This window comes from Triticum aestivum, chromosome 3A (assembly GCF_018294505.1).
Source record: "Triticum aestivum cultivar Chinese Spring chromosome 3A, IWGSC CS RefSeq v2.1, whole genome shotgun sequence".
NCBI lineage: Eukaryota > Viridiplantae > Streptophyta > Magnoliopsida > Poales > Poaceae > Triticum > Triticum aestivum.
Window position 1 is genome coordinate 649,052,264 of NC_057800.1, and position 70,689 is coordinate 649,122,952.

The window sequence follows — 70,689 nt, forward strand, 5'->3', positions numbered from 1 at the left end:
AATTCAGACTCGTGATTCATCAAGTAAATATACTCAACATCTACTCAAATCATATGTGAAGTAAGAACATAACGATATCCACTACATGCCTCAGCACTCATTGGACTGCACACATCAAAATGTATTACTTCCAACAAGTTGCTTTCTAGTTCCATTTTATTGAAAACGAGGCTTTCAGTCATCTTGCCCATGTGGTATGATTTGCATGTCTCAAGTGATTCAAAATCAAGTGAGTCCAAGCGGTCCATTTGCATGGAGTTTCTTCATGCATATACACCAATAGACATGGTTCGCATGCCTCAAACTTTTCAAAAACGAGTGAGCCCAAAGATCCATCAACATGGAGCTTCTTCATGCGTTTTATACTGATATGACTTACGTGGCAGTGCCACAAGTAGGTGGTACTATCATTACTATCTTTTGGCATGAACATGTGTATCACTACGATCGAGATTCAATAAACCATTCATTTTAGGTGTAAGACCATTGAAGGTATTATTCAAATAAACAGAGTAACCATTATTCTCCTTAAATGAATAACTGTATTGCGATAGACATAATCCAATCATGTCTATGCTCAACGCAAACACCAATCTCGATGGTAGAGGGAGCGTGCGATGCTTGATCATATCAACATTGGAAACACTTCCAACACATATCGTCAGCTCACCTTTAGCTAGTCTCCGTTTATTCTGTAGCTTTTATTTCGAGTTACTAACACTTAGCAACCGAACCGGTATCTAATACCCTGGTGCTACTAGGAGTACTAGTAAAGTACACATCAACATAATGTATATCCAATATACTTCTATCGACAGCCTTCTCATCTACCAAGTATCTAGGGTAATTCTGCTCCCGTGGCTGTTCCCCTTATTACAGAAGCACTTAGTCTCGGGTTTGGGTTCAACCTTGGGTTTCTTCACTAGAGCAGCAGCTGATTTGCCGTTTCATGAAGCATCCCTTTTGCCCTTGCCCTTCTTGAAACTAGTGGTTTCACCAACCATCAACAATTGATGCTCCTTCTTGATTTCTACTTTTGTGGTGTCAAACATCGCGAATATCTCAAGGATCATCATATATGTCCCTGATACATTATAGTTCATCACGAAGCTCTAGCAGCTTGGTGGTAATGACTTCGGAGAAACATCACTATCTCATTTGGAAGATCAACTCCCACTTGATTCAAATGATTGTTGTACTCAGACAATCTGAGCACAAGCTCAACAATTGAGCTTTTCTCCCTTAGTTTGCAGGCTAAGAAAATCGTCGGAGGTCTTATACCTCTTGACGTGGGCACGAGCCTGAAATCCCAATTTCAGCCCTCGAAACATCTCATATGTTTCGCGACGTTTCAAAACGTCTTCGGTGCCTCAACTCTAAACCGTTTAACTGAACTATCACGTAGTTATCAAAATGTGTATGTCAGATGTTCGCAACATCCACAGACAACGTTCGAGGTTCAGCACACTGAGCGGTGCATTAAGGACATAAGCCTTCTATGAAGCAATGAGGACAATCCTCAGTTTACGGACCTAGTCTGCATAATTGCTACTATCAACTTTCAACTAAATTTTCTCTAGGAACATATCTAAACAGTAGAACTGAAGCGCGAGCTACGACATAATTTGCGAAGACCTTTTGACTATGTTCAGGATAATTAAGTTCATCTTATGAACTCCCACTCAGATAGACATCCCTCTAGTCATCTAAGTGATTACATGATCCGAGTCAACTAGGCCGTGTCCGATCATCACGTGAGACGGACTAGTCAACATCGGTGAACATCTTCATGTTGATCGTATCTACCATACGACTCATGCTCGACCTTTCGGTCTCTTGTGTTCCGAGGCCATGTCTGTACATGCTAGGCTCGTCAAGTCAACCTAAGTGTTTCGCGTGTGTAAATCTGTCTTACACCCGTTGTATGTGAACGTTAGAATCTATCACACCCGATCATCACGTGGTGCTTCGAAACAACGAACTTTCGCAACGGTGCACAGTTAGGGGGAACACCTTCTTGAAATTTTGAGTGAGGGATCATCTTATTTACTACCGTCGTTCTAAGCAAATAAGATGTATAAACATGATAAACATCACATGCAATCAAATAGTGACATGATATGGCCAATATCATATTGCTCCTTTTGATCTCCATCTTCGGGGCTCCATGATCATCATTGTCACCGGCATGACACCATGATCTCCATCATCATGATCTCCATCATCGTGTCTTCATGAAGTTGTCTCGCCAACTATTACTTCTACTTCTATGGCTACCGGTTAGCAATAAAGTAAAGTAATTACATGACATTTATGTTGACACGCAGGTCATAAATAAATAAAGACAACTCCTATGGCTCCTGCCGGTTGTCATACTCATCGACATGCAAGTCGTGATTCCTATTACAAGAACATGATCAATCTCATACATCACAAATCATTCATCACATTCTTCTTGGCCATATCACATCACATAGCATACCCTACAAAAACAAGTTAGACGTCCTCTAATTGTTGTTTGCATGTTTTACGTGGCTGCTATGGGTTTCTAGCAAGAACGTTTCTTACCTACGCAAAGACCACAACGTGATATGCCAATTGCTATTTACCCTTCATAAGGACCCTTTTCATCGAATCTGATCCGACTAAAGTGGGAGAGACAGACACCCGCCAGCCACCTTATGCAACTAGTGCATGTCAGTCGGTGGAACCGGTCTCACGTAAGCGTACGTGTAAGGTTGGTCCAGGCCGCTTCATCCCACAATGCCGCCGAATCAAGATTGGACTAGTAACGGTAAGCATATTGAACAAAATCAACGCCCACAACTACTTTGTGTTCTACTCGTGCATAGAAACTACGCATAGACCTAGCTCATGATGCCACTGTTGGGGAACGTGGCAATAATTCAAAATTTTCTACGTATCACCAAGATCAATCTATGGAGTCATCTAGCAACGAGGGAGGAGTGGATCTACATACCCTTGTAGATTGCACGCGGAAGCGTTCAAGAGAACGGGGTTGATGGAGTCGTACTCGTCGTGATCCAAATCACCGATGATCCTAGCGTCGAACGGACGGCACCTCCGCGTTCAACACACGTACGGAGCAGCGACGTCTCCTCCTTCTTGATCCAGCAAGGGGGAAGGAGAGGTTGATGGAGATCCAGCAGCACGACGGCGTGGTGGTGAAAGTAGCGGGATTCCAACAGGGCTTCGCCAAGCGCTGCGGGAGGAGGGAGATGTGTTATGGGAGGGAGAGGGAGGCGTCAGGGCTTAGGTGTTGTTGACCTCCCTTCCCCCCACTATATATAGGGCCAAGGGAGAGGGGGCGCAACCTTGGCCCTTCCTCCAAGGAAGGGTGCGGCCAGGGAGGAGTCCATCCTCCTCAAGGCACCTAGGAGGTGCCTTCCCCCTTTAGGACTCTTCCTTTCCCTTATCTCTTGGCGCATGGGCCTCTTGGGGCTGGTGCCATTGGCCCATATAGGCCAAGGCACACCCCCTACAGCCCATGTGGCCCCCCGGGGCAGGTGGCCCCACCCGGTGGACCCCCGGGACCCTTCCGGTGGTCCCGGTACAATACCGGTGACCCCGAAACTTGTCCCGATAGCCGAAATAGCACTTCCTATATATAATTCTTTACCTCTGGACCATTCCGGAACTCCTTGTGACGTCCGGGATCTCATCCGGGACTCCGAACAACTTTTGGGTTACCGCATACTAATATCTCTATAACCCTAGCGTCACCGAACCTTAAGTGTGTAAACCCTACGGGTTCGGGAGACACGCAGACATGACCGAGATGACTCTCCGGCCAATAACCAACAGCGGGATCTGGATACCCATGTTGGCTCCCACATGTTCCACGATGATCTCATCGGATGAACCACGATGTCAAGGACTTAATCAATCCCGTATACAATTCCCTTTGTCTAGCGGTACGATACTTGCCCGAGATTCGATCGTCGGTATCCCGATACCTTGTTCAATCTTGTTACCGGCAAGTCTCTTCGTTCCGTAACACATCATCCCATGATCAACTCCTTGATCACATTGTGCACATTATGATGATGTTCTACCGACTGGGCCCAGAGATACCTCTCCGTTTACACGGAGTGACAAATCCCAGTCTCGATTCGTGCCAACCCAACAGACACTTTCGGAGATACCTATAGTGTACCTTTATAGCCACCCAGTTATGTTGTGACGTTTGGCACACCCAAAGTATTCCTACGGTATCCGGGAGTTGCACAATCTCATGGTCTATGGAAATGATACTTGACATTAGAAAAGCTTTAGCATACGAACTACATGATCTTGTGCTAGGCTTAGGATTGGGTCTTGTCCATCACATCATTCTCCTAATGATGTGATCCCGTTATCAATGACATCCAATGTCCATGGTCAGAAAACCGTAACCATCTATTGATCAACGAGCTAGTCAACTAGAGGCTTACTAGGGACATGGTGTTGTCTATGTATCCACACATGTATCTGAGTTTCCTATCAATACAATTCTAGCATGGATAATAAACGATTATCATGAACAAGGAAATATAATAATAACTAATTTATTATTGCCTCTAGGGCATATTTCCAACAGTATTCAAACTCTTCCGTGATGTATTCGGAGGAGGAACCCGTCTTGTAATGCCGAAGACAACACTGCGGGCTGAACTCGTCGTCATTGAAGCCTGGTTCAGGGGCTACTGAGGGAGTCCTGGATTAGGGGGTCTCCGGACAGCCAGACTATATCCTTTGGCCGGACTGTTGGACTATGAAGATACGAGATTGAAGACTTTGTCCCGTGTCCGGATGGGACTCTACTTGGCGTGGAAGGCAAGCTAGGCAATACGGATATGCATATCTCCTCCTTTGTAACCGACCTTGTGTAACCCTAGCCTCCTCCGGTGTCTATATAAACCGGAGGGTTTTAGTCCGTAGGACAACATTCAATCATACCATAGGCTAGCTTCTAGGGTTTAGCCTCTCTGATCTCTTGGTAGATCAACTCTTGTACTACTCATATTCTCAAGAATAATCAAGCAGGACATAGGGTTTTACCTCCATCAAGAGGGCCCGAACCTGGGTAAAACATTGTGTCCCCTGCCTCCTGTTACCATCCGTCTTAGACGCACAGTTCGGGACCCCCTACCCGAGATCCGCCGGTTTTGACACCGACAGTCTTGCACCTAAAATGAATGGTTTATTGAATCTCGATCGTAGTGATACACATGTTCATGCCAAAAGATATAAGATAGTAATGATAGTACCACATACTTGTGGCACTGCCATTTGAGTCATGTTGGTGTAAAACGCATGAAGAAGCTCCATGTTGATGGATCTTTGGACTCACTCGTTTTTGAAAAGATTGAGACATGCGAACCATGTCTATTGGTAGATATGCATGAAGAAACTCCATGCAGATGGATCATTTGGACTCACTTGATTTTGAATCACTTGAGACATGCAAATCATACCACATGGGAAAGATGACTGAAAGGCCTCGTTTTTAGTAAGATGGAACAAGAAAGCAACTTGTTGGAAGTAATACATTTTGATGTGTGCAGTCCAATGAGTGCTGAGGCACGCAGTGGATATCGTTATGTTCTTACTTCACAGATGATTTGAGTAGATGCTGAGTATATTTACTTGATGAAACACAAGTCTGAATTATTGAAAGGTTTAAGTAATTTCAGAGTGAAGTTGAAGATCGTCGTGACAAGATGATAAAATGTCTATGATATGATCATAAAGATGAATATCTGAGTTGCGAGTTTGTCACACAATTAAGACATTGTGGAAATTGTTTCACAACTAATACTGCCTAGACCACCATAGTGTGATGGTGTGTCCAAACATCATAACTGTACCCTATTGGATATGGTGCATGCCACGATGTCTATTATTGAATTATCACTATCGTTTATGGGTTAGGCATTAGAGACAACCACATTCACTTTAAATAGGGCACCACACAATTCCGTTGAGACGACACCATATGAACTATGGTTTAGAGAAACCTAAGCTGCCGTTTCTTAAAAGTTTGGGGCTGCGACGCTTATGTGAAAAGTTTCAGGCTGATAAGCTCGAACCCAAAACGGATAAATGCATCTTCATAGAATACCCCAAAATAGTTGGGTATACCTCCTATTTCAGATCCAGAAGCAAAAGTGATTGTTTCTAGAAACGGGTCCTTTCTCGAGGAAAAGTTTCTCTCGAAAGAATTGAGTGGGAGGATGGTGGAGACTTGATGAGGTTATTAAACCGTCACTTCAACTAGTGTGTAGCAGGGCACAGGAAGTTGTTCATGTGGCACCTACACCAATTGAAGTGGAAGCTTATGATAGTGATCATGAAACTTCGGATCAAGTCACTACCAAACCTCATAGGTCGACAAGGATGCGTACTACTTCAGAGAGGTACATAATCCTGTCTTGGAAGTCATGTTGCTAGACAACAATGAACCTACGAGCTATGGAGAAGCGATGGTGGGCCCGGATTCCGACGAATGGCTCGAGGCCATAAAATCTGAGAGAGGATCCTTGTATAAAACAAAGTATAGACTTTGAAAGGACTACTTGATGGCCGTAAGGCTGTTGGGTGCAGATGGATTTTAAAAGGAAGACGGACAATGATGGTAAGTGTCACCATTAAGAAAGCTCGACCTGTCGTTAAGATGTTTCCCGACAAGTTCAAGGAGTTGACTACGATGAGACTTTTTCACTCGTAGCGATGCTAAGAGTGTTGGAATTATGTTAGCAGTTACTGCATTATTTATGAAATCTTGCAGATAGGATGTCAAAACATTGTTTCCTCGACGATTTTCTTAAGGAAAGGTTGTATGTGATACAACCAGAAGGTTTTGTCAATCCTGAAAGATGCTAACAAGTATGCAAAGCTCCAGTAATCCTTCTAAGGACTGGAGTAAGCATCTCGGAGTTGGAATGTATGCTTTGATGAGATGATCAAAGATTTTGGGTTTATACAAAGTTTATGAGAAACTTGTATTTCCAAAGAAGTGAGTGGGAGCACTATAGAATTTTTGATGAGTATATGTTGTTAACATATTGTTGATCAGAAATGATGTAGAATTTCTGGAAAGCATATAGGGTTATTTGAAAAGTGTTTTTCAATGGAAAACTTGGATTAAGCTACTTGAACATTGAGCATCAAGATCTATAAGGATAGATCAAAACGCTTAATAGTACTTTCAAATGAATACATACCGTGACAAGATTTTGAAGGAGTTCAAAATAGATCAGCAAAGAAGGAGTTCTTGGCTGTGTTACAATGTATGAGCATTGAGTAAGACTCAAGACCTGACCACGGCAGAAGAGAGAGAAAGGACGAAGGTCGTCCCCTATGCTTTAGACGTAGGCTCTACAGTATGCTATGATGTGTACCGCACCTGAAGTGTGCCTTGCCATGAGTCAGTCAAGGGGTACAGGAGTGATCCAGGAATGGATCACATGACAGCGGTCGAACTTATCCTTAGTAACTAGTGGACTAAGGAATTTTCTCGATTATGGAGGTGGTAAAAGAGTTCATCGTAAAGGGTTACGTTGATGCAAATTATGACACTAATCTGGATGACTCTGAGTAGTAAACCGGATTCGTATAGTAGAGCAGTTATTTGGAATAGCTCAAAGTAGCGCGTGGTAGCTGCATCTACAAGATGACATAGATATTTGCATCTGAAAGGTTCATACCCATTGACGAATAAACCTCTCTCACAAGCAAGATATGAACAAACCCCATGGGTGTTGGGTTCATTACAATCACATAGTGATGTGAACTAGATTATTGACTCTAGTGCAAGTGGGAGACTATTGGAAATATGCCTTAGAGGTAATAATAAAATGGTTATTATTGTATTTCCTTGTTCATGATAATTGTCTATTGTTCATGCTATAGTTGTATTAACCGGAAACCGTAATACATGTGTGAATACATAGACCACAACATGTCCCTAGTAAACCTCTAGTTGACTAGCTCGTTGATCAATAGATGGTCATGGTTTCCTGACCATGGACATTGGATGTCATTGATAACGGGATCACATCATTAGGAGAATGATGTGATGGACAAGACCCAATCTTAAGCGTAGCACAAGATCGTGTAGTTCGCTAAAGCTTTTCTAATGTCAAGTATCATTTCCTTAGACCATGAGATTGTGCAACTCCCGGATACCGTAGGAATGCTTTGGGTGCACCAAACATCACAACGTAACTGGGTGGCTATAAAGGTGCACTACAGGTATCTCCGAAAGTGTATGTTGGGTTGGCACGAATTGAGACTGGGATTTTTCACTCCGTATGACGGAGAGGTATCTCTGGGCCCACTCGGTAATGCATCATCATAATGAGCTCATTGTGACTAAGTAGTTGGTCACGGGATCATGCATTATGGAACGAGTAAAGTGACTTGCTGGTAACGAGATTGAACAAGGTATTGGGATACCGATGATAGAATCTCGGGCAAGTAACGTACCGATTGACAAAGGGAATTGTATACGGGATTGCTTGAATCCTCGACATCGTGGTTCATCTGATGAGATCATCGTGGAACATGTGGGAGCCAACATGGGTATCCAGATCCCGCTGTTGGTTATTGGTCGGAGAGTTGTCTCGGTCATGTCTGCATGATTCCCGAACCCGTAGGGTCTACACACTTAAGGTCCGATGACGCTAGGGTTATAGGGAAAGTTTGTACATGGTTACCGAATGTTGTTCAGAGTCCCGGATGAGATCCCGGATGTCGCGAGGAGTTCCGGAATGGTCCGGAGGTAAAGAATAATATATAGGAAGTGAGGTCTTGACCACCGGAAGTGTTTTGGGCGTCACCGGTAATGTACCGGGACCACAGGAGGGTTCCAGAGGTCCATCGGGAGGGGCCACCAGCCCCGGAGGCTTGCATGGGCCAAGAGTGGGAATGGACCAGCCCCTGAGTGGGCTAGTGCGCCTCCCACCAGGGCCCAAGGCGCAGCTAGGAGGAGAAGGGGGAAACCCTAGGTGCAGATGGGCCTAAGGCCCACCCTAGGGCGCCCCCCCTCTCCCCCTCTTGGCCGCCCCCCTCCATCCCATCTAGGGCTGCCGCCCCCCTAGGGGTGGGAACCCTAGAGGGGGCGCACCCTCCTCCCCTCCTCTTATAAATAGTGGGAGTTTTGGGGCTGCCCAACACACGAGTCTCTCTCCCTCTTGGCGCAGCCCTACCCCTCTCTCTCCTCGTCTCTTGTAGTGCGTGGCGAAGCCCTGCTGGCGTGCCACGCTCCTCCACCATCACCACACCGTCGTGCTGCTGCTGGACGGAGTCTTCCCCGACCTCTCCCTCTCTCCTTGCTGGATCAAGGCGCCGGAGACGTCACCGGGCTGTACGTGTGTTGAACGCGGAGGCGCCGTTGTTCGGCGCTTAGATCGGAATCGACCGCGATCTGAATCACTGCGTGTACGACTCCACCAACCGCGTTCTTGTAACGCTTCCGCTTAGTGATCTTCAAGGGTATGAAGATGCACTCCCTCTCTCTCGTTGCTAGTATCTCCTAGATTGATCTTGGTGACACGTAGGAAATTTTTGAATTATTGCTACGTTCCCCAACAGTTACTGTCTAGTCACTTTCATCATGTTGAGTTGATTCACGTTCGCTACTTTGATAATTTGATATGTGGGTGCACCAGTGCTAGGGTGTCGTTCTTACTTGAATAAGCATCCATACCCCTTCTCGCAACCATCAACAACTACGAAATAAGAATTAAATAAATCTAACCGTAGTATGAAACATATGGATCCAAATCAGCCCCTTACGAAAATAACGCATAAAGTAGGCTTTAAGCTTTTGTCACTCCCACAACCCATCATCTACTTATTACTCCACAATGTCCCTTAGGCCCAATTATGGTGAAGTGCCATGTAGTTGGCGTTCACATGACACCACTAAAGGAGGAACAACATACATATCATCAAAATATCGAATGAATATCAAATTCACATGATTACTTTTTTGCGAAATTCACATGATTACTTATGACAAGACTTCTCCCATGTCCTCATGAACAAAAGTAACTACTCACAAATTCTATTCATGTTCAAGATCAGAGTGGTATTGAATATCGTTAAGGATCTTAACATATAATCTTCCACCAAATAAACCCACTAGCATCAACTACGAGATGTAATCAACACTACTAGCAACCCACGGGTACCAATCTGAGGTTTTGAGACAAAGCTTGAATACAAGAGATGGACTAGGGTTTGAGAGGAGATGGTGCTGGTGAAGATGTTGATGAAGATTGGTCCTCCCACGATGAGAGGATCGTTGGTGATGTTGATGGCTTCGAGTTCCCCCTCCCGGAGGGAAGTATCCCCGATGGAATCGCTCTGCCGGAGGGCAAAAGTGCTCTTGCTCAAGTTCCGCCTCGAGACGGCAACACTTCGTCCTAAAAGTCCTCTCCTTAATGTTTTTAGGGCAAATGACTTCATATAGCAGAAGGAGGGGGCCAAAGGCTAGCTATGGGCCCCACAAGGCATTAGGGCATGCCCAGGGGGGTGGTCGCGCCATGTTTCCTTGTGGGGAGCAGGTGGCCCCCCTCTGGTATTTCTTTGCTCCATTATTTTTCATATATTCAATAAAAAATATCCATGAAGTTGCAGGTCAATCGGAGCTCCGTAAAATGGCTATCTCTGTTGTAGCTTTTTTAGGTCCAGAATTTCAGCTGCTGGTAATTTCCCTTTCCATGTAAATCTTGCAAACTAAGAGAGAAAGGGCATTAGAATTGCATCATAAAGTGAAATAATGACCAAAAACATTATAATAACAGTAGGAAAACATGATGTAAAATGGATGTATCAACTGGCATGTGAATCATCTATTCGGTTCACTTGGCTTCCTTTTGTTCCTGTGGTTTCGGGTGGGGGTGCGCAGTTCCAACGATTCAGGTCATTTGTCATGGATGCGGTCGGGATTTCTATCGATCCGGTTGTTGAGTTGCCCTAGCCGGCCAACGAACTACATGGGCAACAATCGTCGTTGTCTGTCATTGGTAAATATACAAGGAAAGTAGGAACAAACATAATACAAATCTAATTACTTGTAGGCAATTCATCGAAAAAATCCTTCAAATGGTTCACACCTAATTTATAAGGAAAATCATTAACCCTCTCACCTAAGAGCATGGTTAATAATACAACCAGCAAGATAAAGAACTAATCGTGACGCCTTAAGCTAAGAAAAGTCTTGTAATCCATTCACCTGCTCGAGCAAACGACTTATGTGCTGACAAATAAAGCTAGGGGAATGATCATATTCAAGGCAAATACCAACACAGTACAAATATAATATTTGTAGATAGTTCAGCAAGAAAATCCTTCAAATATTTCACTTACCTTTCGGGCTGTAGTTGGCCTCTGCGCCAATGACGCAACAGGTCATCTAGTAGACTAGACATAAGTTGTAGGCTAAGACAAAGATCATGAGACGGACTTGTCCGGGCCCCCGTGGCAGGGGTACCCAGACTGGCCATGGGGCAATGGTCGGAGTGCTGTATGGCGATCTCAGAGGGCTTATCATCGACTGTATCATGTGATTTGATACATGCGGAGAGCGTCCATAGTCGTTTATTCGGCAAAGGGTGGATTTTATTTGCTCAGAGAAGCAACAAAATGAGCACACACTCAGGCTCTGCATAACCAAGATGCATATAGGTAACACTAATACACACACAAAACATCAACAAAGAGCAAAGTTATATAAGACCAAAGCTAAGCATAGCGCGAGGGAAAAAAGAAGAAAAAACCCAAAGTGTTAGATCCGTGATCGGCAAACTATAACAATGAACATATCTGCACCAACCATCTCATGACACCACATGTACAACAAGAGGTTCTTCAGCAGCAATGCCTTCAAAAAGGGGGCGACACTCAAGCGTCGCTGTCACCGGATCCAACCAACAAAGCCAGAATCTAGGTTTTCATCCTGAAGAATCAGTCCGAGCAGATCCGAGCAATGGCTTCAACATTGTAACAACCTAAAAACATGGCCATTGCAGGTATAACCAACTCGGGACTGACCTAGGCTTTCTCTCCGGAGCTCAAGACCGGGTGCTCGAGTAGCACCACCATCGAAGTCAGTCATGTGTTGTCGCCATCACTTTTTCATGATCCCAACAGCTAAATGCGATGGTTGTTGCAGTACAGTCTGCAGTCACCACCATCCAGCCAATCAGATCTGTATCACCACCACCAAGCCGTCGACTGTAGCACCGCCGGTCGGCCGCCACATGCTCAAAAGTCTAGCACCTTGGCTTCGCGGTCCACTTATAGCATAGAGCCACGACGAGTCATGCCCATGGACGGCCTCGATACCGAGCCAGGCATGGAGAAGCCAACAGTCATGCACAATGTCAGATCTGGCCTCAAGTGCGTCGTACCACTCAATCAAGCGCCGCGGCAGCGATATTGTGCATCCGCGCCGCCCACCCCATGCCACCTGGTCTACGCCTTATGCCCGCACCGTCGTGCGCCTAACCGCATTGCAAAACCATGGACAAATGCGTTGCCATGCCAAGACGCCGCGCCGACGCTGGCGCTGCACGGGTTTTGCCCGATGACGCGCCCTGGTGGCGGCGAGGGAGGACAAGAGGTGGCAGTGGCGTTTTTTCTGGGTTGAAATAGGGTTCCGCCCCTGCCGCACCGCACTATGGGAGGGACGCAGGGCGTTTTTAGTTTCTTTTTTATCCCTCCCCGCCCGCAGCCATGCCTCATAATGTAGATATGTTGATGAACTTTGTTAATAAATTTTGGTGCCGTGCTTGTGTTTGTGTGATTGCTTGAATCGTGCTCCTCTAATTATTCTCACAAGCCGCACATCACTCGTATTTGACAGACTGATATACAAACGCTGCAAGACCATCTCTGCCTCTCCGCTCTGTTCACCGTCATGCTTCCGCCGAAAAGAAATTTTGCTCCGACGTGTTGCTTCCGCTCGACCTGCGGCGAGAATCATACGTGCCATGTGCCCCACGTCCTTGGTGGTGGTAGTAGTACCATTTTGTACTGTACTTGAGAACGTGGACGGTTTCTTCGACCAAGCAACACACTGCTCCACCACTGCTCCAGAGCGTGTACTTGGTGGTGTGTGCTCCATGGCCAAGCGAATGCAGCTCTTCTCGCATACTATAACTACGCAGTTCTCTGAATCTCTGGTATCCTATAAGAAGAGTAGGAGATTCAGGGACATCATGAACTGCCATCTTTGTACACGGGGAGGGCAGCGTGATATCTTGTTAGTTCTTGGGTTTTGGAAGAAGTAGGAGAGGCTGCCAGTTTGCCATGGCCGATCCTACCTTACCTGCTTCGGGCTGTGGTTGGTTTGGTCGCTCGCGCGCACCTCAAAGCGTCCTTTTGGTTGGTAGGTTCCTTTGCAGTGATCACGAATTTGTTGAGGCCGGGGCATGTGCCGCGGCTATGCAATTAGAACCTCAGTCATCTCCAGTGTGGTATCCTTACAACAGTTTAACTAGTACCTTATTGAAAAAAAAAACAGTCACATACAAAATATACTGTAATTTTCTTTTGCGAAGAATAAGCTACACTGTGTTGTTGGCTTTTTCTTCAATTTGCACATGTGTTCTATTGGATCGAGTTTTAACAAATGATACTCCTCTGATCGGATTGGAGGGAGTAGTAATTTTCGGCGACATTGACCATAATTTTCAGTCATGCTATGGTAACAATGTCATAGACCTTCCCGCAAAAGAAGAAAATGCCATAGACCTAATAAGAACTTATGAAAAGTTACAAGAACTCATCACCAAAAAAAAAAGTGACAAGACAGATGAAAGGACATAATTCCACATCAGAAACATACAAATATTCACGTGGCGCCAACCTAACTTAGAACCGAAGGAGGAGCGCGATAGCGACGCCATCGAAGAGGATAAGACCATTATTGCTGTCGCATTGTGAAGGGGGGGGGGGGAGGGGGGGGGGAGGATAAGAGCTGTAAACAGATCCGAAGGGTAAGCGTGGACGTCAGAGAGTCGAGTGACGTAAGTCTAATAGTTCGATTAGAACTTACAATGTTTTAACTAGATGGTGGAAGAATGAGACATTTGTTTGTGTGATTTATGCCCGGCATGCCATTATAAACCAGCGTATGACATGTTGATAGAATTATGTCAAGATAAACACACGAACTACTTAATATCGAGCTCTTTTCAATCCCTTCCTCCTTCTTAGGGTTTCGCGGAATGTGAGGCGAGGAAGAAGTCAACCACACCCACCTTGATGGTAAGATTAGGGTTTACAGTGAAATTGTTAGCACAATGGTTAACCAAAGCCTCCATCATTGCAGAAGCAACGATGACAAGGAAGATGGGATACGAAACCTCGCTGGCGAGATCAGGCTCGGCAAAAAGATGGAAAGGAATGGAAAGAATCGACAACGGCATAAACCCTTGCCGAACCGGAAGGAAGAACCGAACGCGGCGTCTAGATTTAGGTTAAAGAAAAGAAGATAAATCCAGAGACTTGATCTAGGGATGGAGATCCGATGGTTCGCGATCGATGGCCAAATTTGGAGTCGCGTTTTGTAGCACTCACCTCTTGGGAAAACCATGCTCCCGCGCAACGGACGGCCGAGATTTTGCCCTAGGGCCGAACGCACGATCGGGACGGATCGGCCAAAGCCGGGGCGCAAATACTCGCGGAAGCACCCACGGGATTCCCCGGAAATAAAACCCACTCCTCCTCCATCTCCACCTCCACCTTCCAGGCTGCCTGCCCCTCCTCTTTCTCTCCCCCCCTGCGCTCCCACCACCGCCTCCTCCCCGTCGCCGCGCCCCGCCGCCGGGAGCCCCAGACGCCATTGCCCACGCCCCCATGGACGGCGCCGGCGCAGGAGGGGCGTACGTCGCGCGCACGGCGGAGGAGGTCTTCCGCGACCTCCGCGGCCGCCGCGCCGGCATGATCAAGGCCCTCACCGAAGGTGCGCGCGCTCGCCCGCCCCCGCCCCCCTCCCGAATCGGCCCTCCCGGTTCTCGCTTCTTTTCCCCTGGATTCGCGTCGCTGAGCTGTTTGTTTCCCCTTGCTGTCGTTGCAGATGTGGACAAGTTCTTCAAGCTCTGCGACCCTGGTGAGCGCCTCCGATCTCCTCGGGTTTCTCGCCCGCGCCGGGGATTCTCGAATGAGGGGGCCTTTTCGTGTTCGGCTGTTTGAGTTCGGTTGCTTTAGTGTTAGATTGGAAGCTGAAATTGGAGAATTTTCGGTTCCGTTTCCTCCCTCACGTGCTGCTTCGAGTTGGAATTATGGGTGTTTTTCGGGTGCCTTCCATCAATGCTGTGCTGGGTTCCTGGTGCTAGGTTTTGTTCAAAGATTGGGACTCTGGGTCGTAGTTCTTCTACAGAGAAAAGTATTCCGGGGGTTGATTGGAACTGGGGAATCAGGGCTAGGTCTTCCTTTCCTGTGGAATTGTAGCACTCGGTTGTTGCCATCAGACTGAGATTGGTAGCTTCACCGGTCAATTTTACTGAAAATGCATAATATATTAGGCAAGTTGCTGCTGACTAGTTGACTTCCGGTGTGTTTTTGGTGTCTTTGCAGCTCTGCGTATGCGTTTGTTTGTTAGGTTCATCGCTGTTGCCTTAGCCAATTTAGTGGAGTCGTGGGCATTAGTGACATGACGACGGGGCTGAGTAGTAGTGAAACTGACTTTAGCAGTGTTCTTTCGTTGCATTGATAGCACAGGGCATCGATATCAGTGCATCTGGTTGTAATAAGTGATTGCTTACCCTATTCATGTACTCCTAATTACTGTGAAGTTTTCGTTGCTTACCATCATTGAACATTATATTACGATTTGGTCCACATCGCTATATGCATGACAATTCCACTCTAGTGAGCACTGTAGTTCTGGGCATGATTACTCAGACTGATGCTGTACAGGGTATTATTGCTACTGCTGCTAATCCCATGTTATTGAACAGAAAAGGAGAACTTGTGCCTTTATGGATATCCCAATGAGACATGGGAAGTGACCTTGCCAGCTGAGGAAGTGCCCCCGGAGATCCCTGAACCAGCATTAGGAATCAACTTCGCTAGGGATGGAATGAATGAGAAGGATTGGTTGGCGCTAGTTGCAGTTCACAGTGATTCCTGGTTGCTGTCCGTTGCATTCTACTTTGGAGCCCGCTTTGGCTTCGACAAAGAAAATAGGTAATTATTCTATTGTTGAACTATGCGGGGTTCTTTTCCCCTCTCATGTGCACTCCTTTTTTTCATCTCGATTTCATTTCATTGTGAACACTAAATTGGTATGGTTCATGTGTTAGGAACTTAGGATTCCTGTCAATGGCTGTTAACTGTTGCTCACACACAATCGTTTATTGTCGGGATTGTCAAATGGAATGTGTTCTGTGCATATTTGTTACTGTGGACCATGTAAAAAAATGATATTACACTGGCAAGTTAAACTAGTGAGAAATATCAAAACCTAAATTGGTTATAGCATATGTTTATAAACTTTATAGCTTTGTCATATTTGAAATTTATATTTTAGCTTGAAAGTTATGAATTTCCAGGCCCTGTTGTGACATGAACAGGGAGGGTCTGGGATTCTGGAAATGCGTTTTACTTAATTATGTTCTCTCAGGGTTTTCTGTTGGCAGTTTTAATTTCACATCTTTTTGTCAGTGGTGATTGGACACTAGAACCATGTTTTAGCATGATTTTTATAGGTTATTTTACCATCATGATTCATAGAAATTACATAATGTAGTTTACCTTCCAGTATCTTGTTCTGTCTTTTCATGTATAATATGAGTCATTCTGTATCTGAAATGCTAAATGCATGTATTGGTGAGAGCTGCGGCATGACATGATTTGCAGTTTTGCACATCATTGTCCTGTCTACTTTACTGTCACAAATATGACATGTTTGAAGTTTAGGGCATTGCGTATTACTTTATTAGTGCATCAAGTGTCTACCTTTTGTGGATGTCAGTTGTGCTGCATAGAGAGAAACGATGATGATGTTGATTCACATACTATTACTGGTGCAAATACTTTTGAATTGCTACTTGGAATATAGGCTTTATGTGATGCTTCATGGTTACTCCATTAATTCTCATCTTTCCTTGCTATATCATACTAGACTTAAATATGTTTTTTGACAGTTGATTCATTATTCATGTTTGTGTGGTTCAAAAGATGGTTTTACTTGAGAAAATGGATCTTTTACTATTTGGAGTAGGCGCTGCCTTACTGCAGTTAGTTATGTTTGTTTTGTAGCAGCGTAATGTACTTGTTGGCACAGCATGGTGTATATCCACTGCTCCTCACATTTCACAGATATTGGGAAAATGTTGCCAGGCACTTTAGAAAATGTGCACTGGTTGAAGAGGGTTTGTATCCTACAAAATAAACATAGTTCACCATATTAACCACTAGTTATCTTGTTTTAGACAATGTGATTGCAACCATGATTTCTACAGTTGAAGTAAGAACTACAATAAGTCGTTTGCAATTTTGTGGCGATCTTTCATCAAGAAAGCAATGACATTGAAGTCTTAAGATGTTTCTGTTCTCTTGGCGTAAGCACGTGCACACCTCTAGCCACTCTCACAGTCACACACAAACTGCTTGCTCTATTCCATGTACAGTCTACTGATCAGTAGAATGAATCTTGGCTGTGAAACAGAATGTTTTGTTGTTTGCTTTGTTAGGCTCAGTCCATTTTTGCAGAGTTTCTTTGTTTAAGGTGTTAAATGCCATTGGCTGTTTGTCTGTTTGAACAACTCATGCTTAAAAGACATTGTAGTTGAGATATAGAGCTATGTCCACCATGGATTTCTTTTTTGGTCTGAAAGACATTGCAGTAGAGATATAGAGCTATGTCCACCTCCTTAAAAGTTATAGCTTCACTATCAGTAAACACTTTTGTTTTTTCCCTCTCCTGTTTCTGTATCCTTTCTCCTTTTGCACTGAGTTGTTTCTGACATACTGTAAAAATTTACCGACTCAATATTAGAAGCATGAAGACCTCCTTCTGGACATTAGAGTCGTCATATGATACTAGTGTTCTGTAGTTCTCAGTGCAGATGATTTGATAGAATGCCCAGGGCTTAAGAATGGGGTATCGGGATGAATCAAATCATACTAGTGTTCTCTGGTCTTCTTTTACAAAGGACTTTTGCTATTTTTCTGTTCTGCACATCTTGCTGTTCTCTTGTACTTTGTTTCTCCTGGGTGTTCCATAAAAACCTAGGATGCCAGCCTGTATCCACTTCTTTCCAAGTAAGAAACAGTGCCGAGTGTCTTGACTAATGTGGGGATAATAGTATTGATAGTTGTAGCCAGAGTAAAAACAACCTCACAACCATTAAGAAAAACAGGAGAGGGGTTTCCTGCGTAGTTGTCAAAAATGGCTTGAAGCTTGCAGGGAAGAATACCCATGTTTGCATGAACATTGGGCTTACATGAACATTGGGCGTGCATGAAAACTTGGTTGGCTGTGCTGGAAATACAAACCCACTAGACTGAGAAAAGAATAGACAGATTTACAGTGTGATAAAAGAACATGTGTCATGCATGGAAATTTGGTTGGGTGTGCTGGAAATACAAACCAACTAGATTATCTTCACTATCTAAAGTATTTACCTTTGCTACTATTAGGGGAATGGGGAGCACTTTGTATCTTGCCAAAAGTTGCTCTGCAAAGTCTTTACCCAATCACTGCACTCTATCTGAATTTGTTGTGTTCGCATTTTTATCTGTTTGTTAGAAAACAGATCCCTGCTGTAACTGGTTATTTTATCCGAAGTCAAGTTTGTCCACCTCCCAAATTGCAGTTTTACATTTTGATGCTACTTCATTATTTTCCTGTGCAGGAGGCGACTGTTCAACATGATAAACAACTTGCCCACTATATACGAGGTAGTGACAGGAATTGCCAAGAAGCAGTCAAAGGAAAAGACTCCCAACAGCAGTAGCAAGAGCAGCAAGCCCAGTATGAAAGTGGTAAGTGCAACAGCCCCTTTTTTTCCGCTACAAAAATGTTGTTGTGGAATCGCCGCTGATCCACTCTTGCTTATGCTTGCTGGGTGGTGCAGCTCTCGAGAGCCGAGCCCCGCGCAAAGGCCAAGGTGCCAGTCCCCAAGGACGAGGAGGAGAGCGGCGAGGACGAGGGCGATGACGAGGAGGAGGAGCACGACAACACCCTGTGCGGGACCTGCGGCACCAATGACGGCAAGGACGAGTTCTGGATCTGCTGCGACAACTGCGAGAAGTGGTACCACGGCAAGTGCGTCAAGATCACGCCCGCCCGGGCGGAGCACATCAAGCACTACCGGTGCCCGGAGTGCACCAACGGCGGCTCCAACAGCAACAAGAGGGTCAAGACATGAGCGCGCGGCGCCGGAGAAGGAAAAGCTGCGCCGCGCTTGCTGCGAGGAAAACCAAGCAATCTTCGCCCAGCCTCTAGATATCATCTATTCATGGCTTAGTTTCCTTCCTAGTCTGTAAGCGTGCTTCATCGTGTTTTAAAAAACTATGAGATTTTCGTGTGTGTTGACATCAACCAGCCTTTCTTTCTAGCATGTAAACTCTGTCGACTGCCAGCTGACCATTGCTTCATTATTCGTGGATCCTTTGTAGTTCGTGACTCTGTTGCCGTCATTCGTGTTGGCATTTGCACTGATCCTGGGTTGCTTGCTTGAAGCTGTCTTGCTCTGTTGATGGAACACATATTTGTCAGGATGTTTGGTTAATACTACAATTCCATCATTCCTAGTAGTATTGACCAAACATCCTTCCAAATATGGGGTACTACTTTGGTGGTTGGGTGTTTTTTTTTTGTTTTGTTTGACACTGGAATAGTTGGGTGATTTTTCTCCCTGCTGTCTGTCTTGCTAAAGTTGTGTTGCAAAACAGCAATGACTTACAGGATACACTTTTTTTTTTCTGAGAATCACTTGCAGGATACACGGGTCCCTCCCTCCTCACAGGTCTGGGCCTACGCGACGCAGGCGAGAACGGGCCGCACGGCGAAGCCCAGCCCACCAAGTAGCGAAAACCGGCCACTTTCGGAGCCCAAAACTAAACCCATCAAAAAATCTCGTCCGGCCGTAGACGACCCAAAATCCGCCGCGCCGCATCCAACCCCTTCCTTCCTTCCGTTCCTCCGCCGCTCCGGTGGCGCGATGGCCGCGCGGGCCCTCCTCCTCCGGGCAACCGCCCGCTGCTGCTCCCCTCTCCACTCCCCCACCGCCGCCCCGCGCCTCCACCCGCGGCTCCGCAGCCACGCCGCCGCCGCCGCTCCCCAGCTCCGCTTCCCCGCGCTTTCCTTCTCCGCCTCCGCCGTGTCCACCAGCTCGCACGGCCCCAGCGGCGGTGACGCCGGCGAGGGGGAGGATGACAAGGGAGCGTACGAGAACTACCTGGGGATGAGCGACGACGAGCTCATGGCGCAGTGCGACATGGGCACCTTCAAGTCCTCCGGGCCCGGCGGCCAGCACCGCAACAAGCGCGAGTCCGCCGTGCGCCTCCGCCACCACCCCACCGGCATCGTCGCCCAGGTCAGCTTCCATTCTCCAGTTGGGCTGCGAGTGCCCAAAACAGAGTGGTTGATTTAGCCGTGATGTCCAGCCCAGTGCTTGAGTGCTTGACGGATGTTGGTTCTAACGGTGAACTTGTAGCCTCTGGGAGATGGAGTACTTGGCACTTCCCAGAATATCCACACCATTGTCAGTTGAGCTTTAGAAGCGCATTGCCTAATTGAGAGATTTATGCTTCAAGTCAATTAACATAGCGATTATTAGTGTGTCCACAACATCAATCAACAATATATGCACCCATCATGGCGGACAGAAATTTTTATTGCTGTACCTACAAAGATCAATCTATCATTGTTTCAGTTAGTGCGCGACAACCTTCATCGATGTCTTTGAACCCAAACAACATCTTGCACTAACCCTCTTAAATGAACATTCTATGCAACGCTTGCCTTGTTCGTGTTTGATCAGTATGGAATGTTGCTTTCCCTACTGAATTCATACGGCCATCACACTGAACTTCAAAGTTCAAACCAACCAAATGTCTGATTCTTAATATATATTTTCCCTTCATGTCAGCCATCTTATGTGGTAGAACTAGCTCTTTCTCCACTCCTTTGCATGATAGTTTATCTCATTGTGCTTCCCCACAGGCTGTGGAGGATAGGTCACAACATAAGAATCGATCGTCTGCTTTATCTCGGCTTCGGACCCTGATTGCTCTTAAAGGTAAATCTGATGTGCTTCAAGTTATGCATGTTTTAGCTCAGTAAATGTTTAAATAATACTCCGTCTGTAACTTTCTAATAGACGTTTTTAGAGTCCATGACAGTGTCAAAAAATGTCTTGTATTAAGTTACAGAGGGAGTATCATGCATACCCAATACCACAACTTTGTGACCTAAACAGCTCAGAACTTATTATGTTAGTTGCAAATAACCCCAAGGCAGCAACCTAATGTTTCAATAATTGTTTAATTGATCACCATGCACTTACTCATAATTTACAGCAGCAAAAATGTCGGGTTATGTTTACATCATTCGTTTTCAATTTCCATGGTAGTCATGTAACATCTTGGTCGTTCACATCTTATCAGTTAGGAGGCCGATAAACCTTGATAACTACACTCCTCCAGTTGAACTTCTTCAGATATTGCCACTGAAGTCTACCATTCGATCAAAGGATGTTGGCAGCCAAATTGGGCCAAATAACCCAAAATTTTCTCCAGTATGCTTCTCTTCTTACCTTAAATATGCCAAGTGTGTTTTTATCTCATGCTCAATGTTACCAATTTGAATGCTTCCATTTCCAATGTTCTCTTCTGTTGGTGAGCAGGGAATGCAAGCTTTATTAGATCTTCTATTTGCTGTTGAAGGTTCTGTATCAGAGGCAGCGAAAATTCTAGGGTAATGCATGACTTTCTAGTCTTCTTGGCAAGTGTAACAAAACAATCTGTTATCAAAAATGGGTGCTAGTTTACAACATGTTCAATCCATTTGGTTTTATGAAACCATCTACTATACAATATGTTGAACTACTTGACATGATGCAGCCTAAGCACTGGTGCCCTGTCAAGGTTAATTCTATCAGATGATTCTCTCCGAGCGGCTGCAAATGAACTGCGAGCCTCCAAGGTATTCCTGCAAATCAGTGTCCAGCTGGTTGTACATGTCTGTTCGTTGAGAAAAGAACAATACAGATCGCATGCCAAAAATCTGCACTCCATAGTCGAGTTCCAGCAATAACTAGTTATGTCACCCAGTGTACCCAAGCTTAGGTGTACTATGACTTCAGTTTCCAGATCACCAGCCATGATATGATCTCCTATTTCATACTAGCATTTTTTTTAAATAAGATTATTTGGAAATTTATGCTAGCTAAATCATGGGTCAATTTGTGTTACTGAAACCGCATTGTCATATTCCCCATCACATCCAAGTTTGAGTCTTTGCTGAACTCTGAAGCCACATTTCAGTCCCAAATTCTGCAATTTTTGAGTAGCATGCTGGCTACTCAAATGAAGATCTTAACCACATATCTGTCTCCACAGGGACTGAAGCCATTAAGATGATGCCCCTTTACAATGTTATCATCTTCTGCTGCGCCACAGGTGCCAAGGTGTCTCATTGCTCATGATTTCATGGCATGCCATTGGAGCTTATGCCCAATTCCTTAGCGCAAGAAATGCAAAACGTACACAGGGTCTGTCTTATACAGGGCCATCATCATGCCTGCTTGTTTGTCTCACACCATTGTAACCTTGTTGTTGTACAGTGCAATTGTACTTTCACATGTCGCCATCGCTTGATGATGCCTTCAACAAATTGGATCTACTTTTAAGCCATATAGTGTCTTTTTATTACCAAACTACTCTTCACATTTGTGTGTCCATTTGCTGCATTGCTGTCAACTATGAACTCAAACAGAAAACCTTGCCATATATTCATTGCCACGGAAAGAATGTTACATACAGGTTATCTATCTCGTGTATGAGCTACATGTTTATTTTTCTAGTTCCCAAGAGGCCAAAACTGTGGAAAGGCAATGGAATGTCGTACTGACAAATTCATACAGGTGCCTCTCAAATCAAGTAAACATTGTTAATATTGGCCCTATTTATCGTTCATCAAACGCTCAGCTAAGAGCATGTCATCAGGAGTAGTCACCTGCAACAAGTTCACATGTCGAGGTTCAGTTAATTCAAACTTAAAAGTTCAGAATATACTCCCTCCGTTCCAAAATAGATGACTCAACTTTGTGCTAACTTTAGTACAAAGTTAGTATAAAGTTGGGTCATCTATTTTGGAACGGAGGGAGTACTAGTTTAAATAGCTAACATGATACCTTGATGTTTGTATAAGAGCCCTCAGTGATATAAACAGGATGTTTCAAGCATTCTACGATGGAAACATCATCAGTGACCTCAAGGCCATCCCTGTGAGTGCAAAGTTTAATCAGCAAGAAGAAAATGAAATGGGAATTAGCATATCAGTGGATTATATTTGCTGTGATCCAGCTAACCTCTTAACAAGCTCGAAACCATCTTTGAGCAAATTAGGCTTCATCACCTACAATCAGAATATATTTCTAAGTCATACTGTATCCCCCCACATAAAAATGAACATGGAGTTATGGGAAATACAAATCATGAAATGTTCTTATTAGAGGCAATACTATGATTACCTGTGGAGTTTGCATCTCCCAGAGGGTTTTCCTATCGAGGGTTTTTACGACGAAAGAATCGCTGTTGGCCTGGAGACAATTGAAGAGAGAGGATTAAAGTTGCACAGCAAGAATGCCGTCGGAACATCAATCATGCAGTATGCTATTATTAGGTAATGACCGAGGATCTTTGCAAGCTCATCTTTTATTGATGAATATCTAGATGTATAAACAGTAACCTCCTTTATAGTAGCTTTGACAGGCACACCAAGAACAGCTGCTCCATGCACCGCAGCATCTTCTAAGACCTAGTCAGAAAAATCAAAACCAATATTGTTACTTGAGCGAACTGCAAGATTTTACAAATGTTACCTTTCCCCCTTTACAAAGTTACTATGAAATACCAAAGCACCAGGATTAAATAAGAAATTCTTCAATTTTTCTCAAGGCAGCATAAAGAAGTTCGAAGCCAGATATTTTATCATGCATGTAGTATAATTCACAAAAATATCAGTTGCGACTTCTAAGGGGAGAGTTTTCTGTTAGTTGATGACTGTGCAAGAAGTTCCCTTCATAGGAGAAGAAAGAAACAAATCCAGGAACATCTTACAAGGCACGCTATGATGGATAATTCATGCTGGATCATAGAAGGTAACCTTTTTTACATCTTCAGAGGATACCAAGGGTCTTGCAGAATCATGGACACAAACAAGTTCTGAATCTCCATCAATTTCCTATGGACAAAGTTTTTTGTTCACAAATTATACAAATGTTGAAGATATCTACAATATTGGTGTACAAAAGCAACATAACAAGCAGTATAGGTGGGCTACCACTAACCTGAAGTCCATTAAAAACAGAGTCTTGTCTCTCTTTTCCCGGGGTTGTAAATTTAATAGGTATTTGCAAGTTTTCAACAGAACCTGCGGAAACAGTTGACTGATGAACATCTTACTCCGAGGCTGTGCTGTATCATTCTTTAAATTTGGTCACAGGACTTAATTATAATAAGGCGTAGATGCTAGATTTATAAAAACATAGTGAAAGCAATGAGTATGGGATGAGTCCAGACGAACCTTCAAATAAATTTTTGTAGGATGGATCACACACCACCACGACTTCTTTCACTTCCTTCATTCCACAGAATGTCTTTAAACTGTGGGACAGAAATGTAAGTATTTCGTGTCTGCATGAAATTGCCAAATCAGGGAATTAATAGGTTCTACACCAAGGAAATGAACCTGTGCAGTGCAATTGGTACTCCCAGTAATGGTAGATACTGCTTAGGCATATTGGCCTGTTACAAAAGGTGGAGGGGAATTTAGGTACATTCATCATCCACTGAAATGATTCGCTAGTTCACTGCGAAATACAAAACTTATTTCGAAGCAGCACAATTCCTCACAGCAGATCTAAAATTGATGCCATCAAGCATTACACTGATGCCTGTTCATTTTGTTTAACACTACTCCTAATGTTCAAGAAAGATAGAAATCTCTTGTACGCTACATTTATCTTCACTTGTAGCGCGAAAAAGTCGTATAGATACACCATCAGAGTGCATATCAGCAATAGAAGAACAGCTATGGCATTTCCCACCAGAATTGTCACACTAATGTAATGAACATAACCCGGAGCAATACACAGAACACTGTCAAGGACATAATACACTTGAGAACAACAGCCGCTCGTGGAAGCTAAGTTTGGAGCATGATGAGATAAGAGAAAATACCCCCATTCTCTTTCCTTGCCCTCCGGACAAGAGGACCACCGAGACGCTCCTCTCCTTGACAGCCTCCCCGCCCTGGCAAAACAGAGCCCTCGGTCAGTCAGCCAGAAGAGCTCACACCACATACGCGTGTCATCCAAAATCCACCGTACCTGCGCGCCGCCCGGTTCAGCAGCGCAGATGGCTGAATGCGAACGCCTCGTGCTCCGCCGCGGAGCAACCCCGCAGCTCCCACCTGACCACAGTTGACCCCGAAAAAAAGGAAGGCCTCAGTACAGCAGCAGCGGATAAGCAGTTACAGACAATCGGACTGGAACTCTAGCAAGTTCGCAGCCCCAGGGGCGCCGGGCCAAAACGAACGGATTAGAGGCGATTGGCCTGGAGCAACACGAGCGATCCTCACCAATCCGCAGGCGGCGGCCGCGGCGGGACGCGGGAAGCAGCACGGCCGCGGGGCATGGAGGCGGCGTCGGGGCGGAAGGGGGCCGCGCGTGCGGGTGGAGGTGGAGGCGGAGGCGGAGCTCCATGCCGGAGGCGCTGGTGGGTGGCCCAGGGAGGGAGAGGGCGGGTGGTGCTGCTGGCGATGGGCGGCCGGAGCGGAGGCGACAAAAACAGTGGGAGGAGGCATCCGGGAACGGAGGTGAGTGTGGTGCGGATACATTCCGGTCAATCTCCGCCGTCCACGAGTTCTGTTTTCTCCGTCACGTGCTGGGGAGGTCTACCGTTTTACGTCAACGGGTCATAGGTTCCCTTTTCCAATTATTATCCAATCGGCTCCTCACTTTGTTGTTGTTGTTGTTTACTGCTTTTTTTTGGCGAAATGTTTTTTTTTTGCGGGAATTGGCGAAATGTTGTTGTTTACTTGTTGTTTATGGAGCATATCTGAGTTTTCATTCTTCACAAAAGGACCATCAATCAAACCTTCATTATTTCTCACTAGGCTCACGGCCACATGGACAAGGCTAAACACCCAAAATGCAGAGACAAGCCTCCGCCACACTACAAACTATAACTCACCCACCAAAACGACCGACAGGAAAATACATCATCGAGTCATTGACGTCGCCGTTGGCAATATCGTCGAGATGGGAAGCCGAGATGGGCAGCCTCAAAACATGAAAAGTTGCAGTTCCATCCGGTAGATCGGGACCTCCACTCACTCCCACACCAATAGGGTCGACAGAGGAGGAGGGGGGTGACGATCTACCGAAAGAAGTTGGCGTGCAATGGACCTAGATCGATTCATAATGATTACGCTTATATTTTCAGTTTCATGATTTTTTTCAAATGTATAAACAAATTTGGCATCGAGCAACTGAAGAAAGATTTGATTGACCATATGTGGGCGGTTAAAGGAACAACTAGTACATATGTAAATTACTTTGTTCGATTGTAATATTTAAATTAAAACTACTACTATATTGCAACAATTTTTAGCTAAACTAAAGCTAGATATGCAGCTATTTTGAGTGAACCGGAAAAAAATGAGGTTGTGTGTATGCGGCTAGTTTTGGATGACTGGCTCACACATCAATATTTACGGACTGATCCCTGGTACGCAGACGAATGCGGTGTCCGGTTTAGGGTTCCATGTTAGAGATGTTGTTGGGTTAGGCGCTATGCTATTGGAGTTGCTCACAGGTTAGCTAAAGAGCGGGTTAACAATGGACTTCCTAAGGTGCAGTTTCATGCCACACCCCGATTGTATTCTACTCGGGATGGGAATGGGTCGGGTCCCTAACCTGACCTAAAAATTCGAGGTCAACGGGTCATGTGGGTGGGTCTCAAACGGGCCGGAACAGGGCCGGCGTCAGGTGGCCCGCTGGATCAGCCGGGCCGGCCCATCTATAGTCTTAAATCTCACACCAGTTACAATCTTCGTCGCGTCCGTGTTGCTGTAGGACCCGTTTCTGCGACGTAGTCCGTGTTGCTGTTACACTAATCAGATTTCATTATAAATCATGCCTAATTTTAACATCTTGTTTATCCACAAGTCAATGGAAAGCAAAAAAAAAAAAACCCATCGGGCCAACAAGGCCATTGACTATTTTTTATATGGATCGACCCGCCTCTCAAATTGGCCTTGGGGCGGGGCCACAGGGGCCAAGTCCGGGTTGGCCCGTTCCCATCATGACATCCTTGCATATTGTGTCGGCTGAGATTTCGAAGTCCGAATGCTGTTTAAGTAATACTCATGAGAAGAAGAAAAGGATCCAGCTATAAACGGAACGAAACAGCTCGTTTCGCCCCATCGGCCGTACTAACCCAGATGCAGCAGAGTACCAGAATATGCTGTTGCAGCGGCAGACAGAGGGGAAAACACTTTCAAGCTAGTCTGTCAGTGACGGCCACAGCCATGTCGCAGACCACACATCACACAAGATTTAACTCAGCAGCAAAACGCTTCCGATTATTACAACAACAAGCAGGTACTAGTATGTACAAGCATCGACATGAAAACACACTCCATCCGAAAAACTGCAACTTACAACAAGCGGCCCTACAAAGGCGCATGACGAACACCACATCTCAAAGCACAGCAAAAAAAGGAAACAGCTCTTCCTACATTCCGACGAACACCACTCACGAACAGGCTACATACAGTTAGCAAGTCCTCTCCATCACAGCGACGCTACTACCAGCAAGCTTAAATATACGTCCCTCTAGGGAACCTACTCCTATGCAGTTAGCAGTTGGAGGTCGCCCTCGGTCTTCTCATGGCTCGGCGCGAGCATATCTCCTCCCGCGTTATTGTTTCGACGACCTGACAAGTCTCAAGCATCAAATGATTGGGCAACAACAGATTTCTGGTGTAAATGCAAGTCAAGGGGGGCAAGAACTTACGAGTTACAGCTTCTTGGTGTCCCCGGATTTCGGCAGCTGTAGTTGATACAGCGGTTAGGGGTTGCACGAGATGATAGGCTCGCTGGTTCACACCTAGGCCGGGCTCCAACACATGTTAGTTCAGCTACCAACAACTCATCAGCATCATGTCCCGTCTTCGTCGAAAAAGCTAGAGTAACAGCTAGAGATGGTATCATCCCGTCGAAAAAGCTAGAGTAACAGCTAGAGATGGTATCATTCCGTCGATGGTAAACGGAAATAGTGATGTCACTGCGGTCTCGTGACGCATAATCGGGCCTTCCCAGGGTTAAGAAGTGACTCCGACATTATCCAACCCTGACATGCAACGAAAAGGAATGTGGTTAGTCATGTACCGAGGGTTTCAATCAAGCGGCTTGTCACAATTATGTCTAGTAGTTGGGAGTGCTAGATAGTAGATAGCACACTTATCACAAAGAGAAGGAGCGTTACCTGTTCTTTTGCTTTCTTCCTGAATGTTCTGTAAGACGACGACACAATTTTGCAAGACTCTGCGATGTGTGCCAGGAAATCCATGTTCCGTGGGTGCGGGTTCCCATAGTGATCTGATCGATTGGAGCTCATCCTCTTCCTTTCATGTGATACATTGATGAAATGCAGCAACACATGGGCCTGTAAAGCAGTATCGTTATCAGGACGTAGGACAATTAGGGACCACAAACACACCTAAAAGCCAAAATAATTGCAATGCAAACAGCTGCTTACATGGAAAGCAGCTTTGAGAATGTCATCTGGCTTTGCTGGGTCCTTGAGTAACGCATATACTTTATCCTTCGTTGGGTTATATGTTACCATGTATCGCTCATCCTACAATTAAGATAGGAAGTATTATAGCCATACCAAAAGAAGGAATGCAGGAAATATACTGGTAGTGGCCACTGGCATTTAGGTGTACCTCAAACAAAGGCCTTGTGGCAACAAATGAAACAGGTTCTTGAAATGCTTCTCCAAATCGTGATCCTGAAAGAAAGTATCAGACTGTAAAAAAAAACATTCCATGTACAACGAAAGGACCAGAGTCAGAAGAAACCATAGTGCAAACCTATTGAAACTGGCTCATGCCGCCAAGGATGAATAAATATTGTCTCCTGCGAGTTTCCTTCCTTCAACGAAGGAACATACCCTGTACCATGAAAGGTTGGAGAATCAGGTACTACATAAAATTGCAATTAAGACAGAAGATGCATCTAAAAGAGACCACAATTAGAACTTCCAGAGACTCTAAAAGTCCCATATGGCAGTTTCGAGCTCAATACTGTGAGTGCAAGGATAGAAGAGAATATGTCCAACCTATTGTGCTGACACACACCAAAAGTTCATGTTTTCACCATGGTTATGGATTCATGAAAAGGATCTTGGTACCGGTCAAATCTTTTCTAAAGCCTTTTGAATTGTTACTTTGCTATGCCTAATACTGTATTTGGCTTCGCTTTAGTAAGCCTTTCACAAATATAAGTGCCGCTTTACTAGTCACATTAATATAACTGATAAAGATCAGTGGTTTGTCCATATAAACAATTCTAGAAGTATGTTTGCTTTTTCTGGAACAATTCAAAGCATAATATCTAAAACAATCAAAGCAGAAATCTGTGATTTACCTGTCTTAATAAAGGAATCCACTGCAACAGTAAACCTTGCCCTGTTTAGGGTATTCAGCACGACAGACCTCACCTGGTAAGAAACTCAGTATCAACATATGGCTTGCAGAGGGAACAACAAGACCCAAGAAATAAAGTATTGAAGTGAACCTCATGATATGAACTCAGGAGATATCCACATGATAGCAGGGCAAATGAAGTCACCAACGATGGGTTCCGCTTTGTGATAAAGATGCTCAAACCAGTGCCCAGCTTCATGTGAAATCATCAACAAAATAATGTCAGAATTGCTGCTAAATTAAGTGAGCAGATGATATCATGTACTCATACAACCAAAAGCTCAGGTCACACCATCAAATAATGCGAGTAAATCAGCCAACTCAGTTGCATGCCTGATTAATGTGCCACTTGCCCAAAAAGTTCAAGGAAACATGTTAATAATTACCAGATCTGCAATGTTCCCGACGGATTCGCCTTTAGCAGTCACATCTCCAATATTTTCTCCTCTTGCATATGCCTTATAGATTGGGGTGCGAGTTGACGTCGACGTAACAGCAGCGACATTCTAAAAATGTTGCATGAAAAAACAGAAGTTCTTCATCAATACTTTCAAAACAGTGTCGAGTATATGTACTTCAAATCCAATCACTGCAACTTTGAACAACTAGCGAGGACAGACCTTTACAACATTTGCAACGCAAGCCATAGGCAAGAAAAACTGAGGGAAGGCTGCAGTAGCTAACTCTATCCCAGCACCTATCTCCAGCAAGAGATCACTAGAAAAGCGGAGCTACAGAAAATTTCAGTTTCAGTTAGTCGTGCACATGGGACCAAGAAATTGGAAATAAAGTACAGTAGATAACTACTCCCTCCGTTCCAAAATAGATGACCCAACTTTGTACTAAATTAGTACAAAGTTGGGTCATCTATTTTGGAACGGAGGGAGTAGATGGTAAAAAAATGTAAACATGCTTTAAAATGTTTTACCTGCTTTAGGTCATTGTCAAACTTCTTTCCTTGTCGTGCAAAAAGCATTTTTCCAACACGTCCAGCACCGTCCTGGAGCAGGACCACAATCACAACTATATGATTAGAATAAATAATACATGTATGATTTCTAATGACAAGAAGCAAAGAAGAGCATATCAGCCAATCAGAAGATATTGCTATCAGATGACCAATAACTGTTTATCGCAAAAAACTCTTCTACTCCCTCCGATCAAAATTAATTGACGCATATTTAGTACAACTTTAGTACAAAGTTGTACTGAGTGCGCGTCAATTAATATGGATCGAAGGGAGTAATAAATTTCTGATTTGTCTTAAAATGAATCAGCAGAAAGGTATGATGACCTAAACAAATAGATTCTTGAATAGACATGATTTGTTTACCTTGAGGATCCAGTTGATAGCAATGGCACCCGGGGTAACCTTGCTTTGAGAGACTCCGACGGAGCTCAGCAAGGTTCTTGTTGTGAACACACCCATTGCTCCACCAAAAAAATGCTGAACAGTGAACAAATCTCAGCATGATACATATGAATCAAGACAGTGAATACTGAACACAAGTTCTAAACTGTACCTTGAGAGCTCTCCAGGTCATGTATGGGACGTATGAAGGAGTAACACTGTCTGGAAACCCTTCAGGCACAACATACGATCTTACGAACGCCATTATTTCCTGCAGCCATAGTGTGTAATGGTGTTATTTAGTATTCTAAACGCTCTTATATTAGTTTACAGAGGGAGTACTTTATTAGAGATAGAACATAAATGTGGAGTGATTTCAACTCTTCACGCAGCACTTTAATCTTCACATAATAGTGTAGAATCCTCTATTCAATAGTTGAAAACAACTGCTACACAACTTAACTCCAAAATGAATTCCATTAATGCCGTTTTTTTTCTCTAAAAAGGATGAGAATAAAGTGAAGAAGACAACTTCCACAGGTTAAAAAGAACTTTCAGTCAGCAAGCAACTTAATCTGGCATGTGTAGTCCACTGCAATATTAATTTCCTACAAACTACCTTAATCCCAACTAAAAATTGACGGTGAAAACAATACTACTTTGGACTAAATTTTACTTTGTACTACAGGAACAAAGTCATAGTCCTGGAAATACGACACAATTTACTCTCCCGGTTTCACCTAAATAAAACAAAACTGCCTCGAAAGTATCGAGTCAGTACACTCCGAAGAATTACAGAAAACATATCTACATTGTGCAGCTGCACAAATAATCTACAATTCGCAGATGGCTACGCCTCGCGTACACCAAATTGCCGAAAATCCACAGCCAATCCCCCCAAATCAAACCGGAAACCTAACGCATATCCACCAGACCACCAAAACACAACCAACAGCAGCAAACACGACGGGACGCCGCAATTCCACCGGACGGCTCACCTCGGCGGGCGGGAGCGGCGACTGGAGCGGCACGGCCCGGACGGAGGCCCCGAGGGGGACGGCGGACCCGCCCCTGCCCCGGCCCTTCCCCTTGCCCTTCCCGGGGGCCGCATCCACCACGTACTTCCACCGCCGGCCCTCCACCTCCTCGAGGCAGAGGAAGCCCTCGAGCGCGGGCGCGGGCGCTTCCAGGGCCGCGGGCGCGACGGCCTCGGCGATCGTGGAGGTCCGCACGGCCTCGCGCACCAGCCGCGCGTCGGGCGGCGGCGGCGGCGGCGCCTGCACCGCGACGGCCTGCGCCGCGGCGGTCCGCTTGATCCCCACCGCCGGCGCCATGGGCCGCTGCGCGGAGGGCGAGCGCGGGGCGCTGCTTAGTCAGATGGTTGTCGCGACGGGCGCACAGGACAGGACAGGAGGGCTGGGCGAGGCGAGGCGAGGCGGAGTGGTTGGAGAGAGAAAAGGGAGGGCGGAGGGTTATATTGGCGGAGCCGCGGAAATGCCAAGATGGAGGTGAGAGACCGGACAGCGGAGAGAGAAAAAGGTTTTATAGACCGGAGGAAGTCTCTCCTGGCTCCGCTACGGGCACCAGCGCCGTGCACCCACTTTACTTGTTGCCCTTCACGGCGGGGCAGCCGGGTCCCGGCGGCCGGAACGTGGTGGTCCGGCGTGGCGCCGGATGCACGAACTGCTACGGGCACACGGTTGACAACCAGTTTTTTTTTTGAGCATCAGTACAGACACAAGCGCTCATATACACGCGCATACACTCATTCCTATGAACGCACACACGCACACCCTACCCCTATGAACACCTCCGAGAGACTGAGCCGGCATATCATCTTGAGATTTACGAAGCCACCGTAGGCGCCTCGTCGTCGACGGGAACGTCTCCTCCACTGAAAGCGCATCGCCGGAAATCCTGAAATAAATCCAGGAATAATGCGAGCACCAGGATTTGAACCCTGGTGGGTTGGGGATACCACTGTCCACCTAACCAACTCAACCACAGGTTGTCTTATACATAATGACTGTTCGCGGGGTAGGGTTGTCTGCGACATCCACACGTTAATAATTATTGGAAGTCTATGCCGGAAAAATGGTTGGGATATGCCGATGTGGTTATCCAGTTGCGTCATTAAAAACATGAACTGCAACATGGTATATATCAACGGTTGAAAACACAATTTCTTGCACGCAATGAATATTTATGGATGGTAGGTTGTTACTGTGATCCAAACGTCAGTGATTGTTGCAAATTTACGGAAAGAGGTGATCGGTGCATGCTAGCTTGCTGGTCTAGCCTGACACCGAAAATGTGAACGCTACAGACACGCGAGAAGTTGAAACGCCGCTATCTTTACACATAATGATTGCTCCGCGGGATGGTGTTCTATCTATGATCCATATGTTGGTATTGGAAGTTCATGAGGGAGGGATTATCGGCTTATGTCCACATGATGGGTAGTGTGGCAACAAAAATGCGAGCCGCTACAGACATTGAGAGTTAACACGATAATGCACAAGACAGGAAGGCGGGGCGGGGCGGAGTGGTTGGAGAGAGAAAAGGGAGGGTAGATGGTTATATTGGCGGAGCCACGGAAATGCCAAGATGGAGGTGAGGTGAGAGACTAGACAACGAAGAGAGAAAAGGTTTTATAGACTGGAGGAAGTCTCTCCTCGCTCTGCTACGGGCACCAGCGCCATGCACCTACTTTACTTGTTGCCTTTCACAGCGGGGCAGCCGGGTCCCGACGGCCGGAGCGTGGAACTGCTATAGGCACACGGTTGAAAACCAATTGCCTTGCATGCAAGCGATGACTGCTTTGCGGGGTAGGGTTGTTTGTGGCATCCACGCATCCGTGGTTATTGGAAGTCTATGGGAGGAAGATGGTTGGGGTATGCCGACGTGGTTATCCAGTTGCGCCATTGAAAATCATGAACTGCAACATATATATTAGCGTTTGAAAACATAATTTCTTGCACGCAATGAATATTTTTGGATGGTAGGTTGTTACTGGAATCCACACGTTGGTGGTTGTTGCAAATTTACGGGAAAGAGGTGATCGGCGCATGCTAGCTTGCTGGTCTAACTTGACACCGAAAGTGTGAAGGCTACAGACACACGAGAAGTTGAAACGCCACTATCTTTACACGTAATGATTGCTCTGCGGGATGGTGTTCTATCTATGATCCATATGTTGGTATTGGAAGTTCATGAGGGAGAGATTATCGGCTTATGTCCACATGATGGGTAGTGTGGCAACAAAAATGCGAGCCGCTACGGACATTGAGAGTTAACACGATAATGCACGCAATGCTTGTTTGTGAGATCCCTGCGCCGGTGGTTGCCAAACGTTTACAAGAGAGAGAGATGAGCAGTGCACACCAACAGGGTCGTCTAGTGTGACGCCAAAGATGAAAGTTGAAACACCATAATCTTACACACAACGACTATATTTATGTGTAGGGATGTTTTCGGATTCACACGCAAGTGGTTAATGAAACGCCGCTATCTTACACGCAATGACTGTTTGTGGGGTAGGGTTGCTTGTAAGATCCATATGTCTGTGGTTTATCGAAAGTTTAAGAGAGAGAGAGAGAGAGGGGTGACTAGTGCATGCCAACATGATGGTCTAGTGTGACATTAAAGATGAAAGTTGAAACGCCACTATCTTACACACAATAACGGGAATTATGAGGTAGGAGTGTTTTTGGGATTCACGCGTGAGTGACTATTAAAAATTTATGAGGAAGAGATAGGAGGTGCATGCATGTCAATGTGATGGCTCGGTGTGGCATCAGAGACACGAGCTGCCATGGACACAAATAGGAGAAAAACAATGGTGTAATCTAGGATAGTTCATGCGGATCAATGTATTTTGTCACGGACCTATATATCCAAGATAAGAAAGAAAGCCTAGCGATTAAGCATCGGCTTTCTATTCCATCTAGCGACATATACTCATTTTCTTGTATGAGCCATTTGATTTGTGGTTGCACCCTTTCCAAGTCGAACTTAGGCTTTCCACCGTTTCAGACTCCGGAACCCTAGCAGGGCGACAACATGCGCCAGCTGAAGGCGAGTTTGATGTTCGATCGTGCGCGGCAAGTATTGGTAGGAGTTCCTGCCATGCATCGGCAAAGTGTACAGTTTCGTGCTTTTGAAGTTTGTCAAAAAATTATTATAATATTGATTATTATTATGATTTTGCTTCAATTGAGGATTGGTAAACGAAAATACCGTGCATACGGTGCCATGATCCGTTCAATGTCTGACATCGATATGAATCACTGTGCGTGCGACCTTTTTCAGTACGACTTACGTACGATGCTTTTTTTTTAGGGTGACTTACGTACGATGCTTACTTGGATGGCTGCGAGCCCAGGTAACCGATCAATGAATGGCTCCAATTGTTTGTCATATGAAAATCATACAGGAGATGTCGTACGTGTGATAGTGCTCATGACTAAAAACGAGACAATTTAAGTACAGGGGTTGTCGTACATGTACCATCGTTCGTTGGTAAATCATATACTCCCTTCGTCTGGAGATTTTAGTTTTAGATACAATCATTTTTATTCATTTATTCGACAAATATTTTCGGGTATAAGAAATTTTTATTGTAGAATTAGTGTTTTTCTCACTCATAAGAATTAGTGGATTTTTTTTTCTCGGGGTGGATAATCCTGGTTGGGAGTGTACTGCGCCGGGCGGGGGACGGCGGAGACTGGAGGCGTGTGGCCGGTCCATGGGCTCAGATATTTCGGGGGGCGCGTGGCTTCTCTCCCCGCGCCGCGCCGCGCCGGTGGGCCAGCGGAATCAGAGCCCCGTGCGGTGGCGTTAAGTACGAGGTGGGGGACGCGCCGTCGAAGTGGCAGCGAGCGGCTGTAGCATGCACGTACGCCTCTGCTCTCCACTCCACTCCGTTCCGTTCGTACACCTACAGGCCACAGGGCTGTGCCCGCCCGCGCCGCGTCCCAGCGCAATGCGGCGCGGCGGTATCACCGGGAAAACGTCACCACACAAGCGCGACGTGTCACGCACAGCGACCGGCCGGAGGGTAAAACACGTGCGAGGCAAGCGCGTCGCCCACGGTGACTCCCGTTTTCACGTGCCCGGGACATGTGTAAATCGCGGCCGCCGACCGCGCCCACGAACCTCGACACAGCCTCCTCGGGATCGCGCGGTGCCAGGCGCTTTCTGAACCCGCTCCGGCGTCACCCTCGTCCGTTCCGCCGCTACCGGACGGAGAGCTGGCGCCCGCCCGCCGCGCGCGTGAGCTGAAGAGCGGTGGACGGCCGAGCGGCCGCGCAGGTGGCGCGCCCCGGGCGGCGCTGGTGGGCCGGCGGGCGCCGTGTGGCCGCGCGACGGACTGACTGCCGCAGGGGCCGCCAGTTGTGCCGTCGGCCCGCGTCCAAGTGTCGGGCTGCATGTTTTTTTTTTTCACAGCGCGGCGGCCGCGGTCTGCGCGGTTTGGCACCGCCCGGCGGTTGGCCGCTCGTACGAATACGTAGACAGAGACTCGGTTGCCGTCTCATGGAGTACAGTGTTGAATGTTTTCCTTTTCCTTTTCCTTTTTCTTTTGCTCTGAAAATATTTGAACGCTGCCGCTCGATCACGAGGAGGCATGAGAGATGGAAAACAAGTGAAGGTTACGTGCAAGAATTATTATTTTTGCTACTCCGGCCGAATAATTTGACTTGCACGCAGGGCCGGTGAAGTTTGGTGGTCGCCGGCCACGGTTAGGTCGTTCGGTTTCACCGATCGAACGACGCTGGATGGGGTGTTGGAACAAGCAAGTCGTGTAGCGGCTGCTCAGGCGCAGGAATGCCACTCATTCAAGCGGCATGGTCAAAGCGTTTTTCAGGTTTCGCGGGCCATGTTGCCCAGCACATTTCGCGTGACCTCGGAGCGCTGTTCCGTGGCGCCACTGCCCACGCACGGCTTCGGTGTCCTCCTGACGGAGCTGACCACGACGGAGAGAAAAACTTGTGTCTGTTGGTTGGCGATGCGCGGGACTATCTAGCCGGCCGGGTCACTCAGATCGTCAGGCGGGACAGATATTTTTTCCTCCGTTTGTAAATATTTGTCTTTCTAAAGATTTTAAAAAGTGACTACATACGAAGCAAAATAAGTAAATTTGCGGCCTAAAATATGTCTGTATACATCCGCATGTGGTAGTCCATTTAAAATCTCTAAAAAGACAAATGTTTAGGAACGGAGGGAGAGAGTACCTCGTTATCTTCCTTGGGTCACGTCGTGCTAATCACAAGGAACTTGTTGCGTCATTGCATACACCAGACGAGCTCGACGACGCCTTTCGCCGAGGCTTGTTATCGGACCGTTTCATGACAGATCGTCTTTGTTTTCTTTTCCCACCGCGCGCGCATGCATCCTCGGGTTGAACGATGCAAGCAATGCGGAGAGAGGCATGGAAATATCGCGCCCGGCCGTGCCTTGAGCTCTTTGTCCCGGCATCCGTCTCGTGTACGCCGTCCGTTAGTTGCCGACCCCCCGTTGAATCGCAACGCCCACAAAACATGAAGCAAGGCGGTCAATCCGTTCAACTATGATCTTTTAATATGCAGGGTAAAGTACGTAGCAGATTAATCACTGGATTCTACTACTAATATGCAACGATCTGTCACTGGTGCTGATTTACCGGCGTGAGCAGTCAATTCTGTCAGCTCGGCGGCGCACAACAACGCCAAAATGCGCCGCTCATCGCATCCCTCTCTGACACACCTGCACGCATAAAAACAATTCTGCCCGCGGACTGCGGCCCAAGCAGCGACAAAGACGGGGCGTGCGTGCCAGAGGCCGCTGGCCGTGGCGCTGCCCCCGCACCGCACCTGAAAGATTCAAGTGAGCATGTCTGTTTTGTCGACGCATATGCATGCCGCGCACTCGTCGATCCCGACACCTCTAGAGCTGGCCTCACGACTCGTCGATTCGGAACTCGAAACGCATCGTCTAGCTCCCCTGCCTGTCCGATCGACGTTATTTTACGCACCACGCGTGCGCCAGATGCTGGCCTCGTGTCGAGGTCGAGCAGACGCGGCAGAGACCGGCGAAAAGGCCCGGGTTAGTTTAGTCTAGTCTCTTTATTATACGTAGAAGAATTATTTTAGCGTGCCAGGCCGAGCAAGCGTCGATGGATCGTTGAGGTTCCGGGAGTAGCTGGCCAACACCCGAGCGCCTCCACCTGCACGCATGAACCACGTGTCCTGCAGCCGCGAGAGGGCCGTCTCGAGACTTCTCCCGCCCCCTCACGATTATTGCCTGCGCGCCGATCATATGATGCTCTTGTCTTTCACCTCACGCTGAGGGCGACCCGTACGCGTGCGCCTCTAGCTTTCGTCGCCATGACAGATGCATGGCGTGGCGAGTTACGCACTGGAGATACAAGGCAAATTATTCATGTACGTGCTCGGCGACGTCTGCATACATACAAGAGACGAGACGGACGTACGCAGACGCAGGGGATCATACTTTGCTTTGGCCCAGACACGTCCGTGTGGACTGGCGAGCGCATGAACGCACGTAACCATGGTAGAGAAATTTTGCAGTCCCCATAGACCACAGTAGCTTTGGTGCGACGGATCGGTGAGCATCAATGATATATGGCCTGCCTCGCATAAAGAACATAAAGGGGAAAAAAATATAAGGACCCTCTTATCTGGGACGGTTAGCTGGGAGAGGTGTCATTTGTGAACGTTTTGATGACATTTTTGGTTGTCTGTAGGGTGTCATTTTTTTTAGAGCGACGTGATATTTTCTGTGAGGATGACACTTTCGAGCTTTCTTTCTAAAAATGTTATGTTGCTCTGAAGAAATTGTCACCCCCCTAACAACTAAAACTGCCAACAAAAATGTTCAGACTGCCACCTTTTCCTAACGAACGGTTGCCGGATAAGATTTTCGAAATATAAAGTGATTTCGCTTTTTAATGGATTTTCTGATAACGGTGATGAGTGTTTTTTTTTTTGCGGGGGAAACGGTGATGAGTGCTAGCTGCACAGTCAGTTGTTTGCACTGTACAGCCCGTTGAGCAGTCGTTACGTATATAATGAAACAGATTGAATGCATGCGAAATTTTCTTCATGTGTACTTCCTCTGTTTCATAAGATAAAAAACGTTTTTGACACTATATTGGAGTAGGACGGAGGGAGTAGTAGTACCTGTATGAAGTGCGGAAGCATAATTTAAGCGTGAAAAGGCCACAAAGCGCGCGGGAAAATTGGAACGATCGAGGAGACTCGTCAGTGCACGAGTCTTCTTCTCTTTCCCTTTTTCGGACAGAAAAAAGTGCAGACCACAGGATGAGAGGAGACTCGAAGGCGTTATCTGTCTAGCTAAGTGGGAATATTCGCATCTGGACGGTGGAAAATGGAAAGAGACTACAAAGCTAGGTGCTGCTTTGCTGTCACGAATTCTCCAGCGTGGAAGCTTTGAGAGGCTCGTAGCGATGCGATCAGAAACAGGAGAAACGAGTGCTTTTTTCTGTGAGGAAGCGACCTCAACTTACTAGAGGCATCTTGTGTTCAACTTGCAAGAAAAAATATGTTCGCGAAATAAAAATAAGTCCACACGTTCAATTTTTTATTTTGCAAAAATAAAAACAATGTTGGCGAGTTCAAAAAATGTTCACAAGTTCCAAAATATTCATGAAATTGAAAAACATGATTTTAAAATGGAAAAGGCGAAAATGAAAAAAAGACATAAATAACAAGCGAAAAACACTAAAAGAAAACACAGAAAAGGGGAGTCTTGCTAGTTGGGTTGGCCCAACCGTACACAGGGGTATGCATTACCTCACTATCCATCGACCTATGCGGCAAATAGGATTTGGCTGGCCAACTTACAATCCTACCCATATGTGCTATATGGTCGAGTAACGGCGATCCCACCAAGCTTGGGAGCACCTAAATAGTGCGTACCCCATGCAGGGGATCCCAGGAAGGCTCCGAACAGACGCGTGCGAAGACGTGGTGCGCCCAACCGTTGTCATGTGTGAGGCGTTGGGTGTACCGGCGGGAACATCATTTTTTTTCTTTATTTTTGCAAGCATTTTTTTTATTTTCTTTTGATTTTCCCACGTGAATCATTCAATGCGAAAAAACACGACTAGGCTTCCCAAAAGTGAAAAGCACTGTTGTGCTTCACGGAAGCACTTTGGTATGAAGCCTATATGTGCTTCCCATAGCTTTGCTTCCCGAAAAGCAAAAAGCACAACTGTGTATTTTTTTTTTCACTTTTCGAGAAGCACAATTGTGCTTAATTTTGAAGCACAATCCCCACGCCAGTGTGAATAAACACATGTGTGCTTCAATGAAAAGTGAATAAACACATATGTGCTCCCCTCTCCCAAAAATGAAAGCACAGAGGTGATTTCGCGTTTTTTTCTGGGTATCCATTTTTTTTGTGTGTTTTCAAAAAAAATTGATAAAAAATTCGTCCAAACCTTAACATGAGATCTAATTTTAAAAGTCTCGACTAGAAAAACACAATAGTGAAAATAGTTTATCATCTGTTCAAAAGATAAAACATTTGAAAAAAATGAATGAACGAAAAAAAGCACTAAACTCTTAGATTGCAGCAAGTATCATACCTGTAGTGCGGCACTTGTCGCTTTGATAGGAGGTGGGAGTGAACATTGCAACAGGTATCCTCTAACTAGTGATTTCGACCAAGCTTGATGAACAAGTTTTAAATGGCACACACATTTTTATTGAACGATATAAAATATATTTTTTAATCACACAATTTTTTAACATTGTATAAATATATTTTTAAATGCCGCAAATATTTTTGAAAAGCATGATTTCTATTTTTTAAATCACATACCATTGTTTGAATGATGCGAATATTTTTCACATTGTATAATATTTTAGAAAAAGAATCACGAACATATTTCTAAGATGCGTGAGCATTTAAAAAAAAAGTCATGTACATTTCTTTGGCTGCTATCATCATTTTTTTGGTTACACGAATATTGTTCTACGTTTCATATGCATGAAGCATTTTCATATTTAAGGAAATATCATTCCATTTGAAAGTAAATAACACCAATAAAACAAATATATCTATACCAATATAAAAAGGCCCAAAGGGGCAGATTCAACTGATCTCGACCATCAAACTAAGTCAATCCAACGAACTAGACAGCTCCAATGACGAGCGTTAAACGTGTTTAACGTGTAATTAATATCATACCAAATATTGCATTAATTACAAGATTAACACATAATAGCATACCTAAGGCCATGTTTGGTTCATAAGTTCTAGGACTTTTTTTAGTCCCAACTTATAAGTCTCAAGTCCCTAAAAAGTCCCTACCTGTTTGGTTCCTGAGACTTAACATGGACTAAAAGACCACATTACAACTATAAGTCCCTATAAGTCTCTACTTGAGAGTCTTATTTCATAAGTCTCAAATGCCCACTTTAAGTCCCTATAAGTCCCTCCTGTTTGGTTTAGATGAGACTTATAGGGACTTTTTTAAGTCCCTAAACCAATAAGTCTCTGAAAACAAACACCCTCTAATATTCACATGCAATTAATATATTGCCTAAATATTAACGTGCGTTGCACGTGTACATTTACTAGTAAGTTAAAACATGTGTTGGAGAGCCAGTGCTCATCCCCGCTCCGGTTTGGCCCATTTATCACTGACCTCGCTAGGGGCGCTCCTACATCTCGCCTTCAGCGACTCCAGCTTCCGCCTCGCTGAAATGGCGAGCGAGATGGGCTGGCCCACGCCCGCGGGAGGTCACATCCTCCTTTTCTGTTTGTTTTTAAAGTTTTCTTTTTTGGTTTTGTTTTATTTGTTATCTTGTGTTTATACTTTAAATATTGTTAGTATATATATTACAAAAAACACTATAAAATATTTAAAAATGTTGAACACATATTTGAAAATGTTTAACATGTATTTGAAAAATATTAATCAAGTATTCGGACAATGTTGAATTTGTATAGAAAAATTGTTGATCATGTATTAATCATGTATTACAATTTTTTTGATCATGTATACAAAATATGAATCAATCATTTGAAATAAATGTTGAAAAATTATTTAAAAAATGATAATCAAGCATTTGGGAAAAGCTAAATGTGTATAAAAAATGTTAACCATTTATTTAAAAAATGATGAAGAAATTTGATCATGTATATAAAAAGGTTAATCAAGCATTTCATAAAGAACAAGTGTTTCACTAATGTTAATCAAGCATTTGAAAAATGTTAAATGTGTATGGAAAAATGTTGACCATGTATTTAGAAAAGGATAACCTTATTATTAAAAAAATGGTTAATCAAACAGTTTAAAAAAATGTTGATCAAGTATTCAAAAAATTATTAACATTGTACATGAAAAATGTTAATCACATTTAAAATATTTAAAATGTGTATAGAAAAAATGTTGAACATGTATTATAAAATTTAAATTAGTATTGGAAAAATGTTATTCACATGAAAAACATATAATCAAAACCAAAAGAAACAAAAAACGAAAGACGAAAAGAAACAAAATAAACCAAAGAAAAAAAAATAAAATGAACAATGAAACTGAAGAAAAAAAATTCGAAAATAATGAATAAACCTGGAGAAGAAAAAAGAAGATAAACAAAAGAAAACAAAAAATCATGAAGAAAACTAAATAAAACTAAAAAATGGTGGCAAAAAATGGCTCTTTTACCTTAAATAAAGGAGCTCGAGCCCTAGATTTAATCACGAACCAAACCCGGTGGCTTGGCTGGCGTCGCTAGCTCCTATCCTTTTTTTCTGTGAGATAGACAACGCTCTTTATTCAAGTACTGATGTTCCAACCCCAGTTTTGTTCCCTTTTTTTCACCTTTTCTTTTATTAAGTGGGCTGGCCCAGGTCCTACCCAAGACATAGAAACCTTCAACTAGAGATCCTTCCAACTTGCTTAATGCGAGATATAGTCGTGGCGCCTCGCTACAATGTACAACCCCTCCTAGGGGAAGTCCCTATGTGCCGCTTGTTGCGGCAGGTTGCCGAGGAAACGTTCACAGGCGCTCCCCTGGGCCGGCCCATGAGAAATGTATGCATGACTCGGGTTTTGACTATAGCGATCCGTCGACCTTAAAAAAAGAATATAGCGACCTATTTTCCCTGTAGGGACCGGTTTTCTTCTAGCAACACTATAGCGACCGATTTTCTTGGTAGCAACACTGCAGCGATCAGTTTTCTTATTGAAAATGCCAATATTTATTAGTTTATAAATAAACTTTGAAGTGGGAAATGTTTATTGAAATTCCTTTTTTAAACGTGAACTTTTGTTAGAATTATTGAATAGTTTAGGAAATGCAAACATTTGTTGAATTTGTGAGGAAAAACTGAAAATGGAAACATTTTTTAAAAGTTTGAACAGTTTTGGAAAAACAAAAAGTTTTTTAAAATCCCTAACATATTTAGAAAATGCATTTTTTAATTTGTGAGAATAACATGAGAACAAGTTTTGAAAAATATGAACATTTTTTGAAAAATGTCAAACCTTTTAATAAAATGTGATTATTTTTTAAAATTTACAACAAAACTTTAAAAAACATGAACTTTTTTTTGGAAAAAATAAAGTAAACCTAAAGAAAAGTAACACAAAAACAAAAATGACAAAATAAAGAAGAGGAAAAGGAAAACCTTAAATAAAATCCGGTAAAGAAGAAAAGATTCAAGAACCTTCTAGAAGCTTCACAAAACCGGCTGGTTTTCACTGTGCTATGCCCTCGAAAGTGGGTCGGCCCGTCTATCGTGCTCTGGTGTGACCCTTTGCGAAGCCCGCACAATTGGACGCAGTGAGCACAGATTTTCGGCGCATTTTTTAGTGACATTGAGATCTTTGTGGTGAGGAAGTGACAAACATGGTCATCAGAGTGCTTGAAGGAGAGGACTCTCCGGAGGAGATAAACCATATGTTCATTGTTTTGATTCCCAAGATTTCTAGTCCATCCAATTTCGGACAATTTCGGCCTATAAACCTTTGCAACGTGATCTACAAGATCGCCTCAAAGGTCTTAGCTAATAGACTGATACTTATTCTCCCCGAGTTAATCTATGAAGAGCAATCAGGTTTTGTACCTGGACGTCTCATTATAGAAAATTTTATCACGGCTTATGTTTGTTTGCATTATTTGAAAACAAGAAGAGTTAAGGGCAACCGCTTTTGTGCCGTAAAACTAGATATGATGAAAGCCTACGATAGGCTAGAGTGGAGTTACGTGAAGGCGGTTATGCTCAAGTTGGGAATCAACCCTCACTTCACTGAGACAGTTATGAGATGTGTATCTTCTGTGTCCTTCTCAGTTCTATTTAATGGTGGCAGTATGGAACCTTTCAAACCATCCCGTGGTGTGAGACAGGGGGCCCCTATTTCTCCCTATCTTTTTTTGCTTGTTGCCAAAGGGTTGCCATGTTTGCTCAAGGCCCAGGAAGGTATAACCGGTGTGACTGTCACACCTTTAGCTCCGTCGATAAACCACCTACTGTTCGCTGATGACAGTCTACTTTTCTTTGAGGCTACCACAGAAGGTGCCATTTGTGTGCAGGAGGTTTTTAATAAATACCGTGATGCTTCTAGACAGAGGATCAACACTAGCAAATACTTTATTTTCTTTAGTAAAGGTGTGCAAGAGTCTCTTCGTGCTGATATAAAAAATATTCCACAAGTGAAGAATGAAGCCCTCTCTAATAAATATTTGGGTTTACCATCTGATGTGGGTAGATCAAAAGAAGGTTACTTCAAGTACCTAAAAGGCGGGATTTGGAGAAGAATCCAAGGTAGGATGGAGAAGTGTCTATCTGATGGTAGTAAGGAAGTTCTAATTAAGTCGGTTGTTCAATCAATCCCTACTTATTCCATGGCTTACTTTAAGTTGACTAGAGGTTTATGTGAGCACATTAACAGCCTAATCCGAAAGTTTTGGCGGGGTAGCAAGAATGGAGAAAGGAAGACGACATGGGTGTCCTGAAAACAATGAAGAAACCAAAGTTCATGAGAGGGCTTGGCTTTCGCGATATCGAGCTTTTAAACCTTGCTCTCCTTTCCCGCCAAGCATGGAGATTGTTACAAGAACCGGAGTCACTTAGTGCCCGACTTCTAAAAGCAAGGTATTACCCCAACGACCATCTTCTGGACGCTACATTGGGGTCGGCTCCATCACAAGTGTGGAGATCCATACTATAAGGAAGATGAAAGATCGTGGATGTCGTCTAGAGAGGGGGTGAATAGGCACTTTAAAATAATTACGGTTTAGGCTTGAACAAATGCGGAATAAAACTTGCGTTTAACTTGTCAAGCACAAAACCTAAAACAACTAGGCTCACCTATGTGAATCAACAACTTATGCTATGCAAGACAAACAACTAGGTGATAGCAAGATATATAACATGAAACACTATGGCTATCACAAAGTAAAGTGCATAAGTAAAGGGCTCGGGTAAGAGATAACCGAGGCACACGGGGATGACGATGTATCCCGAAGTTCACACCCTTGAGGATGCTAATCTTCGTCTGGAGCGATGTGGAGGCACAATGCTCCCCAAAAAGCCACTAGGGCCACTGCAATCTCCTCATGCCCTCGCACAATGCAAAATGTCGTGATTCCACTAAGGGACCCTTGAGGGCGGTCACTGAACCCGTACAAATGGCAACCCTTTGGGGCGATCACCAAACCCGTACACTTCGGCAACCTTGGGGGCGGTCACCGGAACCCGTACAAATTGCTCGGGGCAATCTCCACAACCTAATTGGAGACCCCGATGCTTGCCCGGAGCTTTACACTACAATGATTGAGCTCTGAGGCACCACCAACCGTCTAGGGCGCCAAGCACCCAAGAGGAATAAGCTCTAGGGTACCAAGCACCCAAGAGTAATAAGCTGATCAACTTTTCACTTCCACATATCACCGTGGAGAACTCAAACCAATGCAACTAATGCAATGGCAGGGGCACACGGAGTGCCCAAGTCCCTCACTCTCAGATCCCACCAAACCAATGAAATATATGGAGAAATATGAGAGGAAGAACAAGAAGGAGAACACCAAGAACTCCATATCTAGATCCAAGGGGTTCCCCTCACATAGAGGAGAAAGTGATTGGTGGAAATGTGATCTAAATCTCCTCTCTCTTTTCCCTCTAGAACTAGGAAGAATCGTTGGAGGGATTGAGAGATAGCAAGCTCGAAGAAGGTCAACAGTGGGGGCAAAAACAAGCTCAAAGGATTAAAGTTCAATAGGGAAGAAGACCCACTTTTTATAGGCCCTTCCAAATCCAACCGTTATGCCTTCAGCCCGCACACAAGCGGTAGTATCGCTCGGGCGAGCGGTACTTCCGCTAGCAAGGAAGTTACAGCCGTAACGTGCAACTGATAAACTCAAGGAGGCGGTAGTGCCGCCGGAGCGGTACTACCGCTCCCATCGATAGTACTACCGCTAGGTATTGCGAGTATAGGTGAAACCGCGGTAGTAGAATAGGGCAGTGCAGTACTACTACACGGAGCGGTACTACCGCCCACTACTACCGATGTACTTCCGCGTAGAGGTAAAACATATCCAGAGGCTAAAATATAAGTGAACGTTCCAGCGGTAGTAGAAGGCCGGAAGTACCGCGATGTACTACCACTCGACTACCGCTGAGGTGACAAAGTATCTAGAAGCCCAAGAATAAGCAGAAGTACTTCCGGCACTGGAACCACGGAAGTATCGTGCAAGCGGTACTACCGCAAACTAGAGCGGTACTACCGCTAGAGTGCAACAAAAAGGCCTAAGTAAACCAGATGGATGCATGAAGCCTGAACGGACATAACTTCTGCAAATGAGCTCCGAATTCATCAAACTCAAGCATGTTGGATATATGATGACAAGCATGTTATAGTAAGAAGAGGCAGTAGAAAAATGCCAAAGTTATAGAGATGTGAAACCTCTATGAATGAAGAACCAACAAAAACCCCAACATCGAAAACACCATAGAAGATGCATGTGAACTCCGTTTTCGATGAACTCGAGCTTGTAATGAAGATGGCCATAAACTCCAAATCTCACAAGGAGAAACACCGAATAAGAACCAAGAAATATGATGCAAGGATGCAATGGTTTGAGATTTCTATGAACGATACGATCAAGATACTGACTTGAGAGCCCCCCTTGATAGTACGACAATCGATCCTATAACCCGGTCTCCCAACTACCACCATGAGACCGGTTAAATAGAAAACCTATCAAGGGAAAACCTTTGCCTTGCACATAGTCCACTTGAGCTATATGATGACGATCTTGACTCTCTCAGGTTGGACCGCCTTTCTTGATTGCGTTGGCTCGATGAAGACTAGTAGATTGCGCCCCCATACTCCACTATGGGTGAGCCACTCTTTGTAACATCTTCACAAGTCCATTGACACCATAATAGACGGTAAGCTTCAAGCACTTGATCTCTTCGTGATGCACCACTTGAACTTGCACACCGCAATCTTGATGATGATCACCACTTGATGTCATCCTCCATGGGTTGTATGAGATCTTCCTCTTGACGCAACCCATGGAAACTTACCTAACCCCACATAGAACTCTCACGTAGACCATGGGTTAGTACACAAAGTGTAATGGACAATGCTTACCATACCATGGGACCACTTGATCCCTCATGGTACATCTTGTATGCTTTGTGTGTTAATCAACTTGATTCACTCTTTGACTTAGTCTTGACCAACCCTGTATCATGTCTTCCCTCTAACCAATCTTTAGATAATTCCTTGAATAGCACCTTGGTCATCACAAAAAACCCTTAAAACCAACAAATGGACTTCAAGAAAAGCTTATGGAGAAATATTACTAATATAACTCAAGGCAACCATTAGTCCATAGAGATTGTCATCAATTACCAAAACCAAACATGGGGGCACCACATGTTCTTTCAGAAGAGAAACTCTAGCTTTGGGATTAATTAAGCGCATTGGGTCTGGGTCAAGTACAGATATATGGGAAGATAATTGGCTCCCAAGAGATTACAAGCTTAGACCTATCTGTTGTTGATATAGTAATCCTCCTACTAGGGTAGCTGACCTCATCAACTCCACTACCCAGACATGGGACAATCAGGTTCTTGTTGAACATTTTATTGCTCTTGATATTGAAATCATTCAATATACCTCTGAGCACAAGAGTCCAAGATGATTTTTGGTCATGTCATTATGAAAGGAGAGGTGTGTTTATGGTTCGATCTGCATACAGGATGATGTCATGCATAAAATCACAAAAGGAAGACTGGCTTGAACATCGCCCCATGAACTCAAACTAGAAAGCAACGAAGAATTCTTGGTCCTTTTTGTGGAGAGTAAAAATTTCCTCAAAGGTGCGTGCTTTTGTGTGGAGGCTCGCACATATTTCAATACCAACAAGAACAACACGACATGCTCGCCACTTGGCAGACTCCCCCATTTGCACGATTTGTGATTCTGATGTGGATTCGTGGCGGCATGGCAAGGTGTGTATGTGTTGGGTATATGCCCTAGAGGAAAGAATATTATATTATTATATTTCCATTATTCATATTTAAGAGTCTATATTCCATGCTATAACTGTTATGATCCCGGAATATGCGATTCAGTGGAGAACACATATGCATGTGGGGAATGATAAACGATAAACAATAGGTTCCCGGTCTCGCCTCTAAGACCGGCTTAAGTGTTGTTGGTGATCATGTTTTCCAGATCTTAGAATATCGTTAAGTGTAATGATATTCTAAAACAATATTGAGGGTATGACATTTGAAGAATGATCATATTGAATTGACCCAATACTTGTCTGTTATTCTATGTGATTACATCGTCTAAAATCATCTGTTATAACACGAAGTGTTAGCATGTGTTTTAGTTCCTCGGACCATTAGAGTGTATCGGTCACTTCCTACTGGACGGTGGGCTTTGGGGTTGTTCAAACGTCATGTATAACAAGGTGATCATAACGTCAACTTTCAGGCTCATCGGAAAGTTTGACAAGTGACCGGACAGCTCGAGAGTGGGATTTTCTCCTCCGATGATGGAGAGATATTCTTAGGGCCCTCTTGGTGTGACGGCATCCATCATTGTCTGGCCAAACACAGGTGACTATGTCACAGGGATGCCAGAACATGTCAACGAGAAAGAAGAACAAAACTGGTAACCGGAGCAAGGTATTGTGAGCATGGTGATGACTCTGGAGGATACCGATGCACACTGGGTTTTGTAAAGTATAGCGAAGCAAAGGTAACACCACACGATAACCAAAGGTTCACTCGAATATCATTCGTGTAATCATAGGGATCGATATGGATGTCCACGGTTCCGCTATCGGTCATTGAATGAAGGGGTTTTGATCATGTCTATGTTTTACCGAACCTACAGGGCCACAAGCTTAAGGGAATCACGATCTGCTGAGTATTAGTGAAGCAAGAGTTATGAGAAAATATTCTCGGAATAGTTCTTGGAATATAAGAGGGATAGTTTCGAGAGAATTGCGAAAGAGTTTCAGATATTTCCAGAAATGTTCTGGTGCGAGGACAGTTTGGCTCAGCCAAGGGATAAGGCCGATGAGGTCTAAGGTCAGTGCAAAAGATGTTTTGCCAAGGGTAGGGGCCAAACTCCAGGGTCCTTGGAGTCTGGGCCAGACGCCGAGATCCGCGGTGTTTCGTACTGGAATCCGAGAAGGACTCTTCCTTCTGTTCCAAACCAACTTTGGGGATGCTCCCTCCCCAAGTTACGACCTCAGAACTCAACATATAAATAGAGGGGCAGGGCTAGCCCCTAGAACACAAGTTTTTGAAGCCTCCTCAAGTTCTCTCTTGATCTAGTTATTGTCTAGCTTGATCTAGACTTGATCTAAGTTCTAGTTCTCTCTAATTCTCATAATAGAGAAGCCCTGTGTGGTTCTCTTCTTCTCCCTCTAATTCTCCGATGATGATTAGCTCTGGATGGTGAAGCGCTGCTGGTTCGTGAAGCTTGTACGCTTGCAATCTGTGACGAGGCCGTGCTTTCGGTCTTTCGTTCGAGGGATCATTCGAGGGTGCACTGGTACGCGTCGGTCCTAAACAAACGGTTTTTAACCCCTTTCTGCGATGACATTCGGAACCGTCGCCAAGTGAGTTTGGGCGATAGGGGGGTCCTTCCCACACGACCCAGAAACCATTGGGGATATGCCCTCCTGGCACACACGCTCGGCAAAATGAGGTCGTGTGCGACCGGCAAGCGCTCAAATACGGGAATACGTATAGTAGTGCTAAAAATACAATTATACGGTGAAATTGTTTCCGGTCGCAAGTACATCCCACACAGTCAATCCCCGCTAAATGTTTTCGTTCGTATATACATCCCACATAGTCGCTACAAGGAAAACATTTGCGCAAGGTGGCGTAACGCAAACAGTTTTAAAAAGAATGTCATGTGTGATTGTTCATTGATCCAACACGGTTTATTCCTAGAAACTGTGTGCGTTGCGTGAGGTCATTGCCCACGGTGTTTTCTCATTAACCGTTTGCAATAGGAAAACCCAATTAGCAAGCTAGTTGGCCAATTAGCGGGCTAATTGCCCTATTATTAATAATCCATTTACTAATCTAATTGACATTCATATTAAGCACATAATATATTCCATTTCCATATTAAGGAAGCAGGATTTCATAATTGAAATACATCGGAGTACAACATGATATAGCTTCAGCACTCAGCCACCCCATTACACAACTGCACCAGCAGCAAGTTTCACATGCAACATCTAGAACCTTTCAAAATTAGCATCATAGACGGTACATAGAGAGATGCATCTCATTTGGAAAACTGCCGAAGCGGAAGGCGAATATTGAGCCTTTATTCATGTTGAAGGTCTTTGCAATTTTAGGCCAGTGCATGTGGATGATTGACCGTCCATCCTTCTACCTCTTCAGGAACACTTCAATATTGAACCGTGGGTGTTGTATGAAAACTTTGCCCGCCTCCTGACCACAGAGGTGGTTTGAGAGGTAATCATCAGTGAACACTGAAAACAAGGATGTGCATAAATATCTTCTCTATATTGGAAACGAGGCAAATGAAGAAAAAAGGCAAGGTATAATAGCTAGTACCATCTTGTAAGCCTTACTGCTTCCCATTGTTTCCCTGATACGTCTCCAACATATCTATAATTTTTTATTGTTCCATGCTATTATATTATCAACCTTAGATGTTCTATATGCATTTATATGCTATTTTTATATGATTTTTGGGACTAACCTATTAACCTAGAGCCCAGTGCCAGTTTCTATTTTGTTGTTGTTTTTGAGTATCGCAGAAAAGGAAAACCAAACGGAGTTCAATTGACCTGAAACTTCACGGAACTTATTTTTGGACCAGAAGAAGGCCATGAAGTAAAATAATAGGCCTAGAAGAGTCTCAGACTGCCCATGAGGGTGGGGGGTGCGCCCCCTGCCTCGTGGATAGCCTGGAGAGCCCCTGCCTTGTTCCCGACTCCAACACCTCTTATATAACCCAAAACTTCCAGAAAGAAACCTAGATCGGGAGTTCTGCCACCAAAAGCCTCCGTAGCCACCGAAAACCAATCTAGACCTGTTCCGGCACCCTACCGGAGGGGGGGGGGAATCCCTCTCCGGTGGCCATCTTTGTCATCCCGGCGCTCTCCATGACGAGGAGGGAGTAGTTCTCCCTCGGGGCTGAGGGTTGATGTCTACTACACAACCTTCTTCTTGTAGACGTTGTTGGGCCTCCAAGTGCAGAGGTTTGTAGGACAGTAGCAAATTTCCTTCAAGTGGATGACCTAAGGTTTATCAATCCGTAGGAGGCATAGGATGAAGATGGTCTCTCTCAAGCAACCCTGCAACCAAATAACAAAGAGTCTCTTGTGTCCCCAACACACCCAATACAATGGTAAATTGTATAGGTTCACTAGTTCGGCGAAGAGATGGTGATACAAGTGGTATATGGATGGTAGATAAAGGTTTTTGTAATCTGAAATTATAAAAACAACAAGGTAACTAATGATAAAAGTGAGCACAAACAGTATTGCAATGCGTTGAAACAAGGCCTAGGGTTCATACTTTCACTAGTGCAAGTTCTCTCAACAATAATAACATAATTGGATCATATAACTATCCCTCAACATGCAACAAAGAGTCACTAATAGCGGAGAACAAAAGAAGAGATTATGGTAGGGTACGAAACCACCTCAAAGTTATCCTTTCTGATCGATCTATTCAAGAGTCCGTAGTAAAATAACATGAAGCTATTCTTTCCGTTCAATCTATCATAGAGTTCGTACTAGAATAACACCTTAAGACAAATCAACCAAAACCCTAATGTCACCTAGATACTCCAATGTCACCTCAAGTATCCGTGGGTAAGATTATACGATATGCATCACACAATCTCAGATTCATCTACTCAAACCAACACAAAGTACTTCAAAGAGTGCCCCAAAGTTTCTACCAGAGAGTCAAGATGAAAATGTGTGTGAGGGAGTCCTGGATTAGGGGGTCTCCGGACAGCCGGACTATATCCTTTGGCCGGACTATTGGACTATGAAGACACAAGATTGAAGACTTCGTCTCGTGTTCGGATGGGACTTTACTTGGCGTGGAAGGCAAGCTGGGCAATATGGATATGTATATCTCCTCCTTTTGTAACCAACCTTGTGTAACCCTAGCCCCCTCTGGTGTCTATATAAACCGGAGGGTTTTAGTCCGTAGGACAACATACAATCATACCATAGGCTAGCTTCTAGGGTTTAGCCTCTCTGATCTCGTGGTAGATCAACTATTGTAATACTCATATCATCAAGAACAATCAAGCAGGACGTAGGGTTTTACCTCCATCAAGAGGGCCCGAACCTGGGCAAACATCATGTCCCTTGCCTCCTGTTACCATCCGCCTTAGACGCACAGTTCAGGACCCCCTACCCGAGATCCGCCGGTGTTGACACCGACATTGGTGAGAGTTCCACTGTGTTGTCATCATAAGGAAGATGGCTCGCCTCATTGTCAAGGACAACATCACCTCTGGGGGAGCCCTGGCTGTAGGCCAAACTCTCCGACTAGGCGGCTTCATCATGACCGCCCGCTCGGCCGCTGCACCGACGATGACCTCTCGGGTCATCGAAAATAACCTCCACATCGGCTCAAAATTTGCCGAGCAGATGGATCCAATGGAGCTCTCCTCTTTGAATGAGCTCTTGGATCGCATTGCCGCTCTGGGATTCACTACGGACTACGATCGGATCGGGCTTAAACCCGACCAAAGGGAGATTAACTCTCCGCCGGTCACCCATCAGATAGCGGTGGTGGAGGAGCAATGCGGCGATTCCCCCTCTATCCTGAGGATGAACTATGTCTGGATTCCCGAGCTCTCCGATCAGGATACTCGCTCACGGGAGGACGCCGCCCTAACCCTGAATCCAGAACCAGGCCGCATACCGAACCCGCAGGGCAACATCCCGGAGCCCAAACTTCCAAGATCAGAAACTCCCCTGCCCCAGGATCACTGATTGGGTCAAGGTCTGGACTTAAATCCACCCACCCACCCAAATACAAACTATCTTTCCCACATTAGGCAAGCGCCCCAAGAGACAGTACATCACTATTGGGCCAGATTCCTCCTTGTAACGAACAAGGTCAAGGACTGTCGCGAGGAAGATGCAATTTCGTTCTTTTGCAACAATTGCATGGACAAGGGAGTCCTCAACGCCATAAGTCACCGTGACGTAGTACACTTCGCTGACTTGGCGGACATAGTACGGAAATACTGTGTGATGGAAAGTGCCTGGAAAACCCAAACGCAATTTTGGGATAATCCGGCTTTGACAAAACCCCCAATCCAAACTAAAAGGGCGCACTCTAATATGTCGCCTGACTCAATTACAAAGAAGCAAAAGCCCACTATAGGGCGTGGAACCGTATTGGAGGGATGGCTCAACGGGCCCTGCAAAATCCATAGTACAGCGGATACCATATCAACACACAACCTTAGAGCATTTGGGTACTCCGGCAGGTGGCCAAAAGTGGTGAGGATCTTCTCACCCAAAATACCTCAGAGCACCTTCCCACGGATATCAACACCGTATTAACGGTCTTTGAGACCTTCGCCTCAAATAATAGGCGTAAGCAAGCACTCCGCGGCCTTGCCGAAGTCTGCCACGTGGCAGCAATAAATCCATGGAGCGACACAGCTATCACCTTCAACGCCAGTGACGAACCTAAATTTCGAACAGCCCGAGCACCAGCCGCTTTGGTCCTCAGTCCAATTGTAGACGGCTTTCGGCTCACTAAGGTGCTCATGGATGGCGGCAGCGGATTTAACCTCATCTATGAGGAAACTCTCCAAAAATGGACATAGACAGCAACCGTATTGAGCAAAGCAGTACGAACTTCCGAGGAATCATCCCTAGTCGGGAGGCACGTTGCGCTGGGAAAATCACACTTGATGTGGTATTCGGCACTCCGGAGAATTACAGGTCCGAAGAAATTACATTCCAAGTGGCCCGTTCTGTAGCGGATACCACGCCCTTCTAGGGCGGGAGGCATTCACGATTTTTCAAGCCATACCCCATTACGTTTACATGAAGCTCAAATTGCCTGGACCCAAGGGAATTATCACTCTAGCTAGTGATCCGGACATAGCACTCCGTGCCGAGAAAAAAACAGCCGCACTAGCCCTCGAGGCATTATCCGAAGCCCTTGTGGCGGAGGAGTTAACTGCGCCGCGCTCCATGGTGGACAGGGATGACGTGATACTAGACAAAAGATCCAAGTCCACCTCCTTTAAACCAGCGGACGAAATAGTTAAATTCCAAGTCTATCCAACAGACCCTACAAAAACAGCATCCATTGGGGCGCAGTTAGACCCCGCTGTAGACGCTGCATTATGGGAGTTTCTGTGTGAGAATTGGGATATATTCGCCTGGCATCCTTCAGACATGCCAGGAATCCCACGCAGATTGGCCGAGCATAGCCTTAATATTCTAAAAGGATTCAAGTCGGTCAAGCAGACTCTTCGGCGTTTCTCTGAACCTAAGTGACAAGCCATGGGAGAGGAGCTGGCCAAGCTGCTGGAAGCCGGATTCATTAAAGAAATAAAACATCCGGATTGGCTAGCAAACCTGGTGATGGTACCAAAGAAGGACAAATCCTGGCGCCTATGTGTCGACTTCAAAGACCTTAACAAGGCTTTCCCAAAGGATCCCTTCCCACTCCCTCGCATCGATCAAATCATTGTGCTTCCTCAACGCATACTCCGGTTACCACCAGATTAAGATGGCGGAGTCTGATCAAGCCGCAACAGCATTTATAACACCATACGGCCTCTTCTGTTTTTCCAGACATGTCTGGATCATGCGCTGATATGTCGACTCCTTAATAGACGACTTGAGGCTCACGTTCACCAATCTCCGAACATACGACATTAAGCTCAATCCGGAAAAATGCGTTTTCGGTGTTCCCGCCGGAAAGCTCCTGGGCTTCAACGTCTCTAGTAGAGGAATTGAAGCAAATCCGGCTAAATCCGAGCTCTATCACAGTTGGCTATCCCAACTGACCTCAAGCAAATCCAGAAATTGACTGGATGCATGGCGGCTTTAAGACGCTTTATCTCCCGATTAGGAGAAAAGGCACTTCCCCTTTATCGCCTTCTTCAGTGCACCGAACACTTTGAGTGGACGAACGCAGCCACGACCGAACTGGAAGAAATCAAAGCCATCCTGGCCACGCCAACTATTGGCGAACCAATGCTATTATATATAGCGGCAACCCACCAAGTTGTAAGCGCAATGCTCGTCATCGAACGAGAGATGGACGGACATAAATTCCCGCTTCAAAAGCCGGTATATTATGTATCCACCGTCCTCACTCCATGCAAATCACGGTACCCACATTACCAAAAGATAGCATACGCGGTATTTATGGCATCTCGAAAATTGCGACACTACTTTCAAGAGTGTTCGATTACGGTGGCATCTGAAGTACCACTCAATGACATAATAAACAGCCGTGATGCCATGGGCCGGATTGCCAAATGGGCCATCGAGCTCCTCCCGTTCGACATAACATATAAGCCACGGCGAGCCATTAAGTCGCAAGTACTGGCCGATTTCGTAGCCGAATGGACAGAAGCCGAACTCCCTAAAGAGTACGGCGCATACTCCAATTGGATCATGCACTTCGACGACTCTAAAATGCTGGCTGGTCTAGGGGCTGGCGTCGTCCTGACGTCCCCCACTGGAGACATGGTGCAATACGTGCTCCAAATACTATATACGGACTCCAATAACGCAGCCGAATACGAGGCCCTATTACACGGCCTCCGGATGGCAGTCTCCATGGGCATCCAATGCCTAGAGGTGCATGGGGACTCGAACCTCGCAATATCCCAAATAAATGGAGGCTTCGATGCCAAGGATCCGAAAATGGCCGCATATCGCAATGCCATCCTCAACATGTCAGCCCGGTTTGAGGGGCTGGAATTCCACCATGTGGCTCGAGAAAACAACCAGGCAGCGAACATCCTAGCACGTATCGGCGCTAAATGCGACCCTGTCCCACCAAACATCTTCCTAGAAAGACTGTTTAAACCATCCTTGGTATGGGAAGGGGACACCGGCAAAAATAGTCCGGACTCGGCCACAACCCCAGATACCGAATACTCTTACACAATCGGAGGCTCTGCCACCGAAATAACACCTTCAGCCCATGTCGTGGTTTTGTCACGGCAGATGTCCTAGAGAAAGGACTTAGTCATGGAGCCATCGCTACGGGTTAGCTTGAAGGGGTTAAAGCGGACACAAGGACGCAAGAGAGTTTATACTAGTTCGGCCCCTTCAATGAAGGTAAAAGCCTACTTCTAGTTGTGATGGAATTGATGGGTGTTTCGATGACTAGGGAGCGAATAAGCTTCGCCTATGTCTCGAGTCGTTGTCTGTCGTCCTTGAACCGCCGCCGGGTCGTCCCCTTATATACATGGGTGACGCCTGCCGGTTCAGAGAGTCCCAACACCGGTTCATACTCGTATCCGGGTTGGTCTCTCCTTGTTCCTAACTCATATTACAAGTATGTGCACAAAGCTGATGTACGGCTACAGGTTGTAAACCGACTACGGGCCCTGGGCCTTTATCTGCCTCTTTGGGCTTTAACACCTTTGAACTACTGATGGAGTTAATCCGGCCCAGGTAGGCCGGTTTATGCCCAGTAGTAATATCCCCAACATTAGGCCCCAGATTGATTTGAACAGGTTCATGTCAATCCTTAGCAAAAATCTTCGTCTTCAACATCTTCTTGTAGTTGTTGAACCACCGTGACGTCATCTTCTCTGTTTGCTGTAAACCGGCATGACATCATCTGTCATAAAGAAAACATCCATGATATCTTCTTGTTTAATAGATTTGCAATGACCGAGGTGACCGCCCTACTTCCAAAATCTGCGGTCCCTTGATTCCCGCGCCTGACACATGTCCTTTGCCTTATAAATAGGCCCGAAGGGTCATTTCTTTTCTTCCCTTCGTGCCCTTCCTCTTCCTCTTCCTCGCGTCGCCAGTCTCAGAGCTCCGCCGCCGCCATCGTCTTCTGCATCACCCTTGGCCGCTGCATCAACTTGAACGCGCCAGAAAGCCGCGGCGACCTTCCGCGTTTTCCTCAGCTCTGGTAGGTCTTCTGTTCTTCTCAATATAGATCTGATCTAGGGCTTCGTGTTCTTGCGGTGTTCATCACTTGTTCATACTCATGTATTAGCTCCTAGATGCACATGTAAACCCTTGCTTTGTGTAGCGGTAACTTTCAGTATCCGCCGCTAGTTTCCTGCCCAAAACCATAGATCTCATATATACTTCTGCTCATTGATTCAATACTGTTCTGCTTTGATCTTCGACTATTTTTCTTATTTTCTGAACTTGCTTCAGACCAATGCCGTAATAAGATCTTGTGAAACCTGTTTCTGCATACTTAACCATCCGCAATCTCAATTGCTTCAATGTTTAGGTCAGGCGGTTTAACCTTATAGAAAATTTTCCAAACCGGTATATGCCATTAGTCCCCTTGTTGAACCGCCAGATGTAGGTTGCTTCATGAAACTCCGGTTTAGATAGGGCTGTTTCCGGTTTAACAATGTACATACCAGTGCATTTTAATCAATGCATTTTTGAACCGGGATCTTTTACCTTGTAGATTCCGTCATGGCCAAGCAAGTGTATGAGTGCAATTGGGTTCCTTCCCGCGTCACAGAGGCTGAACTGGACGATTTAGTCCTGATTGGTGCTTTAGGCAGTAAGGATACAATCCATTGGAGGGCTCCTGGCAAAGAATGCCCTCCCTCACCTCGAGAAGGAGAGGTTGTTGTTTTCGTAGATCACTTAGCCCGGGGCTTTAAGCCGCCCGGTTCTAAATTTTACCGGGATGTCTTAGCCGATTTCCAGCTCCATCCACAAGATACTGGCCCCAACTCTGTTACAAATATGTGTCACTTCCAAGTGCTCTGTGAAGCGTTCTTTCAAGAGGAGCCCATAGTGGAACTATTCAGAGACCTATTCCATCTAAACCGTTGTACTGAATTTACTGACGGCTCCAATACGGAGCTGGGTGGTGTGGCGATTCAGAAAAGGAAAGAGGTCACATACCCTCACGCAAAACTGCATAGCCACCGCAAAGAATGGAATCAGACATGGTTCTACTGTAAAGACACCTCCCCTGCTGGTGAGAATCCCTTGCCTGGCTTTCGACCGGAGCGGCTCAGCAACACACACCCTTCTCCACAAAGATTGACTTCACAGGAGAGAAGTAAATATGCTCCTCAGCTATCAAAGCTCAGAGCTTTTATGGCCAACAGTTTAACAGGGGTTGATCTTGCTCGCTGTTGGATATCATGGAGCATACTGCCTCTTAGTCTGCGCTACGGTTTGATGTGCCAGTATACTGATCGTGTTGATGACCCACTGCGACACTCAAGACTCCAGCTCTCTAGTGAAGAAATCATAGAGGCTGTGCGTAAGATACTGAATGAACCGGAACACATCTACACCAGAACCGGCCTGCTTCCCTTCTGTGCCACCAACAAACCGCCAGCTATAAGACTTTGACTTTTCCCTTTACTGAATCTGTTATTGATATGTCTGGTCATTGTTTTTAATATCAGTGTCTGCATAATCAGGGCGATGATCCATTTTGGAGCAAAAAACTGCCGCAGGAGAAGCCAGAAAAACCAGACAAACCGGAAAGAGCAGCCCGACAAAAGACTAAAGCTGTGAAGAAGACTGCCCATAGGAAAAGAACCACCGCCTCTTCTAATCCGGCTCCTGACGATGAGGTTGATAATCCGGATTTTGAGGTAGAGCTTGACTCACTTGGTTTATTTTTCATGCGTCTTATTGATGATGATATTTGTCAGGATGATGTCGAAGCCAGCCACGCAGATGTTGCCGAGGTAATTATTCTCTCTTCCGATTCAGAAACCTTGCCTTCACAAAAAATCCGTCAGGCAAACCGGAAAGTTAAATTTTCTCATCGTCTTGCTTATTTGGATCCTAAACTTCTTATGAAGACCCAACAGCACGAAGCTCGCCGCACCACCCGGCACATCGGCCAGGTAGTTACCTCCGCTGGTTTACCGAACAGTCCGGTTCGGAAACGCCATTACGAGGTCTCTAATTTGCTTGTCAGTGCTTGTCCTAAAGCGGGCTGCTTTCGTCAACCTCTTACTCTGTCTGACTCCAATTATCAGGTTACTTCCCACTCATCTTCTGGCGAGTCATCGGCTACTCAGCTCCCACCGCTCAAAACGGTGTTTGGGTAAGCTATACTTATTGCAATGTTTGCAGTACATTGCCTTAGAACATATTCTATATTTGATTTTGTTATCCTTCTCAGGGCCAAACCTAGGCCAAGCAAGAAGGCCCGCCTGGACAAAGTGGCCGAAGAGGATGTCGTTCTTGAAGCGGACAAGACACCCAATGCTGAAGCGGCTATTCCTGAGGATATTCCCAACGATCCACCGCAATAAGATGATGATCTTATTGCAGAAGAGAGACCCACTGACACCTCAGATCCTACCCATCAGCCTACAGGTTCCATCCGGATTGAAAGCTCCACCGGTCCAGCAAAGCCTATTGACAAGCCAACAGCTCCAGTGCAAACCGACGGTACCAAAGATGATGAGGTTGTCATTAATGGTACTGGCCATACTGAGCCAAACAATCCTGTCGCTTTATCCAAACATTCTGCCAAGGAAGAACTTGCTGCCTTTGGTAAAGGCAAGTGGAACGCTGATCTGACGACTTACGCTGCTCTGAACGCCCAAGATATCCATTCCGGCTATTTGAACCGGCTGTATACCAGCCGTGACTATGAAGCCGGTCTGGTCAACATGATGAAAGACAAATATGAGGTAATTTCCATATGCTTCTTCTTGCTTGTATGCTTCCATTCCTGACTCTCCTAGCCCCCAAGGGCCGATTTGGAATATTCTTTCAAACCGGGACTTAAATAATATAAATCTTGTTGCTTTGAAATTTGCTGATGTAGCCCCCAAGGGCCGGTTCAACTTTAGCGTAGTTAAACCGGTACTTTAAGTAATTGAAACTGCCGTATCAGAATATATATGATCAAATATCCATTAGCCCCTAAGTGCCAAGTTGAATACTTGTATTGATCTTGGGACTTTGTAAACAATCGAAAGATGAAGGGGTAAATCGGGGGCCACTTTAGATCAAATATGCATTAGCCCCCAAGTACTAAGCGCATAGCTTGTTATGTGGTTGGTACTTGAATCCTTCTACCAGTTTGCTGAAGCATATATCTGTATGCGTGCAGGCGGAGCTGAAGACGAAAGAGAACCAAGTCATCGATCTTCAAGAAGCCCTGAAAACCCAACAAGCTGAAACCTCCAAAGCAAAAGAGGAATTGGCCAGTGCTTTAAGCGCCATGGAACAACTTAAGGAAAAATTCAAAAAGAAACGGGCGAACTAGGCCACTGAGAAGTCCGCTTTGATCAAATGAGCAGAGGATGCTGAGGCTGCACTAAAACCAGTGGCAGATGAACTGACCAGCATAAAGCAGCACGTGCATGCCATGACTGCTGCTATCTTTGGTAAGCCAGTTTTCCTACTGAATTGGCTCTACCTTCTGAAAAAGTCGCCGGCTTATTAACCCTTTATGGTATTTCAGGGACACGCATTGGTCACTTGGGGTCAGATGTACGGAAGAAGCTAAAAGCCGCCTATACATTGGTTGAACAATTGTATACTGGTGCCGAGTGGATCATCTGTACCACCTCTCATAACAAACCGGCGCCTACTTTGATTCAAGATACTCTGATGAAACTGTCGGTGCTTCCTGCCCGAATTGAAGAGCTAAAGAAATCCGCTGCTCGAACCGGCGCAATCAATGCTTTAATCCGGGCAAAAGCCTGGGTGCCGGATTTTGATCCTGTTGAAGCGGCTCAGGGCTATCCCAGCTTGAAGGAAGACGGATCAGAATTCGGTGAAGCGGATCTACGAGCGATAAATCGGGAGGTGCATCCACTAGCTTGTCAGTTGGCTGAGGAAGCAGACTTGTCTCGTTATCAAGTGCAATATGACAGTCAGAACAAGTGAATAGCTGCGCCAATCCATGAATCGGAAAATCTGATTCCTCCAATCCGTAAGCATACTTACGCTCCCGATATTGACCCGTCCTTGCTGATCCACGATGAAGCTGTTTTTCAAGCATTAATGGGAATGACTGGACAACTGTGGATTTCCAGCCACTGGGTAGGGATACGGAGGCTGAAGCGGCGCAGGACGACCCACAACCATCAGGCCAGGCTGGTGACCAAGCTTGAACCGGACGCCGGTTTAAAACCGCCTCTTCTTCACGAAAAACAATTATATTATTATGGGCACCATGTTGCCTTGTAATAGGCTAGCTGATACCTTTGATGTTGATATGCCTTCGTGCATAATTTGTTCTTCCTGTGGCAATGAACTTTCCAAAACACTTTCTGAAATGAAAAATTCGTCAAGTGCCACCGCGGTTGTACCGTCAGGCGCAATATGATGTCTGCATATATGAAATCAAAACAAAATTTTAAGTATGACCAAATTTTGAGATACATAATACCTGCCGTCATTGAGCGTGAAGTTGGCTTGGCCAATCTTGAAGCGAAGTTTTGCAAACCCATACTGTTGGAGGAGATAACAGCTCTTGTATATATATATGACGCTGGTTTATCATGTAAACCGTGCCGAGTTACGATAAATACCGTGTTACTCCATAAGAGGATGTTAACAACGCGGATTAAACCTGTCAAATAGCCTCCGGATTGACGTGAACTGTGTTCCGTCAATTGAATTTTTTTTGTCGGTTTAAGAAACACAATAAAAAGCAAAAAACCCCCTTCAAAGAAAAGTATGAAGCAAAAGCAATGAAAAAAAACGTTTGCCAAAAAAGACTTATTTAAGCTGATCAAATGGCGTAACCATGGCCAAACACGACCAAGCTCTCGTTAGGTGTAACTATGGTTCTAGTTAGCCAGGTCCCCAAGTGATTCTTGTGGCATTTTATGCCGACCAAATGGCGTGGTCATGGTTCGGGTTCGACCAAGCCCCCAAGTGATTCTGTGGCCTTAGGCCGATCAAGAGGCATGACTGGTTCAGACATGACCAAGTCCCCAAGTGATCTGGTGGCTTTCGCCTATCAAGAGGCATGGTATTGGTTCGGACACGACCAATCCTCCAAGTGATATAACACGATGCTTTTAGCAAAGCGAACTCAAGGGGTAAACCGGAGGCCGCTTTAGAGCAACTCCGTGTAACCTCACATGATGTAAAAGAACAGATACTCCGCTTTAGCCGAGGTTCCGGTTTATTTTACTTAATCATAATATATACATTGTATGTACATAAGTATAGCCAATGGCTCAGGTATAGTAAGGCCGAAGATAAGCTATATTCCACGGCCTGTTAGTCTCCTCCTCTGATGTACGTGAGTCCTTATGCTCTCGAATATCGATCAGATAGTACGACCCGTTGTGCAGATTCTTGCTGACCACGAAAGGCCCCTCCCAAGGTGGGGATAGTTTATGCATATCAGTCTGATCTTGGATGAGCCGAAGCACCAAATCTCCTTCCTGGAAGGCTCTGGTTCTGACTCGACGACTGTGATAACGACGAAGATCCTGCTGGTAAATCGCCGACCGGGCGGCTGCGATGTCACGCTCTTCATCCAACCGGTCCAAAGCATCTTATCGTGTTGTCTCGTTGTCCACTTCAACATAAGCCGTGACACGAGGTGAGTCATGACGGATATCGCTGGGGAGAACCGCCTCCGCTCCATAAACCATGAAGAACGGTGTGTATCCTGTTGACCTGTTGGGTGTTGTATTGATGCTCCATAACACAGATGGTAATTCTTCTACCCAACAACCCGGTGTTCTCTACAAAGGAACCATGAGCCGGGGCTTGATGCCTCTCAAGATCTCTTGATTAGCTCTTTCTGCTTGACCATTGGACTGTGGATGTGCCATTGATGAAACGTCGAGCCGGATGTGCTCCCGTTCGCAGAACTCCTTCATAGCACCTTTGGATAAATTGGTACCATTATCTGTGATAATACTGTGCAGAAAGCCAAACCGGAAAATCACCTTTTTGATGAACTGAACCGCCGTGGCCGCATCACACTTGCTAACAGGTTCTGCCTCCACCCACTTTGTAAACTTGTCCACCGCCACCAGGAGGTGGGTCTTCTTATCTTTGGACCTTTTGAAAGGCCCAACCATATCTAGCCCCCAAGTCGCAAATGGCCAAGTAATTGGAATCATCCTCAATTCTTGAGCCTGTACATGAGCACGTCTTGAAAACCTTTGGCAACCATCACATCGTCTGACCAGATCCTTCGCATCAGCATGAGCAGTTAACCAATAGAAACCATGGCGAAACGCTTTAGCCACCAGAGATTTTGAACCGGCGTGGTGACCACAATCTCCTTCGTGGATCTCCCACAAAATTTCACGGCCTTCTTCAGGAGACACGCAACATTGAAAAGCTCCCGATACACTGCAATGATGCAACTCACCGTTGATGACAGCCATGGACTTGGATCGCCGGATTATCTGCCGGGCCAGAATCTCATCTTCTGGAAACTCGCCCCGGTTCTTGTACGCCAGATAAGGAAGCGTCCAATCCGGAATAACATGAAGAACTGCCACCAATTGAGCCTCCGGATCAGGAATGGCCAAATCCTCTTCACGAGGGAACTTCACCGACGGGTTGTGCAGCACATCCAGAAAAACATTGGGTGGGACCGGTTTGCGCTGAGAGCCCAACCGGCTTAAAGCGTCCGCCGCTTCATTTTTCTGCCGGTCCACGTGGTCCACCTGATAGCCTCTGAAATAACCTGCAACAATATCCACCTCACGACGATATGCTGCCATGAGTGGGTCCTTGGAGTCCCAAGTGCCAGACACTTGCTGAGCCACAAGGTCCGAATCACCGAAGCACTTAACTCGACTTAGATTCATCTCCTTAGCCATCCGAAGACCATGGAGCAAGGCTTCATACTCAGCTGCATTGTTAGTACAAGGGAACATTAAACGGAGAACATAACAAAACTTATCACCTCGTGGGGAAGTTAATACGACTCCAGCCCCCGAGCCTTCCAACTGCCTGGATCCGTCAAAATGGATGGTCCAATACGTATGATCCGGCTTTTCTTCCGGTGCTTGCATTTCTGTCCAATCATTGATGAAATAAACAAGTGCTTGAGACTTAATCGCCGTCCGAGGCACATATTTCAAACCGTACGGCCCCAGCTCTATAGCCCACTTTGCAATCCGGCCAGTTGCTTCCCGGTTCTGAATGATATCTCCCAAAGGAGCAGAACTGACCACCGTAATTGGGTGCCCTTGGAAGTATTGCTTAAGCTTCTGGCTTGCCATAAAAACTCCGTACACCAGCTTCTGCCAACGCGGATACCTTTGCTTGGACTCAATGAGTACCTTGCTGATATAATAGACCGGACGTTGAACCGGATGCTCCTTACCTGCCTCCTTTCGTTCCACCACAACAGCCACGCTGACCGCACGAGCATTAGCAGCAACATATAGCAGTAACGGCTCCTTGTCAATGGGAGCGGCGAGCATAGGCAGATTGGCCAATTGCCGCTTTAAGTCCTCAAACGCTTCATCATCAGCAGAACTCCAGACGAACTGATCCGTCTTCTTCAACATCTGATACAAAGGGGTCGCCTTCTCACCAAGGCGGCTGATAAACCGGCTTAACGCGGCAATCCGGCCTGCCAAGCGTTGAACATCATTGATACACTTCGGTTTAGCCAGGGAGGTGATGGCTGTGATCTTCTCCGGATTAGCCTCAATTCCCCTGTTGGACACCAGAAAACCCAATAACTTGCCCGCCGGTACACCAAAGACACACTTGTCCGGATTAAGCATCATCTTGTACGTCCTCAGGTTATCAAAGGTTTCCTTCAAATCATCAACCAGAGTCTCCTTCTCCCTGGATTTAACCACGATATCATCCACGTAAGCATGTACGTTACGGCCAATCTGCTTGTGAAGACAATTTTGTACACACCGTTGATAAGTTGCCTGGGCACTTTTGAGCCCAAAGGGCATAGACACATAGTAGAAGGCTCCAAAGGGAGTTATGAATGCCGTCTTCTCCTGGTCCTTAACTTCCATTTTGATCTGATGATAGCCAGAATATGCATCCAAAAAACTTAAATGCTCACAACCCGCCGTAGCATCAATGATTTGATCAATACGGGGGAGGGCAAAAGGATCTGCTGGACAAGCTTTATTAAGATCTGTGTAATCCACACACATATGCCAGGTGCCGTTTTTCTTAAGGACTAGCACCGGATTGGCAAGCCACTCAAGGTGAAAAACTTCAATAATAAAACCAGATGCTAAGAGCCTGGCTACCTCTTCTCCAATCGCCTTGCGTCTTTCTTCGTTAAACCGACGGAGGAACTGTTTCACCGGTTTGTATTTAGGATCCACATTAAGTGTGTGCTCAGCGAGTTGCCTCGGTACACCTGGCATGTCAGAGGGCTTCCATGCAAAAATGTCCCGATTCTCACGGATGAACTCGATGAGCGCACTTTCCTATTTCGGATCCAAGTTGGCACTAATGCTGAACTGCTTGGACGAATCGCCAGGTACGAAGTCAACAAGCTTAGTTTCTGCTGCCGATTTGAACTTCAGGGCCAGATCATGCTCCGTAGTTGGCTTCTTCAACGGAGTCATGTCCACCGGATCAACATTGTCTTTATAGTACTTCAACTCCTCGGTGGCACAAACCGACTCTGCATAAGCCGCATCTCCTTCCTCGCATTCCAAAGCGATTTTGCGGCTTCCGTGAACCGTTATCCCCTTGTGACCCGGTATCTTGAGCTGCAAATACACATAACAGGGCCGAGCCATAAACTTGGCGTATGCCGGACGCCCAAACAGGGCATGATATGGACTTTGGATTTTCACCACTTCAAACGTTAATGTCTCCGACCTGGAATCATGATCATCCCCAAAGGCCACTTCAAGAGCTATCTTACCAACGGGATATGCTGATCTGCCAGGCACTACACCGTGGAATACTGTATTGGACGGTTTGAGATTCTTATCTGTAAGTCCCATACGACGGAAGGTCTCATAGTATAGGATGTTAATACTGCTCCCTCCATCCATGAGCACCTTGGTGAACTTATAACCTCCCACCTGAGGCGCCACCAGCAGAGCCAACTGACCCGGATTATCGACCTGGAGTGGGTGATCCTCTCTGCTCCATATGATTGGCTGTTCAGACCAACATAGATAATGGGGTGTGGCCGGTTCAACAGAGTTGACTGCCCGCCTCTGAACCTTCCGGTCTCGCTTGTCCAAGCTAGTGGTAAAGACATGGTACTGCCCATTACTCAACTGCTTTGGGTTGCTTTGGTAACCTGATTGTTGCTGCTGTTGGTTGTAACCACCCTAGTTGTTCTGACTATTTTGACCATTATGCCCGCCCGGATTACCATTAAATCCTGAACCGGAACTTCCTCCACCGTAACCCGGCCCGGACCCTGAGCCACCGCCAGATCCATGATCATACCGGAAATTATTAAAAATTTTGAACTCCTGCATAATAAAGCAATCCTTCCAAAGGTGGTTTGCTGGCTCCTCCTTCGTCCCATGTCTTGGACAGGGCTGGCTTAGCAGATAGTTCAGGCGGTTTGGGTTGGGGTTGGGCGCTCCATTACGATTTTTCGGCCTACCCTTGCGCCGCTGGCCATTGTCCTGTACGTTGGTATTAGCCACAAAATCCATGTTGCCATCCGCTTTACGCTTGCCTCCTCCGCCATTGCCTACCCAGTGATGCTGCTGACCTTTGGAGCTGCTGTTCTTCTTCCCCTTCCCTGTCTTGTCATCATCAGATTCGGGATCCTTGGTACTATCAGAATCAGCATATTTTACCAAAGCGGCCATGAGGGTCCCCATGTCGGTGCAATGACGCTTCATCCGTCCCAATTTCAACTTCAGGGGCCCAAACCGGCAGTTGCCTTCTAGGGTTAATACTGCGGTGTCAGCGTTGATGCGGTCTGAGGAGTGCAACACTTGTGAAACCCGGCGCACCCAATGAGTCGTTGACTCTCCTTCCTCCTGGACGCATGCAGCTAAGTCCACTATCGACATAGGCTGTTTACAGGTATCCTTGAAATTGTTGATAAACCGGGCTCGTAATTGGGCCCATGAACTGATAGAACTAGCGGGCAAGCTTTTTAACCAAGTACGGGCCGTTCCTTCAAGCATGATGGTGAAGTATTTCGCACACGCCATGTCATCCACATCAAGCATCTCCATGGCCATCTCATAGCTCTCTACCCATGTCTCTGGTGGTTGATCCGCTGTATAATTTGGTACCTTGCGTGGGCCTTTGAAATCCTTGGGCAAGCGCACGTTGCGTAAAGCGGAGACGAGGCAAGGCACCCCCAAAGAACTAGAAGTAACACCAGGTTCGATCGAAATGGTTGGATGAACCGGCGTGAGCTGCCGAGCCTGATGCTGTGCGGCTAACCCGGCCTCCCTACACGCTCGGGCCCGGTTCACCACTTCCTGAGCGTCATCAGCACCACCCGTCGGGTTGTTGTCCCGGGGTGCCCCACGTTGTTCATTACTCGACACTGCCGGTTCATCCATATGTCTGCTATAGCTCCGGCTTGGACGAGGGGTCGAGTGGATCCGGTCGCGGCTGTACGAGTATGCTTCCTGTTGGGCCAAAGCGGTCCTCAGAAGTTCCTTGACCCGCCGTGTCTCTACTGCTTGTGGCGAGTCACCTTCAATTGGAATGGCTTCCGGCCGTGCAGCAGCGGCAACAAGATTGTCCATTGGGCTGGAGTAGTGACCTGGGGGTGTTAAAGCAGCCTGAGGTACAACGGTGTTTTGACGAGGCGGGTCGATCTGACGAGGCTGAACCGGTGCACCGGTCCCAGGGGCTTCCGCCCGGTTCCCCTCCAGCGGATTGCCGGCTCTTGGCCCTGGAGTGTTGAAAAGGTCTCTGGCCTCGAAAACCGGAGGTAAGCAGGACCGGTGCTTCCTCCTCATGACTTCATGTGATGCGCTCTGGTCTAACATAAGCCTATAGGCCTGTGTGTCTAAAGCAGCCCGCTCTGCGGCCATCCTGGTGTCCTCAGCCGCCAGATCCGCCTTGGCCTGGGTGATCTGTTCCTTTACCTTTGCAATCTCCGTATTGTGAACGTCCTGATCTGGCGGATTAACTTCCGCCATAAGCACAGCCAATGCATCAAATAGCTCTGATAGAACCTCAGCCGGCGGGCGCATAGGGCCTCCTGCCCCGGCGGCCGTTGCTGCTGCTGAACCGGAAATCGTTGCCGCAGCTGTCGAAGAATGAAGCGCTGCTTGTGTTCCGGCCATGAATACTCCAACCCGGTTGGGCAGATCAGAGGGGTCCGGAATACTGTCGCCATCGGAACAGCTCCCAATGCGGCCATCTTGTAGCTGACAAAGAGATTCAGTTTCTCCGGTCGAAGATTCGTCACCGGAACAAATGACAGTCGCCCCGCGAAATCCCGATCCGTCCTCATGACTTCCTCCATGGATGACTCCCACGAAGGCACGCTTCATGGCCGGTTTAACCCGGGCGGATTGCGCACGCTGAGCCGTCTCGACGAGGTCGGTGCAGATGTCCGGCTCAGGGCCCGGTTCACCGATCTTCCCAATGAAAACGTGAATGCTACCAAAGGGGACCCGGTACCCGTACTCAACTGAGCCGGCCTCGGGGCCCCAGCCTGCATCGTCGATGTAGAGCCTGCCGCGACGACTCTTAGTCATCCGGCCTACAGCATAGCCCTCGAGTCCTTCAAAGCGGCCCTCCAAGAACCGGAAACCATCGTGCGATAGCCCCACGGTGGGCGCCAACTGTCGTGGTTTTGTCACGGCAGATGTCCTAGAGAAAGGACTTAGTCGTGGAGCCATCGCTACGGGTTAGCTTGAAGGGGTTAAAGCGGACACAAGGACGCAAGAGAGTTTATACTAGTTCGGCCCCTTCAATGAAGGTAAAAGCCTACTTCTAGTTGTGATGGAATTGATGGGTGTTTCGATGACTAGGGAGCGAATAAGCTTCGCCTATGTCTCGAGTCGTTGTCTGTCGTCCTTGAACCGCCGCCGGGTCGTCCCCTTATATACATGGGTGACGCCTGCCGGTTCAGAGAGTCCCAACACCGGTTCATACTCGTATCCGGGTTGGTCTCTCCTTGTTCCTAACTCATATTACAAGTATGTGCACAAAGCTGATGTACGGCTACAGGTTGTAAACCGACTACGGGCCCTGGGCCTTTATCTGCCTCTTTGGGCTTTAACACCTTTGAACCACTGATGGAGTTAATCCAGCCCAGGTAGGCCGGTTTATGCCCAGTAGTAATATCCCCAACAGCCCACGTGATAATGGCCGTCATCGCCCCGTGGACAGAACCATTCCTGGCCTACCTAACTAGACAGGAATTACCCAAGGACCAAAACGAGGCTCGCTGCATAGTGCGGCGATCTAAAGCCTACAAGGTCCATGAGGGAGAGATTTATAAGAAAAGCACAACCGGAGTCCTTCAAAGGTGCATCTCCGAAGAGGAAGGGAGGAAGCTTTTGGCAGAAATCCATGCCGGACTCGGCGGCCACCACGCAGCAGCCCGGGCCCTTGTAAGTAAGGCCTTCCGTACACGTTTTTATTGGCCGACGGCCCGGGCAGATGCACATCATCTGGTTCAACATTGTGTTGGTTGCCAGCTTTTTACAAACCAAAGCCACATGCCACCTATCTCCCTCCAAACAACCCCCATTACTTGGCCCTTTGCGGTCTGGGGGCTCGATATG

At 45.9% G+C, this 70,689-nt stretch overlaps 5 protein-coding genes across 5 annotated transcripts; 3 read left to right on the forward strand and 2 right to left on the reverse strand.

Annotated features, from left to right (window-relative positions):
- The first annotated feature begins 14,704 nt into the window (after positions 1 to 14,704).
- On the forward strand, positions 14,705 to 19,707 carry LOC123062912 (PHD finger protein ALFIN-LIKE 6). Its single transcript, XM_044486603.1, has 5 exons — positions 14,705 to 14,980; positions 15,095 to 15,127; positions 15,978 to 16,206; positions 18,879 to 19,008; positions 19,101 to 19,707. The coding sequence occupies exons 1-5, from the start codon at positions 14,875 to 14,877 to the stop codon at positions 19,392 to 19,394; spliced, it is 792 nt and encodes a 263-aa protein (XP_044342538.1). The 5' UTR covers positions 14,705 to 14,874; the 3' UTR covers positions 19,395 to 19,707.
- A 411-nt stretch (positions 19,708 to 20,118) lies between these two features.
- LOC123062916 (uncharacterized) lies at positions 20,119 to 22,917 on the forward strand. The gene is made up of 6 exons (XM_044486606.1): positions 20,119 to 20,564; positions 21,194 to 21,269; positions 21,637 to 21,767; positions 21,876 to 21,946; positions 22,093 to 22,174; positions 22,591 to 22,917. Exons 1-6 carry the CDS (start codon positions 20,190 to 20,192, stop codon positions 22,609 to 22,611), a joined length of 756 nt encoding a protein of 251 aa, XP_044342541.1. The 5' UTR covers positions 20,119 to 20,189; the 3' UTR covers positions 22,612 to 22,917.
- A 41-nt stretch (positions 22,918 to 22,958) lies between these two features.
- Positions 22,959 to 26,108, reverse strand: LOC123062915 (2-C-methyl-D-erythritol 4-phosphate cytidylyltransferase, chloroplastic). Its single transcript, XM_044486605.1, has 12 exons — positions 25,835 to 26,108; positions 25,584 to 25,666; positions 25,435 to 25,506; positions 24,944 to 24,999; positions 24,779 to 24,858; positions 24,543 to 24,625; positions 24,359 to 24,436; positions 23,942 to 24,010; positions 23,724 to 23,792; positions 23,562 to 23,608; positions 23,385 to 23,475; positions 22,959 to 23,206 (listed from the first exon to the last, which is right to left on the reverse strand). The coding sequence occupies exons 1-12, from the start codon at positions 25,956 to 25,958 to the stop codon at positions 23,153 to 23,155; spliced, it is 906 nt and encodes a 301-aa protein (XP_044342540.1). The 5' UTR covers positions 25,959 to 26,108; the 3' UTR covers positions 22,959 to 23,152.
- A 1,712-nt stretch (positions 26,109 to 27,820) lies between these two features.
- LOC123062914 (protein root UVB sensitive 6) lies at positions 27,821 to 32,813 on the reverse strand. Its single transcript, XM_044486604.1, has 14 exons — positions 32,321 to 32,813; positions 31,495 to 31,593; positions 31,305 to 31,418; positions 30,900 to 30,971; positions 30,592 to 30,702; positions 30,358 to 30,477; positions 30,063 to 30,164; positions 29,913 to 29,985; positions 29,357 to 29,437; positions 29,210 to 29,274; positions 29,020 to 29,121; positions 28,747 to 28,926; positions 28,276 to 28,611; positions 27,821 to 28,195 (listed from the first exon to the last, which is right to left on the reverse strand). Exons 1-13 carry the CDS (start codon positions 32,654 to 32,656, stop codon positions 28,543 to 28,545), a joined length of 1,524 nt encoding a protein of 507 aa, XP_044342539.1. The 5' UTR covers positions 32,657 to 32,813; the 3' UTR covers positions 27,821 to 28,195; positions 28,276 to 28,542.
- Positions 32,814 to 59,236: 26,423 nt separating this feature from the next.
- On the forward strand, positions 59,237 to 61,298 carry LOC123057087 (uncharacterized). The gene is made up of 4 exons (XM_044480237.1): positions 59,237 to 59,317; positions 59,722 to 59,757; positions 60,448 to 60,717; positions 61,143 to 61,298. The coding sequence occupies exons 1-4, from the start codon at positions 59,237 to 59,239 to the stop codon at positions 61,296 to 61,298; spliced, it is 543 nt and encodes a 180-aa protein (XP_044336172.1).
- The last annotated feature ends 9,391 nt before the right edge of the window (positions 61,299 to 70,689 follow it).

Bases quoted from the DNA above. Each gene is read 5' to 3' on its own strand.
- LOC123062915 (XM_044486605.1), bottom strand. From the start codon at position 25,958: ATGGAGCTCCGCCTCCGCCTCCACCTCCACCCGCACGCGCGGCCCCCT. The intron at 23,793-23,941 runs GTTACTGTTTAT...AATTGTCTCCAG, and splicing joins TCAAAGCTACTATAAAGGAG to GCCAACAGCGATTCTTTCGT. The intron at 23,476-23,561 runs GTTAGCTGGATC...TTGCACTCACAG, and splicing joins GGTTTCGAGCTTGTTAAGAG to GGATGGCCTTGAGGTCACTG.
- LOC123057087 (XM_044480237.1), top strand. From the start codon at position 59,237: ATGTGCCAGTATACTGATCGTGTTGATGACCCACTGCGACACTCAAGA. The intron at 59,758-60,447 runs GTAATTATTCTC...CCTATTGACAAG, and splicing joins GCCACGCAGATGTTGCCGAG to CCAACAGCTCCAGTGCAAAC. The intron at 60,718-61,142 runs GTAATTTCCATA...GTATGCGTGCAG, and splicing joins TGATGAAAGACAAATATGAG to GCGGAGCTGAAGACGAAAGA.
- LOC123062916 (XM_044486606.1), top strand. From the start codon at position 20,190: ATGGCCGCGCGGGCCCTCCTCCTCCGGGCAACCGCCCGCTGCTGCTCC. The intron at 21,947-22,092 runs GTAATGCATGAC...GACATGATGCAG, and splicing joins GAGGCAGCGAAAATTCTAGG to CCTAAGCACTGGTGCCCTGT. The intron at 22,175-22,590 runs GTATTCCTGCAA...CTGTCTCCACAG, and splicing joins ATGAACTGCGAGCCTCCAAG to GGACTGAAGCCATTAAGATG.
- LOC123062914 (XM_044486604.1), bottom strand. From the start codon at position 32,656: ATGGCGCCGGCGGTGGGGATCAAGCGGACCGCCGCGGCGCAGGCCGTC. The intron at 30,165-30,357 runs GTAATTATTAAC...TTTCACATGAAG, and splicing joins TCGGGAACATTGCAGATCTG to CTGGGCACTGGTTTGAGCAT. The intron at 29,438-29,912 runs GTAAATCACAGA...TTCATGGTACAG, and splicing joins GGATTCCTTTATTAAGACAG to GGTATGTTCCTTCGTTGAAG.
- LOC123062912 (XM_044486603.1), top strand. From the start codon at position 14,875: ATGGACGGCGCCGGCGCAGGAGGGGCGTACGTCGCGCGCACGGCGGAG. The intron at 14,981-15,094 runs GTGCGCGCGCTC...CTGTCGTTGCAG, and splicing joins GATCAAGGCCCTCACCGAAG to ATGTGGACAAGTTCTTCAAG. The intron at 19,009-19,100 runs GTAAGTGCAACA...TGGGTGGTGCAG, and splicing joins GCAAGCCCAGTATGAAAGTG to CTCTCGAGAGCCGAGCCCCG.